Source organism: Taurulus bubalis, assembly GCF_910589615.1.
Source record: "Taurulus bubalis genome assembly, chromosome: 17".
NCBI lineage: Eukaryota > Metazoa > Chordata > Actinopteri > Perciformes > Cottidae > Taurulus > Taurulus bubalis.
In genome coordinates this window covers 14,841,310-14,913,398 of record NC_136605.1, presented here as the reverse complement: position 1 = coordinate 14,913,398, position 72,089 = coordinate 14,841,310, and the positions used below count along the sequence as shown (strand labels likewise).

General features: G+C 40.7%; 1 protein-coding gene across 1 annotated transcript; it reads left to right on the top strand.

Moving 5' to 3' along the window:
- Positions 1-37,415: 37,415 nt before the first annotated feature.
- On the top strand, positions 37,416-70,364 carry fam20ca (FAM20C golgi associated secretory pathway kinase a; the record flags this gene model as incomplete). Its single annotated transcript, XM_079233114.1, has 10 exons — positions 37,416-37,966; positions 38,629-38,813; positions 41,761-41,839; positions 65,244-65,336; positions 67,312-67,427; positions 68,142-68,322; positions 68,457-68,566; positions 68,711-68,792; positions 69,081-69,140; positions 70,038-70,364. The coding sequence occupies 10 exons, from the start codon at positions 37,416-37,418 to the stop codon at positions 70,294-70,296; spliced, it is 1,716 nt and encodes a 571-aa protein (XP_079089240.1). The 3' UTR covers positions 70,297-70,364.
- Between the last annotated feature and the right edge of the window lie 1,725 nt (positions 70,365-72,089).

Genomic DNA, 72,089 nt, shown 5'->3' with positions numbered 1-72,089 from the left:
TTTGTCAGCTTTTATTAAAGAAAAACTCTGATTTTAGAACCTCTTAAAATGTGATACTTTACACTATTCAATTCAACTCCTGAGTTGATTCAAGGACAAAACAAATAAGAGGGCTTTCAAAGTAATTTTCACCTTGAGAAAAGTTTCCCAACCTTCGGATATTCTCTTCAAAACAGACTTATTCATATGCATTAATACGAAAATGCATTCATACAAAAATGGCAACGGCACCTTGGCAAAGATGTAAAGCAATATTGACAGACATTGCGAAACATGTTGCAACCACTCAAACAAAGCGACGTAGCTAGTTGGGCTCTTGGCCTTTATCTACTTCATGAATTTATGTGGCACTCTAGAGAAATAGAAAATAGAGTGCTTTGATTTGTTTAAGGCTACAACTACAAGCGGAACACAAGTTCTGGCTGAGGAGCTACTAACTGCTGCTGATTTAAATATCTCAGAGGATGAGATACTCCAGGGAGAAATGAAGGCTCAAGAGGAGAGGATGTGTGGAAAAAAGCATTTGGATTGCAAACAGAGGGGTGCGACACGAAGCAGCTCTCTGAAAAAAATCATTTGAAAAGCAGCCACCTTGCAGTAGAGTCAACAAATGATGTAAACAAAACAGACACCATAGGTGTTTTCTTTTCTTTTTTGTACTTTCCATATTTATTTATTACAATAGCATACCATTTCAATGTGGTTTCCAGTTTCCAGAGAGACAATTGATAATCAAGCAAAAAGCAAAACATAAAATTTCATATATATAATCATGTATATTATTTTTCCTTTTGTAAGTTGATTTATTATATATATTTTTATGTATATATTTTTATTTATAGATATATATGATGTTGTTTTTGTTTTGCATTAGAAAGGGCATCATTGTGCTCATGTATATTTAGTATGATTAAATGAATAACATTATAAGTATACTTTTGTTATTTTACATATATTTTAATGACATGTTTTTACTTTTATCGGGTAATATTTTGAATGTAGGGTTTATAACACTGTAGTATTACTACTTTTACTTGAGTAGAGATCTGAGTACTTCTTCCGCCAGTGTGTATTACCCGTTGAAAACTGTAGGGGTCTAGACCTCTTTTCCCCTGTGTTGAGTCGTCGTAGGAACACCAAATGAATTCCAATACTCGTGTTTATTGTATGTATTTGTTCAGCAGAGTCTTGGGGAAAAAATGTATATCTGCAAAAAAACAACTTTTAAAAGATGTTTTGATCATACCTATAAAAAATCCAGCATGAGTTTGAGCAAGTTGTATCAAAAAGGAGTCCTCCAGAGTGCCCACATTTTTTGAAAGGTGTTGTTTGGTGCCATAACAACATCCCACAGAAAGAAAGATTAAGATATAAAGCATCAACATCTGCAACAATAAACACAATCCAGGAAAGCATTGGCATGTTAGGAAGCATATTCAGTAAAAAAAAATAGTTATTCGGTTCAAAACTGGAAAAATGACCCACTTTGTGTCAAGGCAGTGTCTGATTCAGTCGAGCCTACTATCAAAATGATCAGCTGTTTCCGCATGTGCCGTATGACGCTGCCGTAAACGGACCAATGAGATCTTGGATTTTGAATCGCTCGTGGTAAGAAAATAAATAAAAAGTCTTGCCGTGTTTGTAAATGTAGCGATACTAGTAGGGGGTTTGTAAGGATATGCATTGCTTTGTTAGACTCCCACAGGCCCGTATGGTTACAGGGTTGTCTTTGACTGAAATCCGACGTTGTAAGGGTTAAACGTTTTTGTGAGAGAAAAAAATCGCCACAGCAAGTTAGGGAGTTTACGTAAATAACTAAACCTAACAATCATTTTTATTTGTTTTAAACCACAGCCCTCATCTCCAGGAGTTACGGTGTTGAGCAATTTACATAAATGTAATCGACCATGTGGTTGCGGAGATATGCAAGGTGCCATTTTTAAAATCACTCTTTTTTTCGCGAAAAAAGAGGTTAAATGGGGCAGTGTTGAACAGGTTAACATTAGTTTTTTTTAAATAGTTAAAAAGTTTTCTTTCACTCAGACAATTTTCTGATACAGTTCCTTTAGTGCAGTATGAACCCTGTTCTCCCTTTTCTCTCTCCATCAACTGCTCGATCTCTCCGTATGTTTCTGTCTCCACTGTGACTTTAAGGAAGTGCATTTGGACACTGAATTTTCCCTGTTAGTAAAACAACATTTGGGTTAAAATTAATTTAGAGTGTGAGTTTGTAAATGGGTGCATGTACATGTATGCAAAAACATTTTTGTTTTAGAGGCTGGACTCACCTTTTGTTAAAAACAGCCTCCACATTGAAAGAGAACAAAAGGAGCTGACGTGATTGGCCATTGCTGATGTCATCCAACTCCACAAAGCAATGTTTTCCGCACCAAAGTTAATACACTTGCAGCCCGTGTTTGCTGGTTCCCGGCCTTACCTTCAGATGGCCCTTCAGTGCAGTGTTCTGTTGTGTAGACCACTTTAGAGTCACCCAATGTGCCAGGGAAAAATCAATATCAATATGGCTCTTGTAATAGTGACCAGTGTTCCAAACAGGTTTCTAATGATAGGACCTTTTGTTTGATCAATGGTAGATCAATGGCACATAGTTATGACAAAAAAAACTGTTGTTTTTAACGCCCAATAAGAATTAGTGTAGATTATATTATTCAATCACAGTATCATTGATCCACTGTGAATTTATGAAATATGAAACAGTTTCCTGTCTGTAGCGATCATTTGAGCCCCACAAGTCATAAATTGCTTTGAATGGCTGGCAGAGGAATTGTGTGTCAGTGTTTACATGTGAACATTCAATTATATTTATGGATCCCGAAAAAAAAGAGGCTCAGGTAAAAATGTGATCAGTCCACAGTAAAATATGTTATGCATAGTCTGTCATGATGATTGAAATGGTCTGTCGCACTTGAAGGTAAAAGATCAAGAGCCCTGCTTTGCATTCAGTAAGAAGAGTCACTGTGCCTTTAATTGTAAATCCTTCTTGCAAGGCACTTAGCTCTGTATATCTATGTGTGTGCGCGTGCGTGTGCGGGCGTGTGCGGGCGTGTGTGTGTGTGTGTGTGTGTGTGTTTGTGTGCAGCTGGTGGGATTTTATTTTATCGTCCAGTGGTGCAGAAATATGGGAGGCAGTTGGAGAGCATTGCTGCTGCGAGACATTTAGAGGAGCTGTGCAGGTTTCTCTTGGGGGGAAATAGGCATTTGGAGGCAGGTGATTGCCAGGATAGACCTAAACCGTACTTTAAGTTTGTCCCAGTCAAAAGATGAATTCTTCCTCTGTAAAAACACTCGGTAAAAAGATGGCTACAAATAGGCTAATGCTGGGTTGTGTGGTGTGTACTTAAGGGCGGCACACAAGGCACCATGCACGGTAATTCAGACCCAAGCGAGAATCTTTTTGTCTTTCAGCAGTCGTCAACTCACTGACATCACTCTTTGTGCGGGTGACAGGTATTTGTAAGGAGGAAAAATGTCAAGTATGGCATCTTGTTTGTAGTATAAAACAAATGGAAGAAGACAGACTATAACTTTATATGTGAAGTAGCATTCAGCCCTGACCGCTTAATAGTCTTGAGGCAGTGAGTGAGAGCAGCTATGTTATTTTTCATGTTTTTGACAAAGGGCTGGACAGTTGTTTTTTTAAGACAGTTTTTTGAGCTGTCATTGTCAATATTCTCTATACACGAGGGAACGCGGTCGGAGTGATTGAGTGGGTTGTCATGGAGATTCATATTCTTGATAGGTAAATTGGATTGTATTACTCCAAACTGCAATCAATACTGATTACTGATTCATTGACAAGCAAATAGTTACTGATTTACACATAGATATCAATTTAGAGAAAGATGTATTATTTCATGTCTCAAAAACACACTGTTGGAGATCTGGTATTTAAATGAAAAACCATTATTAAATTGTAACCCGAAAACCTTTTTTACTTTCAGCTAATTGGATATTCTCACTGGATAATGGATTTGATTGTCTCTTATTATAAAAGAGCAGAAACTACATCATATATATATATATATATATATATATATATATATATATATATATATATATATATATATATATATATATATATATATAATATTTATCTATATTAAACAAACGGATTACAGAAAATTGTAGAATTGAACACTTAAATTAAGACTGAATCGTGTAAATACTGACTCATCTCTCCCTGACTTCTGCTTTGCATTTAGATGACAATCGCTGCGTAAATCATTTTCCTCTGGATCAACAAGGCCTGTGTGACAGCTTAAACCAAAATGTCCCTTGTGATGTTGACTCACTCTTTAATGCTGGACCACACGTCTCCAAAATCCAGTTTGTCTCAGGTAAAGGTGTCAGGGTTAATAAACTTGTGACTACACTACACTGGACATTTTACAAGCAAAGATATTCATTGTTGACGCTCAATATCTGGAGAACAATTACTTTGATTTTAAAATGTTGGATAGCTTTAGCTATTGTTCCTCTGTGCAACATGCTGTGGCTCCATCAATAATGGACCAGGCGTGTATTTTCAGTAGCTGAGAGCAGAAGGCTTCCGCGACACACTGTAACGTGTCTGGTGGAACAAGCATTTGTCTCAAGTTTACGGATCGTCTGTTTAACGTATCAGGATCCCTTAATTCAGAAATTTAGCAGAAAAAGGGGCATTTGCTTTTTGCTTTAACACTAAATCCTTCGCCATCTTCTCTTGTCGGTCAACTCTTGTCACATGATTGGTGAAGACATTTTCAGTTTTTAGTTTTGTTTATATGCTTATAATTTTTATATTTGATGAAGGGGGCCAAAACATGTTTGTTTATATAATATATATAATATAATATGCTGTATATAAATATAATATACATGTATGTATACATATTATACAAATATAAATTACATATTTATTTATTAAATATAAATATATTATGTATTTATTCATTTTTGCTTTTGCATTTAGAATGGCAGACTTCAACAAACATATTTAATCAGCAGGTGTTTGTCCTTGTACTGACATTTATTTTTAAAGATAGATTCAGATAATCCTTTGGATTATCTGCTCCCGGTGATGTAATGATGCTCTCAAAGCTCACAACAAAATAAATCCTTGGATGGAAGCCTGCAAAATCAGTGAGGTTGTTTTTGATTTTGGGGGAGTTTGAGTAGCTATGGTTTTCATACTGTAGTGTTATTGGGCTTCTAGTATGGCCCACAGTAAGACTCAGGCCTTTCATCATTCATGACTAACAGAAGATTGCAAAATGTCAATGTCTCAATGTTCAATAGCAGCACACAAGTTAGTCTACCTGCAAAGAAAAAGAAGGTTAATTTATATTGCAGCAGCCACATTGAGATGTACAATATCCAGTAAGACCAGGCGTATGTTTTTAGGTGAACAGCATAATCGTTTCTTTTCAGCATGTTCCCAGCTCACATTGGCAATGTTTTCACTCATGCAGGAACACTTACCTCAGAAAGCACAGAAGGTGTTTCTCATTTCTGATCTGCAGAAACCTGCCTGACATGGATTGCATTTGACACATAAAAAAAGGAATCACATCTTCTTACTGACCACAGTCTTTCCCCATCTGACACGAGCATTAAACAAATCACAAATACATCGGCCACTGGAAGTGGACCGTGTAAAGTTATGTTTTTTCAATAACAGCAATCTTACACTTCAGTTTTGCCATGCTTGTCTATTTTGATTGCTGTGATGTGAGGGAAAAAAATACTTTTTCATTTTTCTTAGAATTCGTGGCTACAGACTACAAGTTATCAAACAGTTTTCTGGAAAATAAATATGTGGGGTTCTGATGACTAAATCACCAGTAACTATGGAGATTGGAGATTGTTTTATAAATTCTAAAACTTACTCTTTTAAACAATCTAGAATGCACCACACACAGTTTTTGCTGACTCAATTATTTGCATGTAAAAAAGTACAGTATTATTGCTTAAAAGCACTGAAATATTGAATTAGTGAAACACTGACAATACTGAACCAACAACAGCACATCTCATCCTTCAATCAGTTCCTGGAACAAATGGTGCCTTGCTTTCTGACAGTTGGGACAGTGACCAGAGAAACTGAGATTCATTAAGCAAACACAGCTGCTTTTTACTTAAAAAAAATATCAGGAAAACAAACCATGTGCCATTTAATTTTTACACCTCATTTAGCAAGCTATGCAGATAAACCATTATTGCCTGGTGGCAGAGGACTAGCAGGCCTCTGAATACAACACTGCTCGGATGGTGACAGAATTAGCACAGCTAAGTGTTTCACACTCCAAAGGTCAGGAGCTTGCGGTGATTGAATATTAGCTTGTGTAGCACAAATGAAATAAATTACCTTTGCGCTTCATGAAGGGAGATGAGAATACAGTAGAGGGAAGAGAAAGACACGTACATCTGATGGAAAGGGGCAGTCTGTGTGGAAGCTCAGTATAGACTGACTGCTGGTCATTTTCTCTTGTTTCCACATCCACATCCTGTGCGCTTTACTTACCTTTCCTTACTCATGAAAACACATTTTAAGTAACAATATGTTCAACAAAAGAATGCAACGTGCTGTGTTTCACATTCCACTTGTGTTGTGTTAACAAGGCACTCGTGGGTGTCCTCCACACTCACTGCCCCTTCGCTTCTGTGCAAACTCTTTCTTCAGTCTTCGGTCGCCAGATTCTTTATTCTTTGATGCTGTTGTATCTCAGGTAAAGCGCGATGTATTATCTTACATCAAGGTGTTGTGGAGTCTACACAAGGAGGCGAAGTAGCGCTCCCAAAGGTACTGCTGGAGTCTGCATCTGCATCCGCACACTTACTTCAATGCACGACACAGACACACATGATTAACTAGTATGAATTGTATGATTTGTCTTGTGCTACAATGATTCAGAGTACAGTCTAAATACAGTTATGGTTATTATGTTCATGACCACAGCAGCATTTTTTATTGTAACCTCATTACAAGCCAAGAATAAAACACAAAACTGCAGTAAATGGAGATGTAGAGGCTCATTGTGGGGGATGTTTTCACCCACCAGCAACAGTTGGGCTTTTCACACTTCAGTGGGGATCCAAATGATCATTGTTATGCTTATACAATGAAACCAGAACATCAGAATTTGGTCAGAGCAAAACAAACAAAATGCTACGTGACATGGTGCTCAGTTATAACGATTCCATGGTCTGTCAGTCACACCAGGTTCTTCCACCAGATTACAGCTTTTGTATTACATACTGTAAAATAAGAGAAATGCCAGCCTACATGAATACATGTTTATTCTTTTTTCCTTCCATTGTTTATTGAATGTAGAGCTGAAACAATTCTTTTCAGTGGTTATTAATGTATTGATTATTTGTATTTAATCGTTTGACCAAGAAAATGTTAGAAAATGTCCCAACAGCCCAAGAAGGTGTGGGGACATCATTGACTTGTCCAAGTAACGTTCCAAAGATATTCTATTTATCCTAATTTAAGAAGAAAAAAACATGAGAGCAATACAGATTTAGCGATTAATGCATTAAGATATTTCACAATAAACAAAAGGTGGCATTAGTGTTTAAAAACTACCTACACTTATTGGTTGATGCTGATGGTTGATTGAGCTGTCGCGCCACATGCATGTCTTTTATCATTCAAGTACAGTTATCAGAGGGGAAATTTCGCTTCAACTAGATGTACATTATTTTGTACCATATCTCTCTCAGTTCCTCCTCCACAGATGTCACTCCAAGCACACTGTTTAACCAACGCCTATCTGTTTGTTATCCATCCATCTATCATTTATGTTCACTTATTAGCAGCTGGGTCACGGGGGAATAAGGCGAAGCAAGATATTCCAAACGTCCGTCTCCCCAGAAAGGTTTTCCAGCTCTCTCAGGAACCTCGAGGCTTCCACGGTCAGATGAAGAATAAAATCTCTCCAGCTTGTTCTAAATTGATCCTCAAGCGTCTAACCAGTTGAACGTGCTCGGAACAAACGGTAACAAAATAACTTCACATTTATTGTACCTAGACATGAGATTAACGTCAATCTTCTCATCTGTTGGCAAGAAAGCTATTCTGTATTGCTTGACAGGCAGGAGGAACAGGCTGTGAATGGGTATTGTCTTTTAATATCCTTTGGGCTTTTTGCAGGGACCTCTTCTCACCAATTTCACTGATGCTTGGTGGATAGACACCAATGATGTTGTGGGCGGTTATAATCACCTGCTGTAGAGCCGTCTTGTCCTGGCACGGGAATGTTTGACTTATTCAACAAATAAGGCCATTTGTGAGTCGTTTTCACGAGAATGGAGATGTGTGATGCCCGTGGCAGGTATTTGTGATGCTGATTCCCAGAAACATTGCTTTACTTACTTCATCTTCGCTCCATTGATGTGGCAATGGGGTGTATCTTTGCCTCCTTTTTCCTAAAATCAACAATCAACTCTATGGTTTTACTGACGTTTAACATTGTTGATTTGCAATCTGGTCGATGACGGTAGTGTCATCTGCAAAATTCTCTTCATGTTTGGGGTAGCAGTCGAGGGTGTACAGCATGAACAGGAGGGGGCTGAGCACGCGGCCCTGGAAGACTGCTGTGTTCAACACTAGAGGAGGTGTGGCTGCCAATCCAAAGTGAGGGTGGAGGGCAGTGGAGATGGCATCCTCTGTGGACCTATTAGCAAACTAGTGAGGGTCCAGGCTGTTTTAAATATGCTGGAGAACCAGTTCCTCAAATCACTTCAACAGAATTGGGGTATATGCCAGAGGGCTGTATTCTTTTTTCACTGGAAAATGTAGACAGTTTAGGGACAGGAACACTCTCCTGTGACAGTGATCTTGAAAATGTCACTAATGACATCAGTGAGCTGGTTGGCACATGTTCTTAGTACACGATCAGGAATGTTATCAGGCCCAGCAGCTTTACTCATATGCATTCTTATCAGAGTTTTTCTCAAATCTGCTGATACTAGCAGTGGCCCATTGGACTGTTCCACAGCCAGGACAAAGTTGTTTCTCCTGGGTCTGCTGTTCTGGAGTCCAGCCAGCAACTTGTGCCATCACTTTGTTTCCTGTTTTCTGATCACTTAGATCTGTCTCTATATCTGCTGAGCAGACACATATTTTTTCAGACAGGATTGCTTTATCTAATTTTCACCAATTGATAAATGCGTATACTGTGTATACTGCATCCACCCAGTACCCATTGTTACCCGAGCTTCCATTGAGCCAGGCATGTTGTTTTAAAGTCTGCAGGGCTACATTCAAATATCAACACCTCCTAGGGAATGTTGAGGCTGTCAGAGAAACCACCATGCTGGGCTGCGGCACCAACGGAGATGCTGAGGTGGACAAATATAGCCCCTCCACAGGAGTTCCTTCCTCCTCATAATGCTCGTTTAAATGCATGGACGTGCTTTCCATTTCAACTGTCTTAGGAAAGCTTTTATGGAAATGGTAAATACTGCATGAGGTTATAAAATGTATATTCATGAAGTATATTTGTTGTCATGATTAATTTAAATATGATACTTTTAAATATGTCAATTCTAGCAGTTCTGTTTTTTTGTGTTTTAAGTTTTAAGAGACTTTATGCTTAAATAAACAGCTATGCTGCACTACTCTGACTACTCTGTTGTCTTTTTTTATATTTATCTTGTTTATTATATATATATATATATATATATATATATATATATATATAATAAACAAGATAAATATAAAAATATATATATATATATGTGTATGTATGTATGTATGTATGTATATATATATATATATATATATATATATATATATATATATATATATATATATATATATATATATATATATATATATATATATGTATGATGAGAGCTACGTGAAACCGGAGTCAAATTGCATGTATGTGTAGACACACATGGCCAATAAAGCTGATGCTGATTCTGATGGTAATGTCTCATCAGCTTCATAACGTGTAGCCACCTTTCCTCTCCCCTTACTTCGATAGGCATCAGATTGATTGTACGGGAAATACATTTGTCTTTAAATAAGTTAATATCTGTATAAAAAAATTGCCAATATTCTCCTCTGTTTGTACTGAGATGTAGTGCAAGCCTCCTCTGTTCCCTCCCACGCCCGGTGACTTATCTCTCTCTTTACCTGCAAGGGAAGGAGAAGTGGCAAGTGAGGATGGTCTGACAGATCTGATTTGTCAAGCCATTACCCTGGTTATGTGCTACGGGGGCTTCGCCAAGCAACGCTACTCAATGAAATAAATACGCATTAGCCCTCGTCTGCATCAGCCCACAACATTTCTCTCATCGTTCGTGGCATTCTTGAAGCGTGTACAAATTTCTCTCTGTCAAAAAGGCGCAAGGGGGAAAGCTCTGCTCAAAAACTGGAGACGGATGAAGTTGGTGTGGGGAGGAGGCGCCGAACACTTGAGCTGTGATAAAGGCATTAGTGTCTTCAATAGGGTGGAAACAATGTGTGCATGCGTGGAAGGTGTGACGCCAATGGATGAAAGAGCAGGAAACACAGGGCTGAATCAGTCACAGAGAAGCTGAGCGTCAGAGAGGCAACGAATGAACCACAACTCAATCTTATTTTGATGACTCATCTAAATTCTGATGACTCATCTAAATTTAATACAGCATATATAGCACATGTGCATATGTGTAGCAACACATACTAGATGTGTGCAATTCTCTACTGACAACAATGTTTCTTTTCGAGATAGTTGCCACAGTGAGGCCTGCTGACACAAGTTACTGCACCATGTCAACTTTGAGCTCCATGTCCATTCAAACAACAAAATGGCTTAAATATAGAACTGTGGTGTATGTCTTCCATGTAGCAGATGACTGTGAAACCACAGCTTTGCTTTGGTCGCAGGCTGGTGACACATATGTTAAGGGTTTTGTGCTGCTGTGTGCATGAGGGCGAAAAATGACAGAATCATTATGTTTGATAGGATGCAGATGGTGTCTCGTTCTTCATATTATATATATAAAATATGGTAACACTTTATAATAACTGCATGCTATGAAGAATTTAAGTATAAGTAAACACTCATTTATCAAGCATTGTTCCAACTTTATAAATGATGGATTCACCACTTGCAAAATATATAATGCTTCATAGCGTGCAGTTATTATAAAGTGATACCATATATATATATATATATATATATATATATATATATATATATATATATATATATATATATATATATATATATATATAGAAATCTAAAAAGTTCAATTTGAACATAGATTATTATTGTGCACAGTACAGTATGTCATGGATTCGTATATTTTATGCATGTGACTTTGATTTTAAGTGTACGCCTTTGTGCATGCATGTGTGCGGACATACCTCTTGCACGCGCAAGTGTATGTTTAGACGTTTGCTGGGCTGGGCCTAATGAGAGCCTTGAGTCTCTGGGCTTGTGTGGGTGGCAGGTTGGTGCTGTTTGTGTCGACTTGTGTGACGTGCAGTCACAAGTCTGTGTTGACTTGATGTGTGTTTGAGGTCAAACTGTGGAATTCAGACGTGTGGGTGTGTGTGGTCAGCTGTGGTAAAATGTGGATTTCCCCCTCCATGGTTATAGCCTAACCGGGTTGCTCAGAAACCACTGTGACTGTTGTTGGATGCTGGCCACTGTAAAGGGAAAGGAAAAGAAAACGCTCTGACAGTACATGAACAAGTCACTGTTTCCTTTCATTCCTGTGTAGGTAGGTTGCATGGAAGAAGAGATGCAATCCTTAGAAATCCATCACTCTTAAAGGCAACGTTATTTCCACTTTATATTTTAGGAATAATTTGTCATGTGGAAGAACTTTTTTTTAGGGCTGAGTGACAGGACACCTGTGTTTTAGCTTATGAAATCAAGAGCAACACAACGTTTTTAAGTTTGGAGGTCAGGTTGTCGCTTCCACTGAATGACAATATAAAGGTGAGATTGCGATGAACCACCTGACTGATTGCTGGCATTTCAAACCCACACTAGGTAACCCTCCCTGGGCGGCTGTCACAGCTGGCCCTGAGCCTGCAGAAAAACGGAGGCCTAAATGTCACAGCGCCTTTTTCTCCACAGAGGTGAGACAGCAGGGCATCCTAAGTGCAACCCACTCAATATCCAACATGTAATGCTCTTAAAGGAGAGAGTGGACGGTGAAATTATATGAATTAAAGCATTTGAAATGTAAGACTTGACAGTGGCATACTCCATAAAAGCAGTTTACCTAACACATGACCAGATTTCACACAGCTTTCTTATGTGTATTGTATTGCTCACATTTTCAATGTATTTCTGGTTCCTATGGATAGAAAAGACGGACGTAATAGCATGGACACCAGTACAGTATGCAGTCCAAAAGACCTGAAACCAACAATGTTTTAATAAAACGTATAATATTAATTTATGTTTAAGACTGCAAGTTAGCTTGAGCTGGACTTTGTGTTTTGTGCTAATAAGGAAATGTGAGCATGCTAACTTTCTAAACTAAGTTTAGAAACATCCATTAGCTAAAGCAACTGTAACGACTCTGCGTTAACCCGTGTGTTTCGGGTGGCACAAAAGGCAACACACTCTGGATTCGGTTAGTAACAAGCTTTATTGTCTGACTCGTGTGCGCTCTCGGCCTCGCTCCTGAGCGCACCTGCCTGCTTGTATCGGATCAGTTGTCTGTGGTTTCAGCAACGTCGCCTCGACTCACCGCTCTCTCTCCTGTTCATCAGACGCTACTCCTGTTTTAACGGGGAGACACACACACAATTGCCCCCATCTGCGGCTGATTACCTCATAGCGGCACCTGTACCCTTGAACCACACCCTCACTCAATTCCCTCTGTAGCTGAGTGTAACCCCGCCCCGCCGCCACAGCAACTTACATGATCAGCATGTTAGCATTGACATTCTGAGCGTGTTAGCATTTAGCTCAAAGCACCTCAAAAGCACAGTACTGCTTCACACAGTTTTTGTTTCAATGCTAAATGGACTGTGCTTGTATGCTGTAACCCAGGGCTATTCAACTTCAGTAGCAAGTGGGCCGAATAAGAAAATCACGGGGGGTGTGAGGGCCGCACAGAATATTGATCAAATAATGGCTAAAAATGAAAAACAGTAATGTATATTTCCACAGGTAAACAGTCACACACGCATCTCTTTTCTTCCGCTTTATATAATCAGTTACAGACTGTCATTCCATTCCAAAACACAGGAAGGCTATCAAGCTTTGATACAGAAGTGCAAAAGTTACATAAAAAACATAAACAAAAAATGAGACATTGTTTTTCTGACATGTCCATATCCACAAATGTAGAAAACAATTTGAAAATAGTATAATAGAATTCAGATATCAGATTAACAATACATGAGCCTGTTCAGGAAACTATCAAAAACAATTCCATGCAGAAATTAGGTAGTTGCAGCAGGTCCATATCCCAAAATGCATAATGTAAACTGAACATCTTGAAACAGTATCCATCACAATAATAGTAAATAAGCCTTCAACAACATTTCCAAGCAGAAATAAGGTGCTTTGCAGGTTCATATCCATAAACACAAATAGCCAGATAATTCTGGTAAAACAGCATCCACCAGATAAACAAAAAATGGGCCGACTCATGATATTATCACAAACAAGCCAAAAATAAGGTGCCTATAGCAGGTTCATGTCCATATTTGTTAAAGGTAAAAACTAAAACTCCAGACAAACCAAAAGGGAGCCTGCTGAACCATAAAACAGATTTGTATTCTGTGCATTTTCAGTTTGATAGCATCACATGTATCCGTCAGGGTATTTTACTACTACACAACTACCTTACTTATCTGACCTATGTGGTTTTGAGCCCGTTTGACTCAGTAAGAAAAATTGCATTGCCTTGATTTGTCAATTTCAACATAGTTTGGCTCATAAGTAGTAAGGGCAACCCTGAGACACTCGTGTAGCTTTTCATTGGTCATGGAGCAACGTGCCCTTGTTTTGATTGCATTCATGTGAGAAAAGCTAGACTCACATGTGTAGGTGGATCCAAACATTGTTACTATTAGCAGCGCCACTTTCCTGATTGTGGGGTACTGGTATTGGCTAACATGGTTACACCAAAAATTCACTGCACCCTCAGACAGCAAGTGCTGCTTTAAAGCAAATGAGGACTGGACATCAACCATTTCCATCTGAAGAAGGCTCTCATCAATGCAAGACATTACCTCTTTTGCTTTTACACAGAAGTCTGCCTCAGGTTTGATGGAGAATGGGTCACGAGCAAACTGCAGTACCTCAATAGGAACACTGAAGCCTTGGAATCTCTCAGTGAAGTTATCAGTCAGATTTCTCATAAAGTTTGTCATGACTGGCGTTACGTGTGCCCCAGGTGCTGCACTCATGAATGCACAGAGTTGTGAGAAGTGCAGCAACCTTCCTGACATTAGGTCGTCGTGAAAATCGTTAACTTTGTTTTGAAGGTGCACAGCCTCTCAACCAAATCAGCGATAGATTTTTCCCGCCCCTGAACTTCCAGATTCAAAGTGTTCAAAAATGTCACAAAGAAAGTGGACTTCTGCCATAAACTGTTCATCCAACATGCGCTCCAAGAAGTGTGCTGCCCGTTTGTGTTTACATGCGCAAAGGAAAGACAAAATCTCCTGGCGGAGTTCACAGAAACGTTCCAAAACCTTTCCTTTGCTGAGCCACCTGACATCACTATGAACCAGCAAGTCAGTGTGCTCTGCAGATGCGTCAGCAAGCAACATACGGAAGAAGCGATGTTGAAGGCTGGAGGTTGAGCGGATGAAATTCACAATGTTCATAACAGTGTCCATGTTGTTCTTCAGATCGCCGCTGAGCTTTGCGCACAGTACAGCCTGATGAATGATGCAGTGTAAAAACTGCATATGCGGGGCTACGGCTGCCAACCTGGCCACCAGCCCTTTCACTCTACCGGTCATAGCAGGAGCTCCATCCGTAATCAACAAGCAGACTTTTTGTAAATCCAGTTCATGCTCATTAAAAAACGTGACAATCTTTTGAAAAATCACTTCACCTGTAGTGTGTCCCTCCAGCGGAACGAGCCCCAGTAGTTCCTCCCGAACGCGCACTCCATCATAAAACCTCACATATATGCACAGCTGGGCCATGTCGGTACAGTCAGTCGATTCATCCACAGCGATAGACAAACTCTGCTTTTCGAAGGTTTTCCAAAAGCTTCCCTTCGACATCCGTTGCCAGTAGCTCCAGTCTGCGCAGAGTTGATGTGTCCAAGAGAGGCACTTTTTTAATGGATGAAGTGACGCTTGCCTTCACTTTTTCGTCAACAATCATTTCATCAATAACTGCAAGCATGCAGTCTTTAACAGTCTCCGACTCGGTAAAGGGCCTCTTCTGTCTGGCTAGTGTCCAGGCTACGCGTAGAGATGCTATCATGGCTCTAAGGGCACACTGACCTCGTTGAAAACATGCTAAGAGTCCGTTTACTTTCCTCCTCCGTTCATCAGAGCCCTCGGGAAAACTGCTCGAAAATGAGCCATGATTGGACTTGTAGTGCCTCTTCACATTGTATTCTTTCATCACAGCAATGGATTCGCTGCACAATAAACACATTGGTGTGTTACTCATTACGGCTGGCAAAGTAAATAAATACTTTTTAGTCCATTCACTTTGGAATTGGTGGTTTTCACAGTCAACTTTCCGACGCTTCGGCTTTGAGATAGACATTTTGCAGCTTAATGGTAGCGTCAGCTAGCGCAGGTGTTTCAGTGGGCAGCCAGACCAGAGCGCAAGTGAGGAGTGGGTTACGGCAACCAACACAGGTGCGTAACATAAAGATGTAACCATACAGGTTTGGTTGAGGCAACAGTGAAAATCAATGGCTCTGGGTAAGATGTCTCAATGTATAAAAGACGCGTGTCCGTCAGTTTTATTTTTTCTTACCAAGCTATACTGATTTGCAGGCAGTCTTGCGGGCCATAGTTAAATTCAAACGGGCCGTATCGCTAGTTGAATAGGCCTGCTGTAACCCTTTTGTATCTGAGCATCAAAGCACTTTACAGTTTGCTTCTCATTCACATGCAGTTAGCAGCGGACCTGCCATGCATGGTGCTGGAAATCAGAATCTTTTTTTTAATTGTAAAAATAAAAAGATAATACATATACATAACATCCAGAGAGTAAATCAGTAGAGAACAAAAGTAGCATTTTCCGCAGTAACACATATATTATTTACAATCTTTCACGAAGCTCTGCTGACGCTGTGAACTCCAAAAGCCCTTTAGATGGAAGACAGTAATTTCCATGTACTGTATGAAAACAATGACAGAGCAATTGATTTGGATAGGATCACAGGTGTATTTGTGAGAGATACTCAAATGTGGTGAACAAGGGCTTGGGCAGTAATGGAAAGAGTACAGACTGTGAAGACTACAGAATAGATTGTGGAAATTAGGGGGTTAACAGAGACAAAGCTCAGTGTGGGGGGGGGAGAGTGAGCGAGCACATGAGCCAGATAGAGTAAATAGAAAGCAGTCCAGAGAGAAGAGACAGAACGAGTGGTGGAAGGGAGCAGATGGTGGGGTAATAATGCTCTGCTCTCATCACTTCCCCTTCCCTGACATTATTGTTTGGGAAATGGATATTACAGCGGACATAATAGCTTTTATTGTCAATTTTCCCCTGTATAATTCCCTTGGTTCTGTTCCTTCAAAGGCAGATGAAATGCTTACTGGATGAGGGGAGAGTCAGCACTGAGGAGAAGAACCCTTCTCCACTGGCATAGACAGCATGCTGTTTATTTCAGCCAGCCTTGGTGCAATGCATACAAAATCAATAGAGCGGTCTAAAAATCCATGAGGGGTAAAACGTTTCCAATAAGATCCCATCTGGCCGTATTCTTTACCAGCCTGTTTGGTGCCATAAAAATAAATCTCAGGGTGCTCCAGAAGCCATCAGTCACAGGAGGGTTTTTCATTTAAGAGCAAGAGAAGCCATGTCTTTACTCACTCTGTATTTGAATCACAGAACTTTATCTTAGATGCATCATGGATATCGACAAGCCATGTAATGTATCTGTGCACATGCACATGGGTAATTGCTGGTTGAAGTTAGTGACCACTTAAGGTGTCTGGTTGAAAATGTTGCAAACAATAAATCTAACAATTGATTATCCGCTCAATTCTGCGCATGGCTCTGCAGAGACAAGCACACTTCCCTCCCACTAAACAGTCCAATGAATATCTATAATACAACTGCAATGGGTTATTGAAGGAGAATGATAGGCTTGGCAAATTCTTTCATCAGCAGATTGGTACGACCAGAACAGCGCTGCAGGCACTAATTGGAATAATTTAACTGCTGACTTTGAAGTGTAAAATACGTGTGCTAGAGAGGAGGTTCCTGAAAGGTCAGTGCTAAAGGCGGTACACGTTGCTGCTTTGAGCCGTAGAATGGCATATAAAGATGATATCATTATCTGGATTCCTCTTTGATTACCAATGCAGGTAGAGGTAGTCATGTGCATTTGGGCCACAGATATTCCCATTAAACAATTTGTGCTCGCTTTGTTTTTTAAAAAGAACCCATTTCAGGATTTAAACTGTTGATATCCGATGTTCTGCCGTCCTGCCCACTGACTTGGTCATGTAATGTTAGCTTTGATTGATGTGTAAATCTAATTGCATCTATACTGTATTATGGAAATTAAATCAAGACTTTGTCTGACCCCTACAACTATGAACTGAGACTTGTGGATGCAAAACAAGATGTGCAGGCGCACACTTAGATGTGCAAATATGTTCTGAGAAATGTAAATGTATACCCAAGGTGCCAATCCATTTTGATCTTCAGCGTGCCCAGATATGGCTGCCGTGTTGTTGTGGATGAGTCCTCTCCACGGATCTTCTTTGTGAAACATACATTAACAAGACGGCATGAAGAGATCAAAGCCTTTTGGTGCTGTTGCCTTGTACTGGGTCGCTTTTTAAGCAGCCATATTTTGCAGATCTTACGTGCTAAAAGCGTACGGGGAAATTAAAGCTAAGCGAATTCTGCATATAGTTTCTGTATTATGTGTACCCATTTTAGAATACATGTTGCACAACACAGTCATAAGATATACAAATCATAACATACACTCTATCTAATGTTTTGTACGGATTAAAAGTAAGTTAAGATATTGTATCCATACTTCAGTATAAGCATTATGAACAAAATGTCATAGACTATACTGTACAAAGAAATGACATCCTGCACCAGGACTATTACCGTTACTACTACTGTTCATACTACTTACTAATATTAGATTCTAATAAATAATACCTACTGATAAATAAATGTTGCAGCTACAGTTTCACACTATAAATAACAACTGTACAGTGATGGATGACAACCTGTGCTTTAAACTATTACTACCCTATTTTATGTTGCCAGCTTGGCAATTTTTTTATCTCACTTTTTTAGACCTTTAGCAGATATTTGCATGTATGACATCATCTGAAGCAACTTTGACTTGTGAAAAACAATTTCCTTAAAATATAGTTAGAACTGATATTCAATAATTGTTTTTGCACAAACCAAGCAAACAAGAAGAGCTTGGTGGTATAAGCTGGGCATCACACTGATGTAGCACACTGTCCACTGGTGCAACCAATTAATGCATGTGAACAATCATCAATAAACTTGTTTTCAATGACAAATATGCAGGTATTAGTTCTAGTGATCATGGTACCATACAATACAATGTTCCTTGTATGATACAAAAAGTTTGCCCAAAAAATGTCATAGAGCCGAAGCAAAATACAAGCAAACGACACAAACAAATGTGCAAATGGTTTATTATCTATATGTGTATGATTATGTGTTGTATTATACAAGTCTGAATGGAATTTCACTGTCAATAGCAGTGGCCCACAGTTGAGTAGATGCATATAACCTTATGCAGAAGGCTGGTACAAATTGCCATGTGTGCTTTCAAAAAGCCAATTCCACGCTGTCCTTCAGAAGGCATTGAAATGCTGGACACACCACCTCGGAGATTCTCAAAGCGTGCTGTTGCTGCGTATCTTCAATGCCGTTGAACAAGGAGGCTGAATGCCATTTGTCACAGACCCATTCTCACCATGACTCATCAGACTTATTTGCACCAATTATTTGTTTACTTTGCTTTTGTACATCAGTAATCCATCTGATACCTGATGACACAGCCGCAAGAGAAATGAAAGGGTGTTCATGTTTCACAATACTTACAAAGATGTGAAGGTCTTTGTTGTCTGTACAAGCTGTACAGTCTTTGTTCCCGCAAGAGACTGCCATGCACTTCTGTGTAGTCATGGAGAGGGTTGACATCACCGGTGATTTATGTTATGTTTTAGTTTCCTGATTAAGATGACATACAAGGAAAGCCATATGGGGGGGGGGGGGGGGGGGGGGGGGGGGACAGTACAGCGGGGGTTCTGACTCACACTCAAAGGGTCTGGACAAAGAATGCTGTTGTAAGTGATGATGTAGTTGTACGTTCATAAATAGCATACCTTTCATTGCAAACTACTTTGGTTGTGAAACAAAATGTTCTCAAGAGTATGACTCATGCGTTGCTAAGCGTTGCAAAGCCGCCATGAGGTTTTGTGTTACAGTAAATACATGGACACCATACTGTATGGAAACCTAAAACGTGTGTTTTCTGCATCAGCCTCCTACGTCTTCTTAGATTGTTTAATCTGCTGGATCTTAACTTAAGTAATATTTTGTGTCTCATAATAAAAAAAAAAAGGAAACTAGTCTCATTAACCGTCTGATTTAAAATGAAGTTGGAATCTGACTTCCTGCACTTCATCACCTGTTTATTGTCCTTGGTGGGAATACATTAGCATGACTCTGCATTACATTAGTCCGCTGATGATAAAATACTCATTACCAACTCCCTCTGAATACATCTCGGTTTGGCTTACTTAAGGCTTTCCTGGTATATTTGGTCCTTTTCATTATCTTTTCATAAAGATTACATTCATTTAGATTGGCTAATTGGCATTGCTCCAGAACTTTGAACGTCGTTTGCAGAAGAAAAATAATGCAAATAGTGTAAAAAAATAACTGCAAACATATTTTGTTTCTATTCATACAAAGTTCTCTCCAGTAGCCTTGAGGTACTGTGAAACTTCATCAAAATGATGATTTGAATCAGAATAGCTTTTCACCTCAACACTAAAATATGTCAAACAAACCTGCATGAGAAGCCATCATATAAATGTAATGTACAACTCTCATTCAATTATGTATGAAATGTTTATGAGATGCAGAGGCAGTGAATCAAGTTGTTAATGTAGTTTCACAGAAGCAGAGATAAAAAATACAAAATAAAAAAAAGAATATCTTTCACTTACAATGCGGTAAAAAATATTGGCTATTTTGACATCTGATTCAAAATGGGTATACAAGATGTAAGGTATATCTCGGTCTCAGCTTCAGAAAACACACAGACATACAAACAGACATCCAGCCTCCCAGACGGCTCCTTGGACGGGAGCTGTTTTATCTCTCTGACATTTGCAATGACTTTTAGCAGGAAATGTTCTCTGGCGTTTAATGGCTGACAAATATTAGCGGATATGAGCTCATCTCAAAATATTTACCTTGCTGGGAGGAGCATGTATTCAATAGGCAGCAAGCTTTTCTACGTTATCTGCTTTAAGACGCAGTTTGTCTTCCCGGAGCAACAACACAAAAGTGATGAGCTCCACTTTCAAATAATAGCATGAGTTTGTATTGAAAGTTGTAAAGGTAACACTGCAGGTTTGCCTGGAATAACTTTTGGAGCTTTTGAAACTGGAAGAATATAGAGAACTGAAGAGCAATTTCAGCAAGTTTGTCCACTCCACCAAAACCCTTGTAGCCATATTTGTGTCAATATTTTTTAGTATCAACCCCTCACATAAAGTCACAAATCTCTGGCATCAATCCACATCACTATACCAATTTCTGTTCTTTGTTCATTTTCTGTTTCCCCTCCCTTCAGTTTCATCAGCCAACCTGTCAGTCATGTATCTGTTCAATAATTCAGAACTATATTTTTCTTTCTCCATCTGATAAAGATGCGTTTATTTATGCTGTGGAAACTGCAAAGACCCGAGACTAGGCCATGAAATTGGACTGTCAGGCAGGCATTGACCTGGCTAGGTATGTACATATTAATATGCTCATTATCTGCAGTGTGGAGGGACACATGGTGTGCAGCACATCAATGGCATTCAAGAGGACACAATGCAAAGGCACATGTGTTTGCACTGGGAAATATGTAGTGAGTGAATGAATGCACAAAGGGATTTGTCTTTAGCCAAACGCATGCACATACAACCAAGTCCACTCTCACGCATGCTCATCTTCTTTTTTTCCGTTAATTCCCACAACAGACGGTTTAGGATGGCATTATTAATCATGTGCAGCTTCAAACAAAAAAAAAGGCAGCCAAACAACCCCCAAGTAACAAACTGTAACTTGTTTACGCAGAAAATTAATTCTCTGTCATGCACATCTTGTTTAAGAATTAAAGAAATTAGCCTGGGGTGAAAAAGTGTCCATGGTGCGTGTTCGACCTTGTTCTTGTTCTGGCTGTACAGGGTCTATATTAGACCAAAGACCAAATGAATGTGCAGCAGCACCAAAAGATATAAATTGTTTGGAGGACATAGCGGCGGGTTTACGGGGTACGGAAGAATAAAAACAAGCAAAACAATCAAACAAAATATCTTTTTTACTGATCATCTCACATTTCTTAAAACACTTTTTTGTGCTGCTTCTGTTGAGCCTTGAGGGTTATCAATATAGATGTGTTTTTTAGAGTAGCACATCAGACATATAATTGCAGCCTGTGGTAAAGTATTAATCAATTCCTCTTTTTGGGTTCTGGAGTTTAACTTTTGTTATCAGCTGCTGCTTCACCACAGTTAATGATTGACTAAAGGCTAATGTTGGTGTGTTCCAACCCCTAATCTGCCATGTTTTTTGTCTATGTGACTAATGGGGACAACATGTTTTTATATCGGTCCAGTATTGAGGGATATTGTACAAAAGGGAGCTGCTAAACGGGCTGCATTATGACCACATTGGACCAATATAAAAACGGTCGTCCCCATTGGTCACTTGACACAAAACATTGGTAAATAGGGTCAAGGTTGAAAAATAAATTAAAAAGTTACTCTGGCTTGACCATACGTGAGCTTTGCCAGTGATGCGTGTTGTTTTTGACTCCCACAGCAAAGAATTATGGGAATTTTCTAGTTAAAGAGCACTTAGTTCACTCCTGCTTTATTCCCCTATCATACAACACCACTCATTGTGTGGCAGAGTTATATAAGTACACACTGAAGGCTCTCTGAAGGATTAGCATAATGACCAGCTGCAGACTTTAAAAAGCTGCAATCAAGTTCCTCAATGAGTCTGTACATGCTAATTAGACTCATGGAAGACTTATTCAAAAAAGAAAAACACAATCTAATATGCCTTCCAGCGAAGTTTAAGTGTAGAGTGGAGCTGAGAAAATGAATCTGAGGAGGCCAAACACCTACTTACAATATATTTACTTCTTCATCGAGAAAGCGTTACTCTGCAAAAATGTTATGGAATACTCTTGTGATTATGTCCGCCCATTTAACGGTCTCTGCTTCTATTCTCAGAGCGGACATAAACACATTTTCTTATGGCCTGACTCATTGTCCAGTCCATCACAGTCACTCCCAGTGGACGGGTGAAACATTAGTACAGCTCACTCAGCTTTGGGCCGGCGGCGGCGGGACAGGAGGAACGGGACACAGAGCATAAGGAAAGCCTACAGTGCTGGTGAATAAAGGCATTTAGGGCCATTCATGGAGGACAACCATGGAGGATGGTTGTGGGTGGAGGGCATTTCCCATTCTGTCTGCAAGTTGCATAAAGCTAATTTGAGATGCATTAGTAAATGTTGTACATGAAATATGCATAATGTGCAGCAATATTTGAAATATTAACTATACACGTTATGAATAGCTGGTATATCATGTCAAAGTAATATGGGGCAGCGGGTGATAACATAGTTTGCTGCACTACTGGCTTGTAGCCAATGCTGCTATCGTACTTTGACCTTTACAGTTACACAAACAAAAAATGTTTTATGGGAAAAGAGATGTAGTCATGTGATCCCTCCACAGTATTGTGCTTCAGTGGCCATAAGACTGAGGTAGTAGCTTCAACACAATTTGCTCACAGGGAACATTCTTGTTAGTAGTAGTAGTAGTAGTAGTAATATATATACTTTGCAGTTTCTTTATTATTGCATTTCTTAAATGTAATATGTTTTGCTCTGCTATTGTATTGTATTGTGTATATATCGAGTATGTTCCATACGTTATATTTGTATGTCTCCTATGTAACTTTTCTTGCTGCTGCCACAAACAAATTTCACCCTGGGAATGAATAAAGTATATATCTATCTATATAATAGTAATAGTGGTAGTATTTAGTACTATTTGATCTACTACACAATAAAGAAGAACGGGAGATATCTTGTTCAGTTACTCAGATAGTTTGTAGAAAAATAAATGGAGAAATAAAATGTGCTCAGCAGGACTGGCATCATGCTTAGCAGCTGTCTTGGAGAATTAAAATGTAACAATGAGCAATCACAACACCAATAACAACTGGAGACAGAAAGTATGTGCCTTATGATTGTTGAATAATGTTATAATCAATGTAAGTTAAATACATTTTTTAAAACACTCCTTTTTTTCTGGACAGTTTATTCTACAGCACTTCTTCTTACACAAAATAAGTGGCCTGACAATGTTCTGCTACATTTTTATTTCAACTCAACTCACTATTTTCTTAGTTTTTTTGTCATTTAGGCTATGTCAATCCACACATCAACAAAACTGTGTAACAATCTGTCTTTATTCCCTTTAAAAAGATAACTGGTCCACAAATGTACAAAGAAATTACAAAACAGCAACATAGACTGCAGATGGTTAGATAATCTTAGGCAGAGATAACGCATTTGTTTTACATGTTGCTGTGCTCTTATGATAACTGTTATCTAATATAGATGTGCAATAAGCCGGCGAGAGAAAGTTGGCATGGGATATTTTGAAAATTTGAGAAAGACAAATATCAGCCAGGCCTTGATATTTACCATAGAGAAGACCAAATGTCAAGAGAGATGTGGGTGAGAGTGCTGAAAATAAAGCTCTCTGATTTCTCTGATTATGCATGTAAAATCTGAAAATGAATGAAAGTTAAACACTTTACTTAAGGCTCAATATTTGTTTGTTATCAATTTTTTTAAATGAAAAAAATTCAAAGTTGAAAGTATGTATTGTAAAACTAATAATTACAGTGCAAACCCATTATTGATTTTGATAGAGTATTAGGGTTGGTGTATTTGAGATTGTGAGAATAAAATCCAAATATTTAATATATAACTTTGGGGGTGACAAAGCGACACAGACCAGAGCAATACAGCTTTCATAGAGAACATTGTGATTGCAGGCCACAGCATGGACCGTGGACTATGGACTATGCTAAAACATCCAATCCATTTTATTCAAGCATAACATACAAAAGTTTGTTTTCTAAGACTCCCTTCACGCTGTTGCTTCATTCTTTAAACGTGACGACTATTCTTCTCAAAATATCACAACTTTATTTTCAAATTCTCTGTTTTTTTCTCTACCTCGTCATCAAGTAATAATGAACCAATATTGACTATTTTACTACTGGCATTTCCTCTTGATTTTTTTATTTCTTTCATATACTTTTTGTAATTTTGAATATTTTCAGTCAGTCCTGGCGACATGAGCTGGGAAGAGAATTTACCTCATCAGCTGACTGTCAGATGAGAAAACAGAACCCACCAGATGTGTTAATAAGTGCAGTGTTTTTTAACAGCTGCAACTTTAAAAAGAAAACCAGACGAGACATTCCTATCTCTAAAAGCTTTGATTCATCACGTCCTGTCATGTTGATGACATGTAATATTAGACGTTTATCTTGGGGAGGAATTTTCTTTTAAAAGCAAGACACGCGTCACGATTTTCATCATGTTGCAACAAATATCTTGACATGATCTGAAGTGGTTACATTTGTTTGAGGACACACATTATGCAAATGCCGTATCATACAGTAATTCCTTAAATTGACAGTGTCATACTTAAGCTGATTATATCAAAATCGTTCTGTCTGTTTGAGTTGCATGTTAATTCGGTGACGCCGAGCTCATTTTGTCTGTTGCTATTGTGATAAACAAGCATGAATATGCATGAGGGACAGTTTAATACAGTAATTTCTTCTGACGTTACCCTAATGCCTGTCAGTGGCAATGCTGAGGAATGATATTGATGAGATGTGTTTAAACAGCCCTTGCACCCTCCCAGCCCCAGCACATACAGGCCTGATGATCTCCAATAATGAATATTTCATCCTAACATGCATCCCCAGCTGAGACATGTAGCAGTCAACATTTTCTAAAAAAGCTCCGGGAGACAGCAAGCAATGGGCCAAGCCAAACTTTGAAGACTACTTGGCACGTGCTCACACACAAACATACCAAACAGACGCCCTTGTATCGGCCGCCCTGAGCCGCCCCCTGACTAAAACCACTTGTTTACTTAGTGATTCCATGTTGGCATCCAGACCACAGTGACCTGGGAGCAGGGTGACTTTCCACGGCGTTGCCTGCCCCGTAGCCACTGTCTCTGGCTGAAGATCAAGGTCGTCCGGGTTCACAACCGGCGAGAGACGAGGACCCAAACACTGGATGAGAAAGAGAGTGAAACGGGCAGGGACACAAGATGTCGGTGACAGCACAGATCACATATGTAACTGTGCGTCCAAAAAGTGCTCGCTCTATTATTTCTGATGATTTATACACTTGTGATATTTACTGGTGCAGAATAACATCATCGCTCAGGATATGTTATGTGTTTTATTGTTTTCCTGCTATTGCCCTCCATTGTTTTTCTTTTTATCAAGCATGAGTTGAGGTGTTCAGTGTAAAACTGATTAGGCGTGGGATGATAAATATTGTGAGAAACAACAGAGTCAGAGCAACACATATTTTACGAGTTAGCATAAGGTTTTTGTTTATATTTCTTGAGTGGAAGATTGATGGATTGGTGGTGCAAGGGGAATTGCAAAGCAGTCAACAGTTGCCCGAGGTGACCCAAAGGTCACAAGGAAATATATCGATCAGACTCAAACTCAAGCCTAATTGGTTGCCATTGAAAAACCTGGAGGATGCATTCAATCTGTAGATATGCATCAGGAAACATCAGCAAACAACATGGTGCCAAAACAATGGGTTATTGTTGGAAGAAAAAACATATATCTTAATCAATTACTGTTTCACGGTTATATTAATAATCATATGTTCTGTTTATTAATCATACACTGTGTAAAGGCTTGTGGCTTCTCATTTGACCTACTTTCCTGTTAAAACATACGTATGCTTTTCAAGTGACCTTCTGATAGAGCCATGAGACTGGGGATGCCTACATGTCTCTGTGTGAATAACATGGTATTCCTTGTTATCATATGACCATGCAGATGCAAGGTAATCTAAAGATGTCATGAGAGCTTCTGTGGTTGTGTCATTAATGTATTTAAGAGGTAACTCTTTGCTCATTCATTGAGCAGTCCAGGATACGCAATTTACATACCATGTTGTGTAATTCTTCTCTGCTACTTCCTTGCAACGAATACATGTCCTGATCACTGATTTTACCACCAGGTGTCGAAGTAATTTTTTCTATCAGTTATAATTTACACAACCACTGAAAAAAAGCAAGCAAAAAAGCATGTGACTTGAACCGGTTTCACATCTGACACACTGCTGTCTCGCCATCAGCAGGGACAGGCTCACCTCAGCCATCAATAGGCAATTATTCTAATGCAATTAAACATGACTCTACTTCGCCTCTTACAATCTATACCGATCATTTCCTCTAATCACAGGAAACGTGTCATCAAAGTCCGGCGGGGGTGTCACTTCTGTAATCAAGCCCCAAAAGCTTCTCATAGTGTTATTGAAACCAGGCCACAACTCCCACTACTTAACCTCATCCTTCCTCACCAGCTTCCAGTGCTGTCTAATTATGGGCTTCCAGGATGAAGAGTCATGGCCAACACAACATATCCCACAAGCAGGAGCCATTGCGCGCACACACGCACGCACGCACGCACATACATACAGTAATGAGAAGAGAAATGTCTGCCTGTTGCTCACTAGACAAGCTCAGCTCAGCGTGTGCTAGTGTTCCTATATTTGTGTGTCTGCCATGTCTTTTTTAAGTCTGAAAGTTTGGAAGCATAGCCAACGCCCTGCATTGACCTTTGTGTCAACAAGCGAGTGGGTGCAGAGCGGTAACAGGATGTGGCCCATGAGGGACGCAGCACCAGGACTAGAGCCATGCCAAATTCTTTTGTAACAAACAGCCTGTTAAATCACCCAAAGCCAAGAGGAGGAAGTGAGGGCCAGTGGCTGCCCTGTTGCAGACAGAACCTGCACATACAATGAAATGAGTAGAGAGGATTGCCACATCATCACACTCGCCTTCTTCTGGTTGCCCTTTCTGGTGACCCATAGTATGTCAAACTAACCAGGCACTGTGCTGTATCTATTGCTTCTACAATAGGTGATTAGGTGACCTGGCGGTGGGTGGTCTATTCACCTTTAACATAATTTTATAGATAACCTTTTCTCTCAGAATTACTGGCCAAATGATATCACTTTAACTTTGGGAAGCCCTACTCAGGTCAAAATTGGACCATGACTATTAATGCGGTGGAGAGCAAGGCAACTTGCTGCAATTTTTAGCATCACCAGTCCAAAGTTTCCACTTTTCCACCAGAGACATCAAAATTGATAAACCCGAATATCATGATATTTGTTCCCCACTCCTTTAGCACCAACTTTAGAGTTGTTGTCTGTTGTTTCCACAGCAGGTTTTGAGAGGAGCAAATTGCATTGCATTCTATTTTCAAGATAAATACGTAGTTTCAATTTCCCTAAACTGCAATGGTTGCTGGATTTGGATGTGTCGTTTGTAACCAATTTCCAGAATGACAAATATAAATGCCTTCTGATCTGATGCAACTATTGGCAGGACTACAGCGCAGTTTTCTGTGCTTTTCAAACCTGTTACACATATATGTTGAAAAATAAATCTATTTTATGATGTGACAACAGTATGGTTAAGGTTTGGTGAGGTTTAGGAATAAAAACTCTGTGGTAATGGTTAGGGAAACAGTATAGTTTGGGTTAACATTAAGCTTTGGTTAAGTTATGGTTGGTACAATAATAACCACTTGGTTATGGTTATGGTTGGTACAATAATAACCACTTGGTTAAGTTATGGTTGGTACTGAAAAGTATTATTTAAATCCCGGGTGATCATGGGAAGTAATTGTCCGGAATTCGATGAGGTATGATTAAAAAGTATTTAATAAAAGGTTCATCACAAAAACAGCGTATGCATTCTCGCTTGAGGCCCTCTCTTGCTCACAGATTCACAGTCAGTACAATAATAACCACTTGGTTAAGTTATGGTTGGTACAATAATAACCACTTGGTTAAGGTTATGGAACCGTCATGGTCATGGTTAGAAGAAACCAACGTTGACTGTTGGTTGGAAACGGGAAACTAACAACAGGAAGCGGCAAAGTGGGAGTCTGTTGTTAGTTTCCCGTTGACCCTATCAATAGCACAACGACCGTATGACCACCATACCTACAACCTCTGGAACTGCACACAATGCATTGATCCATTGATTACGCATATACCAGATGGCATACATTTTATGATTATGAGAGCGACTCATCATTTTATTCTATGCGCTGCACTTTATTCCTATAACATCCCCCCAAAAAAAGGCAGAAATTCTGTGACTCTTTGGCAAGCTAAAGGCGATATCAAAAGTATGTATTATTGGATGTGACACCTCACTAACAATATCATCATTATTCACTCATGCGCATTACTTTTGTTTGGTTGAGCAGTATTCCAGCTCCAGCCCCGCTGGAGGAGATACAGCCCATGATCTCCCTCTGAGGCATCCCACTCTGACATCCAGAGAGCTAATATGACAGCATATTACCACTGCAACCCAGCTTACCAATAACCTTGCTGAAATATAAGACTCTGTTCTGCTACAGTGAGTGGTTGCAGGCCTGTCCTCTCTCACTGTTAGTGTATTGTTGTCATAGCTTTGGACAAGGTGTTTATTTAACCTTCCGAGCCGCTGAACGTGATCTTCAGAAATTGTTATTTCCATGTTAACAATGTGCATTGTGAATGAGGAGCTGGAGGTGCAACTATAATAAATCACTTTCTCCTATGTGCTCAAGTGCAAAGTCATTAAAACAGGTTTCGGTGATAAGCGTAATGACTAATAAGTCAAATGGAAATTGAAAACATATTATTTTCCCCTCATGTTCATTGTTTGTTGGCGAGGTGCTTAATTGTGGGCAAAGGTTATCGGATCCAAGTAAACTCACCAACTCGTTGTTGTGTGATACCATATCCACACACATACATGCGTTACAAATAAACAAAAACATACTAAAACACACAAATGTGAAACACTGGAGAAGGGCTTATCTTACCCATGATACATAGCTGGATAAATTGATTATCTCTGTCATACCAATCCAAAGATTCATGGACCACACAGTCATTATCTTGCTCCTCTTCCAAGTGTGTTAGCAACTGATGTCAATCGAGGAAAGATGATGCTTTACGTCCTAATTAGTCAGTTATTAGTTGGAACAATGAGAATCCAAGATGTTTAGTCGAGAGACTCCACTGTGAACAGACAATACGCTCTTGGGAGCCATACTGGATGTTTGATTTCTAACATTCAGTAGGTGCAAGTTAACAATAAACAGTGTTACAAAGTACTTTTACCTTTCCCTGATACAACTTCTCTTTAGTCAATATCCAATCTACATCTGCAGGGAAAAAGGTAACAATCAACAGCTTATCGTCGTGCAGACAGTTCTATATATTCAAGGCAAGATCATTAATAACACTGACGAGCACTTACTTTACACAAGAGGTTTTGGGTCAAATAATTCACATCATGTTAGACTCATTAGCTCCAATGTCTTTGTGTTTTTGTCGTACCAGGAAATTAGGAAGGAAAACTGTCTCGATACGAGAGGTCTCAGGTGCAACGTGCACAAAAGCCAATATGTTTGTCTCGGCCGTGTGGCCTGTTTAGATGTCCTTAAAGGTGAGTGGCTCAGTAGAGAAAACACTTTCAGGCATTTCGAAGGCATCGGCCTAAATCACAACCCGAGGCTGCAATGGAGAAGTATATTGCTTAGATTTATCATGCATGCCTAAAAAACATTTTTGTATTGAGTGTGTTGTTCTTGTAGCCGAACATTTTGAATCAGGAGTAAAATAGAAACAAGGGATTTGAGGAAGCTCTCCACAGAGGGAAAGGTAGACTCGAGATGTTTCCCTTTGTTGCACTGTTGGTATGTTTTGTGAAAGAAATGTCTCAGCAGGGTTGGACACTGTTGAAACAAAACGGTGGAACGCTCACATTTTGCCATTTTTCAAGTTAATTTCAGTTCCTCTTCAGATCAGCTCACTTGACTTTGCCTTGAAAAACTACAAGTCCCATAATGCACCACCAGCAGGCCAGTGCAGGCTGCTCATTACTTTCAGTTGGAACACCAGCGAATGGAAGGTCTCTCTCAGCAAACATTGCAGCAGAGAGGCAAGCAAGGATTCAACTCATGGTACAAACAAAGAAGCCACGGGTACTGTAACAATTCATTTGTTGGATTGGCTTTTGCTTTTTGTGTTTTGAAGGTTTTCAACCTGATGGACCAACCAGTCAAGCACTAACAAATAAGGGTGAAAAAAATATTGAGCTGTGTTGAAAAGAGTTCGCCCGCGCGTCCTTTGGGGTTCATGTATTTGGGCATTTCAAGTCAACACCTAGGAACATAGTTGAGCATATCCCATCATGGGATAGGATTAACATTCACATGTACACATGCATGCTATTTAAATTCCCAGTTTACCTGAGATGCAGTTCATACAGTGAAATGAAACTCAGGCACACAAGAGAACCAATTCCACATAGAAAACTGTGATTGTCATTTATTTTATTTGCATATAAAATGAAAGAGTTTCATCAATGCGGAAGCTGAGCTCATTTTATATGGATCGTCACTTTAGAGTAAAAAGAAAAAGCAGAAATCTATCATCTGGTCTTTGGTAGTGGTGTGAAATGAGACCGTGGGTGACAACAAGGTGTCAACGTATTTGTCAGCAGATGATGGACATAAAGAATTCACCACCTGAGCACTCTGGTGATAGATGGGCCGGCAGCTGCTGTAACACTGCCATGTCTCTTTTAGGAATGGTGCATTCACAGAACACACCAAATCACACAAAGCACATACAACCATCCCTTCGGTTCCTTAACTTTCAAGGTCACACCCTACCACCCCCTCATTTAAAATCCCCAAGCTCAATTTTACTCTTTGAGATAAAGAGATCAACACAGCAGGACCACTGTACCGCAGCGCTTGACGCCCGTAGTCTCATTATTCTAATTCTGTGTCGTGCTGTGATTGGCACAGGCTCCAAATGAAATACAAATACAGTCCATGTGCCAGAGTGATGCTTTGCACTGAAATGCATCTTACACATTTAAAAAATAGTATTGCCGGTAACATCGGTGTTTTCAGCAAATTCCACTGGACACTATTGTACAGTATTTGAAACTGAAAGCATGTAATCGAATTTAAAGTTACACATGAACAAGTCTTTTTTTGATCAGAAAAGAGAAAAAGAGTATAGTTTTTAACAAAAGGAAATGTAGCACTTTAGGTGGAAATATTTCGACACAATGCCCCTCACATGTCCTCAAAGAAGTCCGTTTTCAGCTTGTTCTCAGTCAAATGAATACATGTGTTATTACTCAACACTCTCCCTCACACTCGTTTCTTCTCTCTTCCTCACTAGTTCTGACTCGCTCGGCCACACCCTCCTGTATTGTACCATACCGGCGGTGCCCAATGACAAACCATTGGTCAAAATAACATTTGTATTGCGTAGTTGCTTGCATTATTCCCCAATAATAATTGATATACTTGTGACATGTGTGCAGCCATTTTTGCCTCAGCTTGAAATTAGCTGCTAAGAAATCATCACGCTCATAAAACTAGGCTTGATGGAACTCAGTTTATGACCTTTTATGGAACGCAGCAATAAAAGTTAGATATGTTTTATTATCATTGTTTCCCCAAGGGATATTGTGAATGTTTGATTCATTCGATTTAGAAATTAGTTTTGCCTTAATCTTGTGCTGAAGTGACATTGCTTTTTAACCTTGATTCCTGCTCACTAGTTTGACCTTGGTGAGGCGTGGAAGCTCAAACTGAACTTTATTAAGTCTGCTTCCAACCTGAGGAGCAGACGAGCCTTGGGGTCAAACATTCAGACAAATATTCCTCAGTGGATACCAATGGGCCATGCCAGACCTGAATCCAAAATTAATATTGATTTTTGTGTCCTTACTGTAGCTCATGTTCCTCCCTCTCCTCCCTTCCCATCTTATTTTAAACACAAGATGAATCATTCTCTGATACCCAAGGCTAATGAAAATGGTATGAGACCACTTCCCGCTGTGAAATGCAAAAAGACTTTGGGTCCCCATGCAGCTGGACTGCTCCATGTTGTGTCACTTTTCCTTCCTTGAAGCTCTAACTTTCAGTCACTATTACAAGAGTTGATTGAAATGAAGGGCTAAAAAATAAATACATTTCATTATTTAACCACAAAATATCAGGGAAAAACATAAACAATGTATTGATAGTTTTAATCAAAGTATGTCGCACTTTCCAAACTCTGTTTCTATTTTGTATCAATGTATCAAGTCACTGCAAACTTTGTTACAAAATAAGTACATTATCAAATCCATTAGTGGATTATTGCTGGAGTGAAGGTGTACATTTATTTTTGACCTTTTATAGATTAGTAACATGTGAAGACAAAATAGCACAGATGTGATGTGAGACTGGTTTGTATGTACTTATGCTCTATACCTTTATGTTGATAATTTCTTCATACGTTTTTTCACGAAAAAAATTAAAACATCAAAGACAAAAGCAACGTGTATTTATTCATTTGCAGCAAGTATGACTTAATAAGAGCACATACAGTGTGGCCTCACTATTCCTGGATGTAAAAATACCATCCTGCTATTTTTTATTTCTCTCCTGATGTTTTACAAAATGTCAAAATAGTTATGGCTCATTCTGGAGCACTTTAACTTTTAAATGAATTTGACTCCATGGCCTGAATCCAAAGCAAAAGGAATGTCGTTGCCTTCTTCAGGCCCTTCGATTGGATGCATATTACTTTTTTCTGTTACGTTCTGACATTATAAATCCACTTTCATTAAGATAAAAATGATGTGCAATCTGAGTCTCTCAATTTTCCTTTCCATAAGTGCTCTTAATTGCTTTGCTGCAAGGAGCATGAGTGATACAATTTCTTCACAATCAACACAAATGCATATTTAAGTCTCTCAGTCACTGTTTGCCAAAAATGGGTGAAAACAAAACCTCTTATCAGTAAAAGTATTTTTAAACATAACATTCTGGACAGTGAGGAAAGAATGGCCCAACTGGTTTAGGGAGGAGACAACCATTACAGATATGCTTTATTGGCTGAAATAGGTTAGCTCTGCTCACTGGCAACACACATTGACGTTGTGTGCCAAAAGCAACTGATCACAGGCTCAGACTGCTCCGTAAAATGTACAAAATCCATTGCATGTGCATGGTTAATCTTTTATTTATGCTCTTTGAGTCCAAGAAAAATATATAATTAATGAAATACCTTCTTAGTCAGTGGATTCCAACGTGTCTGAACGTGCCAATTGATTTAGTTTGGAGAACATGATGAATTGGGACAGTTAATTTGTTTGCTTGTTATCTTTAAGATTCTGCTTTATTTAGATGCACAAATCTGGCAGTGGCATGAACTCAGGGCCTCTGGGAGCAGTGGCGCACGCCAAGTGAAGCTCTCCTAACTGGGCCCACTTAGTGAGCCATGTGCAGCACACACACAACACAGGCCAACAGACTATGTATCATTTGTTCATTATATTACTCTGTGTTTCCACTGAGCAGACATTACTAGCTCTCCATCTAACATTGTATATGCCCTTCTGCTTTGTGGCAAAATGGTTAAATGGTTAAATATGGTTAAATATATATATTGAATGAAGTCCATGGCACTACTCATTTAATCCTGCGGAGTCTCAGAGAAATCTAGTCCAGACCCAGCTATAAGTGCTGGCTTCAGTAATTGTTGTCAGTGTGTTGTCTCCCTGCAATTAACAGTAAGTGTAAGGTGTGTTTCACTTAATCAGCAAATAGAAAAAAAATAGCTTCTGCGAAGGCAGACAGATGTGTATCAAAGGCAAAACTTCCACGAAAGAGGATTTATGTTTGTGGACAACAAATAACCTTATTGGAAACCCTTTGATTACCATTTAATTGTTAATGTCTAAAACAAAGTTTGGGTGCACGGCGTAGCATGAGATTCCAAGAGATACATTAAGATAATAAAATTAAAATAAACACACAAAATACCAAATATTGTTGATATTAACACAGAATCAAATGACTGTAATGGGAAATTAACTCACAATTAACAAGTGTCAGATCTCTCTCTCTCTCTCTCTCTATATATATATATATATATATATATATATATATATATATATATATATATATATATACATATATATACATATATATATGTATATATATATATATATATATATATATATATATACATATGTATATATATATATATACATATATATGTATATATATATATATATGTATATATATATATGTATATATATACATGTATATGTATATATATGTATATATATATATATATATATATATATATATATATATATATATATATATATACATATATATATGTATATATATATATATATATATATACATATATATATGTATATATATATATGTATATTCAGCATCGCAACTGAAGATGGTGCAGCTGCTAGCGGGGAGGCCATGGCAGGTCCCATGGTGCAGAGATGCAGTTGAACGGCCCCATCCTCCACTTCCCGGCGATAAGCCAACGGCTTTCGGCCTAGCCGCTGAAAGAGAATATTTTTTACAGGTTATGGTTTCCCCCCGCGGTGATGCACAATATCCAGGGAGCTAGAGCTCCTTCTATTACACTGTAGTAGCATAACACATTGTATTAACTACAGTTCATGCCATTCCTCTCATTTTACCCTATACCTTCCAACATTTGTATTGGATATATCTGAGCCTTCCAAGACTTATTTAGTGTTAAATGCGCCTGACAGCAGATGAAGTGTTGCAGGACTTGTGCTTTCACACACTTGTCTCAGGGTGTGCCTCTAATCTGGCCATCATGGATAAGTGGGCTGCACGGGGTCCATTATGATACATATTTTCTGTTCCACTTTTCTGCAGCAACAGTGTTAAGAGAGTGTAACACATTATTTCGCAACACAAGGCTGACGTGGTTTTAACTGCGACGCAGCAGATGCTTCCCTCCCTTATGTCCGGGTGTATGCTGTTCTGTCTGCTTGTGGCCCTCGGTGTCACAGTGGAGCATAGACTACATCAGCTTCGCTCTCAACCAATACTATTAGCTACATATTGTACCTTAGATTCTGTTCTCTAAGATGTGGGCCCTTAGGGCTCCACCTACACCGGCTGAAGAATTGTTGGTTTGAATAGGGAGCAGAACTATGGCCGCACGGCTGTTGTATGTCGCAAGTGCAGCATAATGGTGTCCTATGCAGAACATAAGGGCGAGAAACTACATCTTCACGACTGCACATTCATACACGGATAAACCCAATGACGCCAGCTCTTGGAGGGCTATGCCTGGTCTTCTAGAATCTGGAGTTACAATATAACTAAAGTTCCTGTGGTATAGTACGACTGTGTATGAGAAGGAGGCCACTTAAACACACATCTGGTCCTTTACCTGCATTTCTGCTTATCTGTGCGAGTTTATGAATCAGCTGCCTTTTCTCTTGGGAGCTTGATATGGATTCCAACAATCTATGTTCATCAAATTACGTAGGTGTGTCGGTGTGAGAGTGTGTGTGCTTTGGCCTGCATGTTTTATTTTGTCTCAAGAAACAGACTATTGCTCTGAGTACCAATAGCATAGTCTATCTCTGTCATCTGTCCTTGTGTCAGCCTTTCATGAACGCTGAATGAAATCCAAATCTTCCGGGTGTGCTGCTGAACCCTTGGCTCATCCTCAAGGACCCATCATGCCCCTCAGGAGCCCACTTAAAAAAAACTGAAGTTGATTGAGCACTTTTCGTGTAGTATACATATTCATTGTTCTTCAGATCATATACCAAAGTACAAAGTCAGCGTAGTATTGCAGGTTGTGCCAACGCCCTCTGGCTGCGTGCAGGGGAGTTGCAGCCACAAAGGCTCTCAGCCCACATATTTTTCTCCCCGTAGCTCGCCTTTCATGTCACTAGTCCTACAGTACTTGTATGTGCAGACGCAGCCAACCTCTTCCTCGTGACGCAACCGAGGCTGGGCTCAGAGGGCTTCGATCATAATATTTAACACACCCACCGTGGATGAACACTTGGAAGGAAAGGAAGACAAGGCGATGTGAAACGGGGGGGTAGGGGTGGGGGGGACAAATGACAACCAGGATCCCTACACCTGCCAGCCAGTCTCTGATTTGACTTCAACGAGGCTTTGCACACAGCAGGAGCGGGACAGCATTCAAGCATCTCAGCGCATCTTTTTTTTTAAATGGAATTTACACTTCCTTCTTTAATTATCAATTCATCATTAATACAAGGAAGGCTGTGGACTACACCAATCTCTTCTGTTACTTTTTTTTTCCAGTCATGACACAATTGACATCTCACTCCGCGCTGGCAGCAACACAAGGAAGCAGATTTGAGGAAGAATATCGGTGCTTTTAACAAGACCTCCTTCCTTCACCTATTCTTAACGATTCATTCGGGGGTCCGTCCCACTGACACGATATCCTGTTCAACAAGGCAATGAATGGAGAGCACTTCTTGAGCCGCTGCCAGTGAAGTGTCCAGAGCTCACAATGTGTCGGTCAGTCCACCTGTCTGGGAAGGAACAATTTGGACAATTGTAAAAAATATATATATATAAAAAAAGGCTGAGCACATCATATAGTTCTTAACATAGTCTGACACGCATTGTGTGTGCAACGATCACAGTACATCTTCAGCCTTTGTCATCGCATAACAGTCTTGGACATCAATGTCGTCGCTGTAAGGTGCGCTGCGCTTAGATCTTATTAGCCCGAGTCTGCGTAAAGAAAAGACAACATTTATAAAGATGATATTGTTTCGTAAATTCAGAGTGTTGATACTCATGGTGTTTTTGGTCGCGTGCACCATGCACATCATGATAGACTTGTTACCAAAACTAGAAAAGCGGGCGGCGGGAGCGGACGGCGAGGACGGCGGCTGTCAGTGCGCTCAGCACCCGGGCGAGGAGTCGCAGGGCTGGGGGAAGCAACGCGCCATGTCCGCGGCCGAAGCGGGCTGGCCTAACAAGCACACGCTGAGGATCCTGCAGGATTTCAGCAACGAGCCGAGCTCCAACCTCACGTCGCATTCCCTGGAAAAGATCACGGCAGCCGGGGACAGAGCGGAGTCCTTCAGGCGGATGAGACCGTCAGCGGGGAAGGCGGAGGACCGCAAGCCGCTCATGGGAGGCGCGAGCGGGGGTCGGACAGTCCCTGGCCACGGTGTGTCCCGCCTGTCGGCTCTGTTTGAGCATCCTTTCTACAAGGTTGACCTTCCTCCCCTCACAAATGATGACACTTTGTTCGACGTCAACACTGACATGAAGTTTTATCCCAAAGCAACCGGGAACCAAGCATGGTAAGCCGATGGAAATGTTTAAAACTTAGAGGGTTACAAGTGGGACCTGAACAGATGCTTTAGCCTATTTGGCTGTTGATACTAGGAATATGATGGAAGAAGGAAGGGCACCAAAAGTAGGTGATATTACATGTTTTCTCCAGAAAGAAATATAAGTAACATGATATGTAAATTGAAGTATATTGAATTCAATCTCTTGTCCATGCAGGCATGCACATCATGATACACACATGCTCTTATATCTGCATGTCTGTTTGTCTGTCTGTTTAATTATCATTAAATCAACCAGCAGAGAGGTTCCGTTTTCTCTGCCTCAACTATAATGTCCATAGATGCATCTGCTCCCTCCACCCACCTATTATCATGCTATTTTACCTTTAAGGCACACAATTTATAAGTTACCATCATGCTGGATTTGTTTTATACACCTGTCATTAAGGCTGCATTTAACCTCATAAGAGTACACAATCCAAGTGTTACTAGATTGAAGTGCTCTGTGCCAAAAGCCTACCTTCAGCATGAATTTGTCTGATACAGTTAGTCTATATTAAGACTGCAACAAATACTGTAACCATCAATAACAAAGGCTAAAAATAATCTCAAAGGAATCTGCTGGCACCACAACTTCTTGTTAAACCTCTTCTCCTCTCCCTGTTTTCCAGGCACAACGAGGAGGGGAACGAAGAGGAGGAGGGGTTCTCTCCCACGGGAGAGGTGACCGCAGAGTCTTACCCCAACTGGTTACGCTTTCACATCGGCATCAACCGCTACGAGTTGTACTCCAGACACAGTCTGGTGCTGGAAGCCCTCCTGAAGGACCTGGGCACACAGAGGATCACCAGCGTGGGTGAGTCAGTCACCAAATTGTAAACGTTGAATGAGAACATGGGCTGTGTTACTAGATTAAAGGACAGATGGGAATAAAAGAAACATGCCTGAAAAACGTCACTACTAAACATCTTCTGGCAAACTTATTGGCAGGAAAAATTGAGAGAACATATAGTATAGTCTGAATGTCGAAACATTGCTTTCATTCCTACCTTCACTGCTTTTAGACCAGACTAATAAGTGCAAATGAAACATGGGATTAACTTGCACATACATTTTGTTCTGTAAAAAGTACAAATGATGTCAAGGTGCAAAGATTCCTATAAGAATAAGTATTTTTTGCAAATTATTTGAGAACTGTCTGTTTTTTTGCAAGAGACAGGTCTGCTACAAGTGAATGCTGTTACTTTATTGTAGTTTTTTCCTCATTATACTGATACCATCTTGAACAAATCTTTGTGAAAGAGATCTCACTGTGAACATATGTTATCATTTTTGCGATCATAGCTCCATAAAAACTGGACAGTGAACACCAAAATATCCTCCACTGGGGCGTGTTGTTATCTCTATCTCTCTGTGCATCAGTGTCATTGTATTTCTTATTGACGCTGTCTTCACTATCTCTTTGTTATGAGTCCCTCTGGCAGCTCACAATCATTCATCATTCATGCTACAAATCTCAGCCCAAACGTAATAGTTTGTTTGGTTTTGGTCGCCTCTGTTTATAATAATATAAACCATCAATCTGTGCCCAGACACACCTATAAAAACACACGTCTGTCTTCTGAAATGAAAACCCAGTGCATTGTGTGTGCCTGGAAGTACGCATTACAGCTTTTGTGCCCCGTAATTATAGCACACACTCGCCTCATATCTGTCTCACTAAAATTACAAAACGGAGAAGTTTCTCTGTTCAGCATTTTCCCTGCAATAGTGCCTCCCACCTCTATGTCTGTCCCTCTGCGGCCTTTTGTTCTGTCTCCAGCTGGACTCATAAATCATACGCACAGTGCCGTGAGGTAGCACAGGTGAGAGCAGGGTGGATTTATCATCATGGGATGGGAGGGTGATGTGGTGGTGGTGGGCGAGGCCTGGAGCTTACTGAAAGACCGGAGAACATGAAGGTTTAGAAGAGACTACATCGATTTGTTTGTGGATGCTTGGAGAAACAGAGCAAGAGATGGATGGTTAGCTCAACAGAGGCCCATACATCCTCGCATAGATACCAAGACAGATGGCCTTTAGGAGAATCTAAAGAATCTCTTGTTGAAGTTTGCTGTTGTTCAAGTCATGTTTGAACGCACGTCAGCACAGATTCAATCCAGAGAAACAATCAGCCGAGCTCTGCCAGTTTTTTTTTTTTTACAGGGGATTAACTTTTGTAGTTTCCAATTAGAAACAACATTTTATAAATGTCCAGCAAAGAGTAGAGAATTGAGGTCATCTCCTCAAGGATTGTGGCTTATGGGTTCAAAGTCACAGTATTAAAACATAGTCCAGTTGTTTGCAATCTCTCAAAGGTTTGCTGTATAGCTGTACCAAGTTTAAAGATTACTCCGGGGCACTATCCGCTTGACCTGGCTGCAGCAAAGCGGGCACATGCGTCGGCATAATGCTCTTGGTGCATTCTTTGGCTTTGATTCCAATCTACTTTCAATATCCATCCTCTGTCGTGAAGACGAGGCGCTCACCTCAGGTTACGTGGGTTTGACTCTGTGCAACAGTGGATGTAAAATACAGTAGCTTTGGAAAATGAGTCACGATAAATGGGGAGGCTTGGCAGCCGTGAGTGAAGCAAAGTGAGACAGACAGAGCATAGCATAGACAATAGGAATAAAGGGATGACATATACAAACAAGGGAGCCGAAAAAGGAAATAAACAACATGAAAGAAACACCAAGAGAGTCAATAATCACAAAATACAGTTGTGTGTAGTGGGTAGAGTGCAGCCAGCTACTCAGCCAGCAAGCCATCCGGTAAGTTGGTCCACTACATGGGGCTTATGTTGATATTGGGGTTAGGCAGAAGCGCTGTGTTGTGTAATGTGCTCAAGTTAATACGCTGTAATAAATGGGTAAATCCCCCGAAAGCCTGTCCATTATGACGGAAACACAAGGCATTTAGACAGGCCTGGCGGTGCCTTTGTTTGAGTGCAAGGCAGGCAAGAAGCTAAGGCTCCATTAGCCTCTGGGAAACACTGTGGACATGACTGATAGTCGGAGACATGTGCTCTGGCCCATGTTTTGCTCGTGGAGATCAGTTTGAGAGGAGAAATGGTCATGGAGAGTCTAACGTGTACGAGCATCTAATATGCACACGCACATCTGTGTACAGACACACATCTGGTCATGAGGTTATGTGCACATATACACACTTGGATGGAAACACAGAGTTCATGTTTTATTTGATTCAGGAAATGAAGATTAAGCCAAGTTTTAAAACAAGAGGATTTTCTAAATGTAATTGCACAATAGCAATACACTGCTGAATTGTTGTACTTAATGTGCCAAAAATGAGGGTACTTCTTTCACTCGATTGTGCGTTTTTTGGCAAAGCGAGACATGTTGTTCTAAAGACAGAGTCACTATTACACTCAGTCAAATTGTCCATCTCCAGTTTCATCAAACTCAGAACTAGCTGGAGTTGTCAGCAGATGCTTTTCAAGCCACTTCTGCCTCTCAGTCACACCCACCTCCCAACTGCCACTTTGATTGTACAGTGTCTGGCAAATTGGTCAGCAGATGTGATAGCTCTATTATGTAGTCATGCAAAATTGCATCCTCCAAATTGGCAAATAATGAAACAGCTGTGCATATGTGGAAGTGTATTTCTGTGTGTGTGTGTGTGTGTGTGTGTGTGTGTGTGTGTGTGTGTGTGTGTGTGTGTGTGTGTGTGTGTGTGTGTGTGTGTGTGTGTGTGTATTTGATTAAAATACTCATCTAACATCTCAATTGTTTTTCTCTCAGCCATGAAATCAGGAGGCACCCAGCTGAAGTTGATCATGACTTTCCAGAACTATGGACAAGCTCTGTTCAAGCCCATGAAGTAAGTAGCACAGATAGACTACATTTACACATTACTCACCACCAAATCATCTGGGTATCGCAGAGTGTCAGAGTTCCTATTTGAAAACAACTTTTCTGCTTTAAATGCACCTCTCAGATTTTAGAAAATCTGCATTTCCCCCCTAAAATAACTAACATCAAAAATCTGTTTGATACACTCGGTTTGACGCACCCACTTGTAATGCATACGTTTCAAGAGGGCTACATGAAATCTCCTCTGAATAAGTGCCAAGCACTGCCGCTGCATGTTTCGGTGCGTTCGGATATACAGCTCTCGCCTCTGTGTGATCTTTTTTTGTCTGCTTTTTAATTAACATCAACAGGCTTATGTGTTAATTAAAATGTGCGTCGCGCCATCGTCAAGACATCTTTGGGGAGGCATACAGTATATGCTCGCAAAGGCGCCTGGCACATGAAAAAGAAATACCCTCCTTCTCAGCTGTCTGAGTTTTGCCCGATGAATTCCCATGCCGACGCAAATAAACAGCGTCCAGGCCAACTGGAAGTAATTGCGCAGGAGCCCGATGTGATTGCTATGAAATGCATAATGGGTTTCTACATGAGAGCCTCAGTGGAGAGTATACGATCCGTGGAGAGGGACAAGGAGACAGACAGAGGGGGTGGCTGTATGAGTTTTTCTTGCAGAACTGGTGATTAATACTTGTGAGAGCTCAAAGTGTCACATCTTGACAACATGCACAGGTATACTTTGTGGGGATTCTTTATTTCAAGTGAACCAAGCCCATTACCATACCAGCCAAAGCCACACTAGTGGGAGGATTAGAAGTTCAGGCCTGTTAGGTCAACAGCAGCTTGGAAATGAATGATGAAACATTATATCTTTTACCTGTCAGAGCCTGATTTATGGAGCGGCTGCAACATTTTTCACAGTTTATGCATTTAATATTTGGTGTCCGTATCCCTTATTCAGCTCCTCTTTACGGGAATGTAGTGCAACTTGATAGCTCTCGTTATAAATACACAAACACAGCAGCAGTGACAGTTCCGAGTCAATTTTCTGTGTACTAACTTGGCATTTCATGTCAAGGTCAATAAACGGCTGAATTTGTAGAACATGAGGCATTGTTTACAAACTTGCTGCAGAGAGTTTATAGACCAAACAATGACGAGTGTGTGTGTGTGTGTGTGTGTGTGTGTGTGTGTGTGTGTGTGTGTGTGTGTGTGTGTGTGTGTATGTGTGTGTGTGTGTGTGTGTGTGTGTGTGTGTGTGTGTGTGTGTGTGTGTGTGTGTGTGTGCATAGTGTATATTTTGACTCATACATGAGTCCTGTGATGTCAGGATGGGTTAAAGAAGGAGTGTGTCGTGAGGTGTGGTCACGTGGGCTGATGATCAGTATCATCCAGTATTAATAGTATCAGGGGGAAGTCAGACAGTATCAGTCATGCAATATCCTGTTCTATAGACATTGTCGGTTTCAGAACACAGATCATAAGTTCCTTTGGAGTAAAGGTTGTCAAGGTGTGAAATGTCTGCCTGAGAAAATATATAGTGTATGTCTTTATATATTTATATGTATGTCTTGAGACTTAATTTGTTCTAGATGAGGAATTTTATGAGAATGAGACTAGTTTCTATGTTGCCACACTTTTCAATTTACATTTAGCTGATTGAAAGATTAAAGCGTTATGAGAATCTAGAAAAGTAAATGATTTAATTGTCCGTGTTCAATTTCAATAAAATATGTAAATGATGTCGCTTAGCAGGTATTGGATACATAACACTCCATTCAAGTTAAAAATAAAAGTGCTTATTTCTTACAGTAGATATAAGTCAAACTTATCTTAACTTAGATTTATCCGTTGCTGTCAGAAAACTCTTTTCACTGTAATGAAATGTCAGTTTCTGAATTATATGCTACAGATTCTCGTAGCTCTTTATTTAGCCTGTCATATTTTATTCAAACTCCTTGCTTTGACTGTGACAATCATCTGTCTCGAATGTTTACAGATATTATACAAAAGTCCTCAGTGTGGAAATAGAAAAATATCAGTTTTCTGAGAGAAATAGTGTCGAAAGATAATCTTTGTTCTTCTTTTGTTAACGCACATTATTACGTTTTGTTGTTTCTATCATGGTATTGATGTGTCCTACTTTTATTTTAGGATCTGCGGTGCATTCTGGGTACAGTAGTTCAGAGCCTAGCTGTGTTGCATTGTTTTTTCTTCACCTGTCCTATTGTGCAGCATCAAGTGGTGCTTCAAAGAGGCTTTGATGTTTTAGGCCTCCTTTGAGCTGAATGCAAATCTGTACACTGGCATGGACCAGGAGACTGCACAAGCTGACAGCTTGCCAGACACCTCCACACGATGTTTTCTCTGTGCAGCTCTGGGGAAAAAGTTTGTAGCTCGGTTTTATTTGTCTGACAAGCTCTCAGATCGTGTTTGGTGATTTAAAGTGTGTGCCCACAATAGACTAGAAGATGCTTGTTTAGTTTTTCAAACTGCAATTTGGTAAAGTAATTTAGATCACGACGACCTACCAAAGTATCTCATATGATATTGGTGCAAGCAAAATGTTTTTGATTCTCCCAATAATGTACAAGTACAAATATAGTTCCTTCGATGCGGATATTGTAAATCCTTTTTCAGAGGTCACTTCATGCAAAACTGCATGTCTTTGCAGTAATGCCTTGACTACAAATTTGATGAATTGTAGTCGTGTCACCATGAGATAATCTTCAGCCAACAAATATGAATGCAAATTCTATGTGAACGAAAGATGGGGCTATCAGATGGCTGTGAATAGGGATGGAGAGGAATGAAGTGGCATGTGAAAAGAGAGAGGGCTGGTGTTGGAAGACAGATGACAGGCAGAGATAGACCAGAGGGTAGGGAAGCAGTTAGCACTGCCAACCTGTCAAGGAACTGGGTCTTCCAGCTGGAGGCAGGTTATAGGCTGAGCGGAGACCCTACATTGCCAGACCCCTGTGTCTGTATGGCTCAGGCCTCTGGTGCCCTAGCCTATCCCCTGCCAAGATCCTGGTTGTGGTGTGTATACAAAACCACAATGTTCATGTCATGCTAATTGGATTTGTCAGACAGAGGGTTGAGGGATTGAAGGAGGAAGTGTAAGCCTCAGATATGCAAAGAAATAATTAATTTCTCCATCACACGTTGTTTGACAAGCCTGTTTCCACCCCCCTCGCTTTGATTTTGTTGATAGTCTCACAGTTCCAAATGGTGTATGCAACGCAGGAATAGCAAAAATAACTTTGATCGTCCCTGTTTGTTGTGTGCATGCCCCAGTCGCGCCAAGAGTTGTTATATCAACGCACAGGGTCCGTTGCATGTAAACACATGTGCTAGAACATATATATACATACAGTATATATAGGGCACACATGGCTGTCCTTTAGCACCGTGGGAAATCATAAGACATGCTCATCTGCATGAACCAGATCAGCTATGACAAGCTCTAGCGCTGGTAAAGCCAGTGGGGATGGATTCTTAGCTGCAACACCCAAGAGGTTGTTACGTTTTTATCATCTGCAGGCTGTTTCATAACCAAAAGTTCATTTAAGTGCCTTATCATATCTGCTGTGCCCCAGTTGGGTTATGACTGACATTCCTCCATGGATCCTCTCTGTAGATGGGGAATTATTTGAGGGCTGAAGCCATCTAATGTTCTCTGGAGTTAGTCTCTCCCTGCTTTGGTTGTTGATTTTATCATGAAAGATTGATGGTTTTATTAATGATTTGCATGCATTTGTGTAAAGTGCAAGAGGAGACAGAGCTGTTCATGAAGTGTTTTTGATGGCTGGTGGTTTTTATGGTAAGCTTGATACTGGAGAGTTCAGACTTGGAGGTACTGACTCTCATCCGGAGCCCCTCACACTCAGTTGAAAACCACCACTCCAGTGCTGAAGGTCACGTTTTAAATGAGCCAACATAACCACATCATCTGCAAAGACCAGAGATGCAATTCAGAGGTCCCCAAACCAGACACTCTCCTCCCCTCGGCTGAGCCTTGACATCCTGTCCATAAAAACCATGAACAGAATCGGAGACAATGGACAACCCTGGCCAACAGCCACTGGAAACATATTTGATTTATGTCGAGTAAACGGACACAGCTCTCACTTTAGTTAAACAAGTACTGGATCGCTCGTGGAAATGTATTCCTACAGTACCCCCCAACAGAACTCCCAGGTGGACACAGTCGTAAGCCTTCTCCAAGTCCACAAAACACATGTAGTTACATGATCCCTCCATTCACATTGCTTTTCCTGGATCTGAGTTTCAACAATTAGTTGGTGCCTCCTTTCCAGCACTCTGGAATACACTTTCCTGGGGAGTTTGAGCAGTATGAAACCCAGATAATTGGAGCACATTCCCTGATCTCGCGTTGTAAAAATGAATGGAGTCACCACCAAGGTCTTCCACTCCGCAGGCACTGATCCCAACCTCCATGCAAAACTGAAGAGGCATCCAGAGCCTTCAGCATCTCAGTAAACATTTAATCCACACCTGGTGCCTCCTGCAACCTCTGCAAAGGATATGGATGTAGTATTCTGCTTCCTCCATAGAGGAGGTGGTGGTCAACTTCAGGAGTTCCTAAAAAGAGCTCTTTCCACCACTCAACAATACCCCAGTCCCAGTCCACAGTTCCCTTTCCCCCCTGATCACAGCTTGCTGGTTTACCAGAACTTCATTGCAAACTGAAAATCTTTCGACCTTGTCTCCACAAATTCCTCCCACACCCGTGTTTTTACTTTGGCAACTGCAGCCGATGCAACCTGACATAAGGCCACAGAACTGATGATAGTGACCCCAAAGTTCATCATCGAGCTTTGGCATAGAGTGTTCTGTTACCTAAGATACCTATGATCCGCTTTGTGCTCGAACGTGCTGTTCAGCTGGGTGCTCATGAGTATCCCCACACCTGCCTTACGCCTCACCCTGGGCAACTCCTGAAAAGGCTTGAGTCCAGCCCCTCTCCAGGAGATTGATTCCAGAGCCAGTGCTATGCGTATGGAGGTGAGCCCAACTGTATCTAGTTGGTATCGCTTCTCTTCATTCCCCACCAGAGAGGTGACATTCCACGTCCCTCGAGCCAGTCTGCTATGCCAGTGTTGGCACTCCTAAGTCCCCACCTTTGCCTGCCGCCCAGCCCACAATGCACCCTACCCTACTTCCTATTTTTGCTAGTTGTAGTTGCACAGGGTGTCGCCTCCAGAATCGCGCTCCCGTTTCCCTTTTCAAAGCGAGGTGCAACTCTTTTCTGGCCGAGTCATCAGGTCAGTTATTTTAGATCGATTTGCATATAAACTCTTGACTTGATAACAAGCCTATGTGGTCTACATTTAAATAAAAACTGACATAGATGCCACAGATTGAGTCCCTGTCCTCACACCAGCAGTTATAATGATGAATAGAAACCAGATGAAAGGAAAATAGTCTCACATTATTGGAAAAGCCATCACATGGAGGTTCATAAGATTCATCCTGAACCAAAGATATCCAATTGTGTGGAACCTGAACATCTCAATTCAAGGATGAATACGGCATGATTACATACATATGCATGCACTTAAATGTACATTTAAATATACATGTATATCTCTGCATACATGGCATGCATTGCACAAAATCCCCCTCTGGATTTATCATCACCCTCATGTCTTAACATCTTTTATCATTATCTTAGACCTCAAAGACAAAAGTATTCCTCTTCTTTGGTAGTCACTTGTACAGCACTGTTTCCCTAAAGAGCCCCCACAAGGGCCATAAGAATGCCGCAGGCTCTCATAAGTTAGACACACTTTTGAGATGTGCATTCTGAGCTCATCTTTGGGGGTGTGCACCAATGAAGCAATGAAGCATGTTACTATAGACAGCTGTTCCCACAGCTGCGGCTCACGCACACACACACACACACACACACACACACACACACACACACACACACACACACACACACACACACACACACGCAGATCAACACGTACACTTGCATGTTGCACACATGCTGCAAAGAGAGGTTAGCTGTGGGGGTTAAGGAGTTCATGCACCCTCCATCACCCGGGGCTGGTACTGGAAAATCCGCGACCAACGAGTCAAGTCGCAGCTGTAACCGCTCATTCAAAACTGTGGGTATATTACACAGAAGGTGATGTCCGCAAGCCCACACTTTACCTGCACACACAATAGAAAACTAGCTCATTCAGTCCCGACCGCTCATCATTTAACACTTCCCTAATGATTTCCACCCCGACGAGTCAAAGAGCCTTGAAGCAACTAAAGAGACTTCAAATGTGATGAAACGTCAAATCTTTTCACTTTAACATCCTCGTCTTGTAGACCATGATGAAATTCTCTGACCTCAATCTTGCATATTATAAAGAGCTGAGTTGCCATAACTAGCTTTTCACGTGCTGATCGGTTACGTAAACCGTAACTGTAGCCTTGTCTGGTTGAACGAACCTCAGCAACGAGAGACTCCTCAGGTTGTCAATAGTCCTGGCATCAAATGGTCCTCACAGCCGTCAGCGTTGAGTCACACAAGCACACAAGACCATTCAGCTATCACAAGGATATATTTATTTATAACTTGTCATGCTGTTGGCTAAATATATATATATATATATATATATATATATATATATATAGTATATATACATTGAGTATATTTTTTTTCTCACAATGTGTTTATGTCAGTACCACTATCATTTATTTGTATTATTCTATTTCTTAGGGTTTTTTTCTATACCAAGGTCTCACTTGTAAATGAGATATTGACCTCAATGTCACGTCCTGATTAAATTAAGTATATTTAGCTGGCAGGGGACAGAGCAGCCAAGCAAGTTGTCTGACCCGGCTGACATAAATGACAAGCTGTAGCGAGGAGGTGTGGTGTGTTGGCAGAGAAGTGTGAAGTATGCTGGTTGTGTCTGTTCATCTTGAGTGTTTTTGATTCTCTTTTGAGTGTCCTCACTTCAATGTGTCAATATCTCAGTGCTTGTATTTTTGCGTGTGAGAGACTTATTGTTTGACTTGTTTCCATATTTGCAGATGTGTGTCGGCAGAAATAGAAAAATGAAGGAAAATAGAATAACAAAAGAGAGAAAACGTATCAGGAAAATCTTCAGTCTGCACTGACTGACAGATGTAGACAGAGAAGCAGTTGCCTCAGCGTGTTGTACAACACTTCCCAACAAAACCCTAACGAAACAGTTTGAGTATGTTGACATCTGTGTTGGGGTTAGTCTTTACTTTTTCATGGTGATGTTATGAAACTGAAACATGGCGATGTTATAAAACTGCTGTTGTTATTTGGTTTTGTAGTTTATTTATTTATTTCAAAAGGTTACATTTTGAATGCAATTAGTGCATAGTTAGAGCAAAAAACTAATTATTTTGTTTGACAGTGTAGACTAGGACATTTCAGAACTTGCTGTGCAAAACGAAGAAAGGGGGGGCTGTTTATTTTCTATCGGTCATGATTAAATTAAGGCTAAATCGTGTTAATTTGTATAAAAGCTTGGAATCATCCATATTTTTCCATTTCTCATCTTAAAATGAATGAGCAGTACAGGAAGTAGTTTCCGCTTATACTGTGGGGCAGAAAGTAAGGGTGTGGTGGATGGGAATGAATGGAGTTTACAGACCTGCATTAACATTTGCCTTTCAAACACAAAATGTCACAAACTTAAAAACCAAATGTCTTGCCTCACCTGAAACATATCTTGACCAGAGTTTATTTGCCAGATATCGACAATATTTCCCTAAGCTTATCCATAGTTATCTGTTTTACCTTTACCCGACTGGTATCTACTTTGACTAACAGTTCCTTGCTGCAGTAAAAGTAGTTGTAAAGTTATATTATGTTCTTTTAAAAATAACTTTTGCTTTCTGGGAAATAATGTCTGCTGTCAGATATTTTCTGCTGCGTCCCTCCCTTGTATTTTATTGTCTATATTTCTCTCACACACACACACACACACAGAGTGAGAGTTTCGTGGCGTCAGGCGTTCACAACATCTGTTTCTCATGCAGCTTTGTACTCTCAGCCAGGCAGCCACAGAGGGCCAGACCCAGAGGCTCTTCTTTAGGCTTTGGGCACTCACAACTCCCTCTGCAGGTCTTTAAGATTCATTTGGTTTTTAAGCTGCTCTAATGTGACTGAGGACTGCTCATCTTACGCAGCCTCGTTTCTCTTTCCCCCTTCCGTGAACCCCTTTCATCCCCATCCTGACCTCTCGCCACCTTTATTCACTCTAGCAAAGAGTGATACTGTTGCAACGTCTCACTGTTTTTCTTTTCACTCTGATTTATTTGACTTTTTCTGTTTCAGACTTGTTCCATGTTAACGACCCCAAGTAATGAAATTCTCGCTCTCTCAGCTCCACACTGACTGTTTCTTCTCAAACGATGTGGGTTGTTTGCATGTGTTTGAACTTGAAGTGTTTATATCTGGTTAACCATGCGTGTGTGTGTGTGTGTGTGTGTGCGTGTGTCCAGTGACCGCTGTGATGCGTTGAACTCTTGTGGTCTGTGAGATGAGCCAGTTAATTAGTCTGCTTCTTTAACAGTCGTGTAACCAGCTGGTTTGTCACATCTGTTTCTTCATCAGCGCAGACACTTACATCAGTTGAGAATTTGCATTAGCGGAGACGTTTTAATAAAGCGTGGTGAAGTATTCATAAAGTCTCCTGCAAATGTTCCCTGTGTAGTGTTTTAATTGGAGTGCCAATCATTTTGGTGTGTTCTGCTTATTATCTTTAATTTCCTCGTCATTAAAGTGTGCTTTTGGATCTTCTGCAGTCATTTCATATCATTCACATCTGTCATACAGTAATTGCCACTGACTCATTTATATTCCGTTGGCTGTATGTTCTCAAAAGAAGTCACATCTTTTCATGTTCCTCTTTCCGTCTGTGTGTCTCACTCTTGTCAGTGTCTCAGCTCGTCGTCTATTCTTGATTTGAGAGGTCGGCATCTGGCACTGAGCGTGCCTGTATACTCAAATCTCAAATCTTTTTTGTCTTATTTTAGACTCCTGCGCCTTAAATTCCCCCCACACCCTTCCCGCTCTCACACACTTCACATAAAGACATCTCTCATGAATGTTTTACTAGGTCAGCTCCTGAGGAAGTAACGTTTTTTCTTCACCATCCCTCCCTTCCTCCCTTCTCTCCGTCCATCTCTCTCTCTCTCTCTCTCTCTCTCTCTCTCTCTCTCTCTCTCTCTGTCTCCACCTCCCGTTCGTGCTCCTTTTTGGACTTTGTTTGTTTGATTCGCTGAGGCGGTACTAATCCTCGGCTTGTCCCTCGCTTCGCTGCTCTGTATTTTTAGATTCTCCCCGTTTTCTCTCTCCGTCTAACAAGTGTTTATGCACTCACAGTGTAATGTGGCCATGCTGTGAGTACCCAAATCATAATGTGATTACTGGCCAGCTGAGTTGCTCATGATGATACTAATTGTGTGTGTGTGTGTGTGTGTGTGTGTGTGTGTGTGTGTGTGTGTGTGTGTGTGTGTGTGTGTGTGTGTGTAGTTCTGAGCTAATGGCAATGACCCCAATCATCAGTGGTCATACCTCAGTGTCGCATCTTATTACAAAATATTGTGCCGCATCATTTCAGCTTCCATTCCTTTTTACAACCTGGATTATTTTTCTATAGCTCTGGTCATCACTGCTATAATTTATAATAATATAGTTATGGACATGGCGTTCAATTGATGAGAAGAGAAACATGTGCAGTTTAATCACACTTATTTGGAAGCGGAAATGAAGGCAAATATTGAAATTGGCAGTCTTTAGTGTAGATTTTGCCAACAGATTTAATGGTTACTTTTTCGCCATCAATGTGTATGTGCAGTTTGAATGATAAATATTAAAGGAATAGTACGCGGTAGTGAGAATAATCTGCACAATAACTTTCTGTGGTCATGTTTCACAGCAGCAACCCGCAGAGACTCCAGGAAGTTACTGACCCTGTCCAAGAAACAGAAGGAAAAAAAACACGATTTGTCATTTTTACATGTCGGTTTTTGTTCGTATTAAGCAAAATATCTATAACATTTTCATCTGAGAATTTTAGAGGTGACGGTATGTAGTTTCTGTTAACTTCGAACAGAGCCAGCCTAGCTGTTTCCCCCTGTTTCCAGTCTTTGTGCTAAGCTAACCAATGTTTTAACTCTCGCCAAGAGAGCAGATAAGCCTATTTCCCAAATGTCAAACTATTGTTCCCACCTATATTTTGGGTAAGTCAAAGAAAATGGAGAAAGGGTTTTGAAGCAAACATTTCCCCTTCCTTGTGATTGTCTTAAAAACTTTTGAATAGTCAGAATATCCATTTATAATGTGTAAGGATGACAATTTTTTTATTTCTATGTTTTTCTTTTACTTTGTGGTGAGAACATGGTGGTTGGTAGTGTGGTGGTTTGGAACAGTCAAAACAGTCAATCAGCTCCATACAGTAGGCTGACAGGACGGATATTTGATGACTTGATCAAGTGTGTTAATTCTTCAAACCAAAAGTGTTGCCTCTGATATGTTAAACGCAGACCTGTGTACATATGTGTTTTTGTGCATTTGTGTCATGCCTGTGGCTGCGTGGTTTGGGACCAGAGTGTGTGTGCTCCTTTGTGTTACACCACATCCAAGTGAATCACATTCTTGCAGTTGTGCATGCCTGTTGTGGTTCCTGGATCTGTTTTTCTCACTGCTTTGTGTGGTTATGTTGCTCAGCCATCCTAACGTGTAATTACAGCCTAAAATACTGTCGGGGGGGAAAGCTTCCCGCTAGGAATGTCGCTGCCACAAATGTCTGGAATGCTAAAAATTAATTTCCCTCCAGGAGCTGAATTCTAGACATCTCTAACTAGAATCTCTTTTTATGAGGCGATGGAAGCAGGCCAAACCTTGACTTACGAGGGGAATATTTTGTGTACCTTCGGCAGGAGTTTCTGCTGAAATTACACAAAATGTCCCAGATCGTAAAAGAGCATTCAGGAATGCTGCATGTAAAAGGGAATATTTAAAGGATAATTGTCATCTAAGGTTTGGTGAATTCACTATCTGCAATTAAGACCTTGCATTTTATTAGACAACAACTTGCAATGTTACATAACATCTTGCTAATGGCCCTGATGTTTTCAAATTCTTGTCGCTTTCAGAAGCTATAATGAAAATAATTGTTTGGCCTCAGATAGACCAAAAGGGGATGATTATTCTTGTTTTCCTTACAGCAGTTTGAAAATGACAGAGGACACATGCCTCATTGTCACTTTGTCACTATATCAACTGCTGCCTGTTAACAATGGGACCACACGCACTGCACCGACCCCTACAAGTCAGCCTAGTCATTAGATAACGACTTTTCCCAGGTAGATCTATCACAGTCGACCTGAATGTCTCTCCAGGTCGAATGAATGAAACAACAGTTCTTCGACAGAGAGAAAAAGGGAGAGCATTGTGGCTCTGAAACTTGGGCCTATTGTGATAACACGCAGAGAGGTTAATATACCCATTGTGGGCCAGGCCCCTTACATGTCTAAGCCTGTCCTATGCAAGGTGGCAATTAGGCTATGTGCAACTCCCCTATCCCCCTGACAGAGGCCCATTGGAAGGGGGAGGAGAATGCAATCATTGTCTACCAATTGAACCAGTAGAGGGTTCTGTCTGGGTTTGCCCATTGTCAGGGCAGGATGTGGGAGGGACTGCTGTCGCCAGGTCTGGTATTACCGGGCCACCCGATCCAGAGGGCTTGCCTGGGTCACCCCACCCCTCCCACCCTACCCTTTGCAGATCTGGGCAGCAGTGATGCAAACAGAAGAGCCTCTGTGTTGGAGGTGCAGGGAGACTCCCATTTAGTGTTGCTGCTGCTGGGAAGATTGTTCGCAAAAGGAACCTCTGGGTTTCACAAATGTGTCAGCTGGCTGGTGGCACTGTAAGAAAAGTCCGGGGATCACCAAAATCAGCGGTCCTTACGCATTGGGATCCACACATGTCTTTGCAAATGTTTATGGCTTTCTATCTTGCCCCTCTTTGTGAGGTATACTGTATACACAAGGAGGACCAACGCTCCAACTACACATCATCATTACAAGATGATTAATAGGCACACGGTCCACAGGGACATTAAAGGTCACATTACAAAATGTAGCCACCACACGATAATGCATGGAGAGTGCCTCACGATCTTTGTATGACCAGTAATAGTAAAGAAAATATATATTGCCTCTCAGTTTCTTGCTTTTCTAAATTTGAGCCAGTTTCCTTTGGCCTCTTCTCATTGTGAGCATCACTTAGTGAACTAGAATAATTGCTGTAGTGTGTCTTTAGAGTGATGTCTTTGATAGATACTGAACTCTGCATCAATTTGTCAGAAATGTATACGGTTATGGTAAGCAATCACCTCCTTATTCCTTTCACATATTAACTCTTAATACCCTCAAGTGCACTGGACTCGTTCCATCCCATTTATCTCTTACACGAGGATAAATGCAACCCTTGGAACTGTTTTTCCAGCGGTTTCACCACTTCCTCCTTCGTCGCCATCACCCACTCATGACCACAATGGCATCTCTCAGCCACCACTTAGCCTCTGATAGATGGTTTCTATTTAGGAAACGGCATCTGACCGCAAACCACTGAGCACAACAAGACTGTTGACAGGCCTAAATAGAAAAGTTCAGCTGTGGGAGAAGCGAAGCACAAACATCCATGCCTTGATTTGGGGGCCTAGCCCGCAAAATAGCTTTCTGGAAAGACTCTTCTGATTGCTTTCTTTGGTTCGAGGTATCGAAGTTTGTGAGTTTTATGTAGTTAGGTTTCACTCGGTGCTGTGGAATCCATTTTGGGGCGGTGAGGAGAAGCGGCGTTCAAAATAACTGACAGCTTGCTAAGATTGAGCTGTTCCCTCTCTGAGCTGAATGTGGTGATGGATAAACTTCAGGAGCTGTTAGCGCTGAGCAGAACAAGTTATCACGACTCCCTCCAAAGCTTCTCAGGTAATTATTAAACACATTCATTAGGGAGCTAAAAACAAAAGACAGCACTACTAAATCAAATGGCATTCTGCCATCAGTCATGCGCAGTTGGAATTTGGCATTTTAACAAGACTCACATCAGACTAATTAGGGTAAAAGTCTTCAGAGATAATCAAAAATAAACGACAGCCTCTGTGGATCTGCCGCTGTGTGCTTACAGAACGTGTGGCCTTGTGTGTGAGTGTGAGTGTGAGTGTGCGTGCGTGTGTGTGCATGTTTGCATCCGGCAGTCTTCATCTGCTTTTGTGGTTTGTCCACGTTCAGTTAAAGTAAACACAGATGGGGAAGGGAGAGGCTGGCCAGCAGCCACATTGCCCTTCAAGGAAAAGGAAATCAGAAGGAGGGAGGTGAGAAGAGGCAAAATAAAGTGATAGAGATGGGTTTGTAGATACATGACTTGCTGGTTTATACCCAGGAAACCTTAAGGGGGCACACACTGCCTGAAGAAGAGCAGTAAAGATGTCTGACAGCTGCAGCAGGTGATATTCACCATGGTTTTAAACAGTATGCATTTTGGAGAGAGAGTGTGTGTGTGTGTGTGTTTGTGTGTGTGCGCTAGTGTGTTTTTCGTATCTTTGGGTCAACATAATGGGATTGTCTTTCTCCCCCAGATTGGAACAGATAAAGGATGTCCACAATGCTTACTCACAATCCAATTAACTTCTCTTGGCTCAAACCATACAGAAACCCTCCATATCCTGGTTGAGAGTGGTGCATGTGTGTCGGGACGGTGGGTCTGGGAAATTAATGCTTCCCAGGATTTAACATAATTTGCTGTAATTGCTGTTTGCTGTTCAGCAACTACTTAGCAATAATCAAATAAATCTTGATGGCTTGTACCACAGGCTAGCTTGGAGGATGGACCTGCATGTAAAGCCTCTCAGTAAAGATTCTCAGTTTAGGGATGATTTATACAGTTTGGCAGGTAGTCCAGCCTCCTCTTCCTCAGCACTCATTCTGGCCCGCTCATCTGCCAATTTCCACTCGGGGAGTCTGCTTTGAATTGTATCTGAAGAGGAGAACATGATTGTGTTTTTGCCCTGGTCACAGATTTCTTGTATCGTTTCTAATCTCAAATGTATTTTACCACGAAGAGAAAACATGCAGTTGTCCGAGAATCAGAGCATTGCTTCAGCTTTGGCATCATCCGCCGTTTTTTTCAGATGACAGTCAAATGCCGAGAACAATCAAAAGGAACTGAGACTGAGAGCAGTACGTGTAGCTGATTTCAGTATCTTTTCCCAAATCCTCCTCCTCAGTCTGAGAGGAGAGACTATGTTGTGCTATACCTGCAGTTTCTGCAGTTTACTGACACACTCAGACTGGGATTTGTTTTTTTCCCTTTCTCTCATCAGATTCAGCTTACATGTCATGCTGAATACCAGCGCTTGTTACTCAGTCCCTGTGAGATGAAGACTCATGGTAATGCCCATTGATTTTGTGCACGGGCAGAAAGCTAAAACTTGCACGCACACACACATGCGGGGGAAAGCTCCTAAAATCCTCGTTGATCCCGACAGGCGGAGCGCTATCGAGTTTGTTTTCATTATGGAAGTGATGTCGGCCTTTGCAGACTTTTTGTTGATCTTACGTTGCATCTGTAAGAACAGAAATGTCAAGGTGGGAGCCGTCTTTTGCTTTTTCCCACATTATGTAGTTTGAACCCCCCCAACCCCCTCTCTGCTCTTCTGTGCATGAGCATTAGTGGCATCATGATTGCTCTTTGTAACACTCGTGGGTGGTTAGCTGTGAAATGTGTTCATAACAACCCACTGCCTCCTTGCATTCCCAGTAATCATACATAATGTTTATGCTGGATAACCTGTTAGGATGTTCAGTGTGGTATTGCTGTCACATTTTTGGCAGTTTTTTGGAACAAGCAGTTGGCCTTCAATTAAATACTCTACTATTACTGTTACTATTACTATAAACCCTAAACAGGAAAGCTTCAGGAGAGAATCAATGTTGACCCAAGAATGCCCTTGATGTTTGTGTATGTTCTGCATAATTCATAGTTCGTATTCTGTGCAAAGCCTGTCATGAATTGCGCACCCTGTGAAGGATTGCCACGGACTTGTGCTATTGAACGTGGCTAATCCTCTGTGGATGGATATGTAAATATAAATGCCTGTGTTGCTCCTGATTGTTGAGGATAAACCGATGTGCGTTTTGTTTGTTGTGTGTGATGGTGTGGGAGAGAAGGGAGACAAAACCATAAGCATAAAGATCTGTCTCATTCTTCAAGTATACATAATCCCCTTAGTGAACACACTCCACACACATTGCGTACATAAATACAGCAGTATTATTCCAGTATATGAACCTACAGTACACTGCACCATCAATACTGTTTTAATCATTCTTTGCTGTGTATTTGCATCACTCTTTTTCACTTCGTGCTACGCGTATGAGTGATAGAGTGTTAGAAAATGTGACACGTCGGTGTCCTCATCCTTATTTTAATTAATTTGGGGTTATTTTATGCCTTCTCTGTCTCTCCCACCCTCCTTGATTTTACTTGACAAGACAGAACCACGCTGTATGGCTTCAGTTTATCATACGAGCCGAACTGACAGATGAATTTCAGCCCTGTTGAGAAGTGGCCCCGGTCTGCTGAGACGTCTTGCTCACCTTGTTGTCGCTCCCTTGGGATCCAGCTCCTTCAAACCGTCGCCAACCCTCTTCCCTTGCACAAAGCGTTCATGTTCTCTGCATTTCGCTTCCATCCATCAGCACCCTCAAAGCTTCAGCTCGTCTGATGAAAGTCCGCCAGGTTGGAGTAATGTTACGTTCTGCAATGTAAATGTCCCCTTGCGCCAAGTGTTCTCTTCAGATGCCTCTCACGTACCTGAAGCTGCAGTTACCGACTTTATAGGTGAGGCTAAGCTCAAAATGAAAAACAAGTATGACATGCTTCATTGTTGTCATTTCCATGGTGACCATGAAATATATATAATGCATGCATCCATTGAATATATTTACATTGAATTCACCAGACACCAACAAAATCTATAGGCTTTATATACACTTTTTACGTACACATTTTATATACAAATATAAAATGTGTACGTAAAAAGTGTGAAATATTCATGATACAAAATGTCTTTCCTGAAGACATAATGACTAAAATAATATGTTGTGTCTTTTTCTCCAACATCTGTTGCTGTGAAAAAGTCCTTCTCATATTAAGCTCTTGTACTAACACAACAACTGTACAAGGTTTATTTTCTGATTATTCTGAGTGAATGAAATGCAATTGAAAAGCATCAAACATGTAGTCCTTTGATATCAGAGAGCTGCCATTTGCTAGCACTTCTTACTGAATGCCACCAGTGAATACGCTCATCTTTGACATGGAAAAGCATTAATGCAATTACTAAAATATGGCTTTGTGACAATTAAATATATGCAGTGATACGAACAAGATTTCATGGGGGGTTTTTCACACACCAAGTGCATTACCGACTCAGGGGAGCCCGTTAAGATGATCGTAGGGAGGGGATCCCAAAAGCCCAGATATAATTCTGCAGCTTTGCGTCAGGTCGTTAGAGTGATTCCAGGTCTTTAGAGCTCTGTGAGTGATATGCTCAGGGGAACACGGCTGAATGTGTCACACTTGTCAATTAAGGCCAAGCAGAGAAGAGAAAAAAAGAAAGTTTGCAGCCATTTCAGAAACAGCTCTAAGAGTAGAGCAGAGTAGAGTAGAAGGAAGTGAGATTCAGCCTCACCGCTGCAACTTGGGGAATTATTTGATACGCACACAATCCTACATGTTGACCGCAGGCATTAGGGATTTTCTGAAAATCCTGACCACATTACTGAGCACTAATCAGCCAAATGGACTTCACACTGACTCTCCATCTGCACCGACATCCCAGACACTATATAATATCCTCGCAAAGCCCGACTAGATGAAGGTCAGTGTACACAATCCTATGTAAGGTGAGATTTAACATTCACTCGGCAGCTTAGTGACCCGAGTTGCACTGGACCAGTCTGAGTGTAGACGATGACATGACTTGCAAAACCCGGACTTCATAAACTATTTAAAGCCGCGTCTCCACTGTTTTGCTGATTGTTAATGTTTGAGCTTCACTGGACAGAAGCTCGTTTGACACTAGAAGGATGTTTTCACATTCAGCTGAATGTTCATTATGAATCTGTGGACATACAAGCAGGATTTTGTTGACATTACAATGATTGTAGAGCCAATCAAAGACCAGCATGTAACTAAGACAAATGTGATTTGTAAACTTGAAACCAGGAGGAGTCATCTTGTGTTTGAAATGAACAAATTGTGCATAATGTAATCTGGATTTTTGAAAGAGGGAGAAGAAGGAGATGTATTTTAAAGAGATTTTATTGGGGTGTTTGAGGTAACTTTTTTGTGGAAGAAACATATTTGACATGAATCATTATTCAAGAGGGGGATCTCTAATACTAGGTGTAAGTTATCAACTGAGTGCAATTGCTTATCTCATTCGTGGAATTTGACATTTCCAGGACAGGTTACAATGTTTGTTTTTTATTTATCACTATAAAAAAAGAGAACTGTCAGTCGTCTATTTTACTCTCCCAAGCAAAGTACTTGCAAAACGTTCCCAGAATAAAATGAATGGAGAGAAATTGTGGGCAGGGATTGTGAAAAAACTCATGGTCTATTTATGTAGTTCTGTACTGTTTATTGTTTTTACACTAGGCAAGGCAAGGCAAGTTTATTTGTATAGCACATTTCAACAACAAGGCAAAGTGCTTCACATAAAACCATTAAAAGCATAATGCAGATTTAAAAACAGTTAAGAAAACATTAAAACAGTCAAAAAGCAAAATAAAAGTAGAAAAAGCAACATAAAAAATAAAAGTTGAATAAAAGTTGCACTGATCTCTCTCCAGGCATTAAAGGGTTTTCAGTCACTGACAATCATATTTTGATCAGAGCTTTCAATGTTCATATTTTGAAGTTGACTTCCTGTTGTAGTCGCTGATCCCCAACCTGTCAGTCGTCATTTCATATTGTATGTGTTTTATTCCCAGCTCTCTGTGCAGCCTGCATGCACAGAGGGTAGTTGGAGAGCAGCAGGGCTTTGCAGGCTCAAAAGCCATGGGCTGATCCCTGACACATACAGACAGGGACTCCCAGCCATCTGGCCAGATGAGACAGTTGGATAGGCACATTCTCTCTCTCTGACTCTTGGTCGTGACTCAACATGACTCCACACACACACACACACACACACACACACACACACACACACACACACACACACACACACACACTACAAATGTTACACTTGCTCTGAGGGGTTTCTGTGATCTCAGGGGTTGCCGGAGAGCTCTGGTGGTCACAGATAGTGACCTAGCCCACGGCTACGCAGCTTCCCTCAAAGCCGTACATTTAGATTCCAAATCCAAGTTCTCAGTTTCTGCCTGCAGGTTTTATTATAGACGGAAGGTCAGACAGCCAAGAAGGACCAAAGGAACTGGGGATAATTGTGAGAGAAGGAATAAATGAGATTATAAACAGTTTGAAATCATTGGAAGATAGAACTGGACAAAACTGGATGACCTTTGAGCTGTGGTGAGCTTTCTTTGTAGCTTTGTGGCAGACACTACACATTTTGTACGTAATTAAATATTTACTTTTTCAGCCTAAAACTACGTACAGCTGGAGATGTAAATGTCCCATTGATATTGATTGATCGTCACATTTTTTATGGTCAAAGCTCAGTGTCCGGTTATTAAAAGTTAATCCACACCGTCCAGCCGATCAGAGTTGAGAATTCTCAGTGGCCATCTGTGAAGAACAAATTCCTATTAACATGTAATTTATGGTGCATTTCCTTCAAAATGCTCTTAAATGGATAAATAATAGACCCTTATTTTAATAAATCATATCTTGAATGCACATAATTCATGTAACTACATCACTCCCCAGGGCACCCTTCTCTGATAAAAGATCAATCAATAGATAATTGCACCTCGACACCGACACTACTATACTGAATACTTTATGCAGCAGAAAGGTGATAATCTTGCTCTGCCTTCATATCAATGTCACACTCTCTCCCAGCTCATGAGTATCTAATAACTAAAAAAGTGAAGCACTGACTGAGGCCATCATCCATCTTCTTCAAGGCAAGTCTTTTCCTCAGCATTCTTATGATAATATCACCCATACTGCTTCCCACACATGCAGATAACTTGCCTTTCCCTCCTGGCGGCGCCTCACCCTGTGTGTTGAAAATGGCTGAGGCTAGAACACAACTTGTGTAACATTGATTTGAAATTCAATCTAGACAGCTACCTTGGAGCTCTGGGACAATCCTTAGATCCCTCTCCGATACAGATGCTGGAAGAAGTGGAGAGGAAAGTAAAGAGGAATCAGCAGACACAAAGTCAGGAATACACACAAAATATATAAATACACTTACGGCATGTTGCCGCTTGCAGATGTAAACACAAGCACACACACACACACACACACACAGCTCACTCTGGTACTTCTGCATGTATTGCTGCTGACAGACGAGCACCCTCTGACACAAATCACCAGGCTGAAGAGGTTTTATCTTGCAATCTTTTATCTGGTCCGCCATCCCTCCACCTGTCTGTCACCTTGAGAGGTGATGTGAGAACTCTACAAGGTGCCATTTACCTAAGAGTGACCGGAAAGTATTGCACTAATCACTCGTTTTTTCTCCAAAACCGCAAAAAAAGACTCAGCAGACTATCCCCAAGTAGAAAAAGGCCATAGTGCTGCGTTCCTATAGTGTGAGTAGGGAAGGGAAATGTATGTATAGTTCTGCTTTGGTGAAACGTGTTTTGTAAACAGTATTTGGGGGGGGAAATGTTCAGGAGAGAGAAGAGCAAGAGAAGGAATGACAGAGACACGGACATGAGTTCAGTAAAGTAATAAGTGGAAGCAAGAAGGAGAGGGGAGAAGCTGCTGGATGCTACGGTGTAATTGATGTTAAATAGGGTCAGGCTGGCAGGAGGGAATCTCATTTGGCTGCACGGTGACCAAACTGAATTAGTCAATCAAAGAGGGTGAGAAAAAAAAACAATCAGGGTTTAATATTATTGAATGTTCTTTTATTCTCCTTTCTCCTCCTTATGTAGGAAACTATGTATTGGTACTGAAAGCTGCATGACAAAATGTTCTTATTATTCTCATTAGTTGTTCTCTTTTTGTTGTCCTATTTGACATTGTTCCTCCTCTTGTTTTGAGGATGCAATAACTTGTTTTCAGAACAAGTTAAGCCCCAAGGACGCATTGGATTATATTGGAGCTTTCTTTCTTGGAGTTATATTCACATATGTGGTATTATTGACTAGATGAGAGCACAAGGGCACTGCATTGTTCATGTGATTGTGGAGAAAACTAAAATTCAGAAATAGTGATCAAAGTTCAAAAAGGCTTCAAATTCTATTTAAAAAGCAATTGCATTAAAATATGCACAATAACAAAAGATTGCCAACAGTGGTTAATTATCCATGATCTTAAACTATGAGCACATTATTAGTATTATTGTTTTGGTCACTTTCAGGCAGCAGAAACAAGTTGTGAACCCATAACACTGACGTACTATCAGCTAGATGTAGACTTCCAGCAGTTACAGAGCAATATTAGTCGTGTTTCTGAGCCCTTGATTAATGAAGTCCATTCTTTTAGCTCTGTGTTTGGCCTCCTCCAACTGCTCTACCCCAACCATCTGCCTCTTTAGCTGCTAAATGTTTGGTGTTCAGCAGGTTTTCAGAGTTTATTTTTGCTGAAAACCAAGTGAACCAGAACTGTAAAGTTGTGGGTTTGGCAGCTAAACAATGAGCTTAAACTCCCTATGGAAGCTCCAAAAAGCCGAGAGGAACAGCAGAGTCATACTTCTTTGTTGGTTCATGACAATGAGCGACCTCTTTCACAACGACGCGCTGTTTTCACACTGTCAATTGAAACATTGTTATTAAAACATACATATATATATATATATATATATATATATATATATATATATATATATATATATATATATATATATATATATATAGTGTATAGTCTCTTGCAAAATGCAAAATGTTGTAACCCCACTAAATGGTTCTTACATAACTCTGTTATTTCTGCCGAATATCTCCTGAGGTTTAGGCAGCAAGCCTACTTAGTTAGGTTTAGAAAAAGGATGTTCGTTTAGTAAATTATGGTCCTATTCAGAGTAAAATAGACTTTGAAACAATGTGTGCTTTGGGGCCTGGCTTCCTTGTGATTGACAGGTCACTATCACGGCGTAATCCTGTCTGTGAGTTTTAGTCTTTCATAGTGTGTGTTCAGTTCGTGAAAGTTATCTGTAACATTAAAATGTCTTAAAATGTCTCTTTTAGCATTACATTACCATGAGCTGTATGCGGCGTCTGGGCTGTTGTTGCTGTGTTTGCCCCCTCCACCCCCCCTCCCTCTCCTATCCTTCTAATATAACCCTCCACTGTGCAGGTCTCAGCTCATGAAAGAGCATTAAAACTGTAGAGTCAGCACAAATTGAGTTCACATAGGCAAGCAGTTCAGCTGCCTCACCTCTCAAGTGCACACGCACACTCCTGAAGACGTCTGCTGTAGGCTAATCACACTCTACTTCAGATAAAGTGCCTTTTATTGTCAAGGACACTCATTCATTCATAAAAGGTGTGTGTGTGTGTGTGTGTGTGTGTGTGTGTGTGTGTGTGTGTGTGTGTGTGTGTGTGTGTGTGTGTGTGTGTGTGTGTGTGTGTGTGTGTCCATATTTGAGAGTGTGTGTTCTTGTGTTATGGCTTCTCAGATCACAAACCTGCAATTGCCGTACATTTGAAATTCTAAGCTTCTTCCCTGACAGGAAATTGCATTTTACATCTTGGTGACCATGGCGACCAAAGCCTGTAATGCCTGTCAGTCAGGTTTATGTTACACATTTTCCAAAGCGTAAAAGTGCAATCAGGGAAGAAGAAGGAAAAAAATCATACATGATGGAATAGCTTGGAAGAAAGGGCGTCATTACAGCAACTGACTGAAGGCAGACGAGCTTCAACTTCAGTCTCTCGCTTTCTTTTTTATTGACTTTCCGTGGAGAGTGACTTATTAGAGTAGGAGTTGTTGTTATTGTGAAAAAAAGCCTCAATTTCTTCTCTCGGTGTTCCAACGTAATTGTCTTTGTGCCACTGAGCCTTTTTTGTGCAACACTGATTACCAACCCACGATAAGGTGCTTTGATAAAAAGGCATATTTGAGTGATACCAAGGTGCGTCACAGGTGCACTGAGTGCGCTGACTCGTAAGGTCACCCTTTAAAGCAAGGGCCCTTTTATTCCACCCCTCTTCATCTACTCAGTATCGTCTATCCCCGGCAACCTGAAATGTGAAAACGAACACCGTCGGTCTCCTCCTTGCTCTGGGAGACAAAGAGGAGATCCAGATAGCAGCAGTTGATTTCTGCTTTCTTGACAATGCGAAAGAATAGGACGTGTTAGTTTCTGTTGTCAGAGAAAATTGAGGGAGAAGGAGGAGTGAATAGTGCACCCTGAGGTCCAATCCACAGTAATGTACGGGAGAAGGAAGAAGGGGCGGAGCAGGAGAGGATACATTGAGTGGCAGCTTTGAGTAAATGTGTGTGGTTTAGCTGAATCTGTGCAGCAAGCAGAGTAGGTTAATGGCAGGTGTGCGTGTGTGTGTGCGTGTGTGTGTGTGTGTGTGTGTGCGTGCGCGAATGTGGAGAGAAACTCTCCGACTGCTAGACGAGCGAGCAGATAGACAGGAAGACACAAAGAGGCTTCCAGCAGTTCCTGACTCAGATTCGTGGCTCGGTTGGCAGTGATTCACATCTCCTGGTTGTCTGTTTGTGTGTGTGTGTGTGTGTGTTTGTGTGTGTTTGCTTGGAGAAACTGCAGGATGTGAGCAAGACTCTCATCCAGCTTGTCCACATAGACTTTGGTCTGTCCTAGAAAGGAATGCAGACGCTGAGATGAGTTTCAATCCACAGGAGACGAAAATCCAATGGAAGCTGAGCAGATTGGCGTGAAGAGGAGCAGAAATGACTCAAATCAAAAGATGGCATACTTAACATTGACACACTGTCATATAGGGATATTGTTTTGAACTACAATATTGTTTCTAACATCGTCTCATTTCTGATAAGTCAGTTAGCCCACATTGTATGAACTCACATTTCATCTTTCTCATCTTCTTCTTCTCCAGTTTAACAGATCTTTTTTTCAGTTTAGAGCGGATATAAATGTAGAAATGTTAATTCTTATCATATCTCCTCTTGTTACTTCTTTTCTAAAGTTTAGAAATGAACGACTGAAAATGATCCTGCTGATGTTACGTTTAATGTGTTCTTAACCGCTATCTTTCAGGCAGACTCGGGAGCAGGAAACCCCTCCAGATTTCTTCTACTTCTCCGACTTTGAGAGGCACAACGCTGAGATTGCCGCTTTTCACTTGGACAGGTGAGTTTTATCATCTTTTTTTTCTTTCTTGCAAAACCCTGTTGTGTTGAGATTTCCGTTTCCTATCCAAGCGCGTTTTCAAAACATCCGTCACGGCCTGTTCCTGGAAGAATGACGAAGGTCGCACATGTCCATTCATACAAACAACAGCACTATTTATAAACTGGAGGTGTGCCTTAATGGACTTAAACTGTGAACATCTGAATGGGAACATGAAGGATTTGATAACACACCGAGCACTGGGATCAACTCCTTTACTTGCTGCTGAGTATATTGATTTCCACATGATCCTTTAATTCTACAGACTTCAGCTGACAAAGTAAAAAAACAAATTCTTTAAACTCAACAGAGAGAAGAGTCCAACGTGATAGTGATTTGGGATTGTGGGGGAGGATGATTAATGATGCGCAGGTCGCCTCGAGGTCTGCTGAGGTCGTTATAATTACCTCATACATAATCACAAATACACACTCTCGCTCTCTTCTAGATGAGGTCAGCAGCATGTGTTTGCGTGGGCAGGAAGATGGAGCCAAACAGGAAATGACAGACGCACTATTACCACTAGGACATGGTTTTAGAGCTGTGGGGCGGGGCTGTTTTTAGATTGCGTGCACCGTGCCGGGTTGCCTATAAATTAGAGACAAGTTACCTGACCACAGCAGCCTCCTGATATTAGTCTGAGCTATTAGTCTGGCTTCATGTTGCACAAGGCATGAAGAGTAGGAGGCTAATTTTTTTTATATATATATCCTGAAGATTTAAGGTAAAATGCAGCATCACTACTTTCCAGTAAATACTTCAGTTTTACCATCTGTTCTTCGCCACACTGTATTTATCATCCTTGTGAACTCATTGTGAGTCATAGGTGTGTAATAGGCAGAGTGCACACAAATAGAAGCTAGAGTGTGCAAACAAACACACACACACACACACACACACACACACACACACACACACACACACACACACAGGTGCTCCTTTGTCGCCAGGGCCCGACATGACGGTGCAGTTTGCAGCTCCTGAATGCGTTCCTCTGTAGGCTAAAGTTTCGCCAACTCGGTTCCATTTAGCCGGTCTGTCTGTGTGTCTGCATGCTCCCAGGAGGCTTAGCTTCGGTCTCAAGCGGGTCCGGGTCATTTGGACTGCAAACATACAGTGAGGCAGGCTAAAGAGGGGCTGAATAGGTGTAGTGTTCAGACATAAGAGCACAACAAAAGAATGAGAGAGAGAGAGAGAGAGAGAGAGAGAGAGAGAGAGAGAGACGGAGACAGAAAGGAAGCACAAGAGTCTGAGACCATAAAGTGTTGAATTAACACAAGTATCTCCATATAGATTAGAGAGTTAAGGTGTCCTTGTCTGTGTATGGGTGTGTGTTGTCGGGACATGTGGTAGGTAGACACACACACACACTTTTGTTTCGCTTGTTTTGACGTGGATGTTGGAAGAGAATAAATATTGCTGTAAAGATAATTAATTATTAAACATCGTGTGTGCTACAATGATACAGATCAGGTCTGGATTGATTCTTCTGTAAAGAGAAAGTAACCTGATGTCTCTGATGTCTTTTTCTTTGAGCTTTCTTTATTTAAAGAATAATGGATGTGTTGTTGTGTAAACATGCAGTTGATGTGTATTGATATATAGATAATGCAAGAAATCTAGAGCACTGGGTCAGAGCAGCGCACAAAGACACTGGAGGTGCTCGGTGTTCATAGCCCTTCTGGCTGGCTCTGCACCACCTGAACTGGAGGCCGGAGATCTTTTGTAGCTGCATCTGTTCAGGGCAAAGGAAAGTGTTAAGCATTGTGTTAAACAATAAGATCTCAGACTGGAAAGTCAGATCTCCAGTAGATCTGACTTTCCAGTCTGCAATGGTGGCAATCTTGATATCATTGGCAGCTCTCAAATTCGCTTATTTTAAATGTAAAATACATTTAAACATTACCTTTCTTTCCATGTCTCCCTCTTTCTTTAGGATCCTTGACTTCCGGCGAGTGCCTCCCATGGCAGGGCGACTTGTCAACATGACGAGGGAGATCAGGGATGTGACGCGTGACAAGAAGCTATGGAGGACCTTCTTCATCTCACCAGGTAGAAACTCTGCTGCATGGCACAATCATGCAGCTGGTTGGCTGTATCACTCAGAGCGCCGAACAACTCTGGCTATTCTGTTTTTTGTATCTCCTGGTCTGCTCTTCAAGGCAGTACAAATGGTAAGAGCGTGGGGTTGCTTGTGTGGTGATCAAGAACGCCATAGCTAAAAGTCACCACCGGGTGGCACTGTGAATCAGCATATACACACAACTCTACATCAGTGGTTCTCAAACGGGAGTACGTGTTCCCTGGGGGTACGTGAGATTAAATATATATATATATATATATATATATATATATATATATATATATATATATATATGTATATATATATGTATATATATTAAATTAGCATGAATTCAAACATCCTTTAAACATTTGTTTTATAAATATTCAATAAAATATAAGTGTAAGTTCATAATATGAATTTTAGATATTCTACATTAAATCAGACACTGATACCACAGCGCTGTGTATTCCATCTTTGTTTCAACCAAAAATGCTTTTTGCTGGTTCGGGGGAACTTGGCATCACTGAAAAAAGGGTGAGAACCACTGCTCTACATAAATAAGCCTTACAAGGGTTTTAATAAAAAAAAATACATACACATCCATATACAACCACCTATTAAAAATGTTATTCTCTTTTGTTGCTTTGGGTTTTCCTCTTTGACACAATTTCTAAATCAGTGTTTGGTTTTTCTCTCCTCAGCCAATAACATCTGCTTCTATGGCGAGTGTTCTTACTACTGCTCCACTGAGCACGCTCTGTGCGGTAAACCGGACCAGATCGAAGGCTCGCTGGCGGCCTTCCTGCCAGACCTGACCCTGGCCAAACGCAAGACCTGGAGGAACCCCTGGAGGCGCTCCTACCACAAGCGCAAGAAAGCAGAGTAAAGAAACAACACACTCGTGCATCTGCCCGCACACGTCTCGCTGTCTGAGTCAGGGCTTACACTTGGCTGATTACTCTGACTAAATATGGATGCAATGATTTTTTTAAACATATATTTTTATGCTATATCAGGTGGGAGGTGGACCAAGATTACTGTGACGAGGTTAAGCAGACTCCTCCGTATGACCGAGGCACTCGGCTGCTGGACGTCATGGACATGACCATCTTTGACTTCTTAATGGGTAAGAAAATTGGGTGTGACATCACATATAAATATGTCGCATTTACAGATTAATCAATGACATATTTATGCCTCTTTTTAATCATATGTTAAATAAGTACAGTGTCCTTACATTTCCTCCCCACTTTGCTCTCTCCTTGTTCAGGTAACATGGATCGACATCATTATGAAACTTTTGAGAAATTTGGAAATGACACCTTCATTATTCACCTAGACAATGGAAGAGGGTAAAGACACTCAGCTTCTTTTTGAAGAGTCTGTCTTAACATCTGCAAAATATTAAACCCACTGAAAATGGATGTGTTGAAAATCAGTGTATGTGTGTGTACATGTGACATTGCAAATTCCGAGCTATTAATATTGATTCATTAGAATGTGCTGCATATAAATACTTTGAATATTTGTCATGAAGCTCAAGAAGCTTCATCAGAATGAATGAAGCAATAGGATGAATAGCAGCATCTAACATTGTGTTTGTGATGATACATTGTTTATCTTTATTCTCTCCCTTGTAGTTTTGGAAAACACTCCCATGATGAGCTGTCCATCCTGGTGCCTGTCAGCCAGTGCTGCAGGTCAGAGCTTTGGTTGTTTGGGGATGTATTATTGCACTTGTGGTCGAGTTAGTGTTTCTTTGTCACTCAGTCAGTCCTTCCTTCAGCCTTTCCACACAAAATCCTCGAATGGGTGTACTGCTCTGAAAACACTGCTCTGATAGGATGCAACACTTTTTTTTTTTAAACAACCCGTACCAGTTGCTTTAGCACCACCCCAAGGACAAAGTGTACCGTAAAAGCCAGGTTACAAGCCGCTACTACCTTCGGTGGTTGTCCCCGCTGTAGCAAGCTAGCGCTGCTGCTAGCTTCCCGCTGCTGCTGCCACTGCCCGCGTCCCCTCTGCCCGAGTCGGGCGTCAAGGCGGGCTGGTCGTAAAACCCGACTTTTACGGTAGTTATTTTAGCACCTCTACTACATCTAGTGCATCTAGACTGAGAAACGTGTGTGAATTCCAGATTCATGTTGTAATTCATTAACCTTTATGTGGTCGTGAGGGTTGTGAGGCCTCCTATTGGGCCTTTCACACGGAGAGCAGTTGAACATTCAACCAGACTGAACTTCGGGCCCAGCGCTTGGCGAGGGGCTCATGAAAATGGGTTTTAGAGTGGAGCAACGACATTACTGCTTCTTGTGTTAAAGGCCCATGAATTATCTTTTTTGAACCTGCTGACTTTTGCTAAATTGACCATAACATGAGAAAAAGTTTGCGTCTGTTTATATTTCCCTGAAAGCTTTTCACCACCAGGGTACAAAGATTATCTCCTATAAAATAATTTACACACCACAGCTTGTCCCCTTCACATGGCAATAAAGATACACTAATATATGTCTTGTAATGTCATCATAGCAGGAATAAATACAACAATATTATAGTTGAGTTTAATTTAAAACAACCTCTTCGATTCCCCATTCCAGGGTGAGGAAATCAACGTTCCTGCGTCTCCAGCTGCTGGCCAAAGAGGAGTACCAGCTGAGCTCCCTGATGGAGGAGTCGTTGCTCCGTGACCGACTGTCCCCGATCCTCATCCGGCGTCACCTTCAGGCCTTGGACCGCAGGCTCCGGCTGGTGCTGCAGGTCCTGGCAGGCTGCATAGAGAAAGAAGGTTACAGCAACGTTGTGGAGGAAGGTCTAGTCGGGAACACTGCCACCCACAGGAGCCCGGGCCATAGGTAGTGAGGGCCAGACTCTCAGGTGACAGAAACCACCATTGACACGGGAACAATGGACCAAGTCTGCGGCTGTTCGACCAATGGGATTACACCAAAAGTCCCACTTCTGATATCAAGCTGAATTCAGTGAATTCCAAGACTTGCCATCATTGCCTCTCTGGAAACTGCTTTTAAGTGTGTTTATAAAGAAGGAACTGACCACAGATGCCATGAAAGACTGTGCTCACACAGAGGCTTTGTATTCATCAGATACAGATGTATTGTTGTTGTATGGGAGAGAAAGGAACCGCTGCTAGGTTCTGATTTTATCCTGTTTGTTTTGAATATAGATGGAGGGTATCATTTTGTTTTATTACATTAGTACATAACCAAATGAGAACGTACTCTGACCGGAGCAGCATATGGCCAGACAAAAAGCTTTATCAGTTATTACGATGGTTGAAAAGGTTTTTATTTTCTCTTTGTAAAATGAATAAAACATGTCAGGCCTGGGACAAACCACCTACAACTCGGAGAATAAGAGTTTCAAAACAGTGGATTCTATTTAATAACATCATCAACTGTTTTGTCTTGAAACAGACTGATTGAAAATGTTATCACATACTTCTAAACAGCATAAATCTGAGTGTGAGTATATTTGACACCGTAGTTCAAACAGTACATTCACTTTGCCTTATTCTGATTTGTACCTCTTTTTTTAAATATGTTTTTTCCCATCTCCCCTGCAAGTCTGACTTTCGCAACATGCAGTACAACAGCACAACACTAAACTAATATTTTCCAAACCAAAAACAATGCAAAAAGACCATTGTGCTGGTTCATTAAATGGCAATTTCATTCAAACTCAGTACTATTCTCAAGTGAAGACATGAAACATCTCGAGTTATGATATTATTTTACAATGAATGCATTGCAAAATGTTACAGTTTGTATGTTACAGTTGTTATGAGGTTTCATGTCCAAATGACTATTTATTGGTGTGTCACAACGAATGAAAGCGGTTTTAATAAATTCTATGTTATATTGCTTTATATCTTGGGATGTAATTATCTATGTTACCAGAGCCTTTTGGATGCTATTTCAATTCTCATTCCTTTCAATGCTATTTGTATGTACACATGATGACAACAACGCTATTTGATTTCTGACATCAGGTGGTGCCATTCAGAGTCCTGTGACTGGCTGACCAGGTACCTGTGCAATGAGAGAATTACAGTACTTGAATGTTTTTGGGTTGGCAGTATGGACAGGATTCAAAGAGCTGCACATGGTGTGAAGCCTGAGTGGATGGACTCGAGTCAAAGAGGTGCTGTGAGGGTGATACAGGGGCTAAAAAAGCCTCATCACACTACAGGGTGAACCTCGGGCACTGTTCTTTGATTTTCACATTCTCAGTGTACAAACCATAATTACTTTGAAGAGCTAAAAAGCTGCACAGTGATTTGCTTCTGTTTTCTGCTATTGCATTGTTACTGTGAAGATCTGTTTACTAAATGATTAAAGTGTGCAATGAAAACAAAAGTGAGGAGAAATGCCTGATTGTGTCGGTGTCTTTTAGGGGTGAGTAACAAGTGAGGATCAACAATATTCTACAATACACACACAGAAACCAACAACTCACAGAAACCAACAACACAAGGTCACTGCGTCCATTAGCTGCCGATGCTTACAGCGAATGTATTTGCCTGTTTAGTGTCAACAAACAAATGATCCATTAGTCAAAGATTATGCAAGATGAAAATAAAATAAAAAAAATGACATAACTATATTTTGATTCTATTACTTTTTTCAACATAC